The 64,569-nt window shown below is 46.0% G+C and overlaps 1 protein-coding gene across 1 annotated transcript; it reads right to left on the reverse strand.

Annotated features, from left to right (window-relative positions):
• Positions 1-2,537: 2,537 nt before the first annotated feature.
• Positions 2,538-53,800, reverse strand: CYTH1 (cytohesin 1). Its single transcript, XM_011989294.1, has 13 exons — positions 53,498-53,800; positions 35,971-36,053; positions 34,503-34,567; positions 29,155-29,221; positions 28,739-28,857; positions 28,300-28,380; positions 26,963-27,075; positions 25,429-25,577; positions 24,874-24,985; positions 19,046-19,122; positions 8,153-8,224; positions 7,376-7,530; positions 2,538-4,660 (listed from the first exon to the last, which is right to left on the reverse strand). The coding sequence occupies exons 1-13, from the start codon at positions 53,550-53,552 to the stop codon at positions 4,582-4,584; spliced, it is 1,227 nt and encodes a 408-aa protein (XP_011844684.1). The 5' UTR covers positions 53,553-53,800; the 3' UTR covers positions 2,538-4,581.
• Positions 53,801-64,569: the final 10,769 nt, after the last annotated feature.

The raw sequence follows: 64,569 nt of genomic DNA on the forward strand, positions 1-64,569 counted from the left end.
AGGACATAAAATGTACTACGTGCCTTGAGCACGTCTAACAGCTACATGGGATAGGGCTTAACAAAGAGTTACTAGCACAAAGCAAGGAGGCTTGAAGGAAGTTAGTCTTTAAAAGGAACTATTATTTCAAACACTTAGGATTTATTCTTTAATAATAAGGGAAACGTTGAAGAGCAACTTTTTACTTTCTACAGTCCTGCACCACACAAACGCCTGTGAAGAAGGCAGCGGCAGCAGGCCTCCTAACAGCCAAGAGGCAGGAACAGCCCAAATGCCCACTGATGTTTGAATAACAATGTGGTCTCCACACAATGGAACGTTATTTGGGCATAAAAGGGAATGAGGCTCTGACACAGGCTCCATGGATGAGTCGCGTAAACATAACGCTAAGTGAAAGAAACCAGACACAAAGGCCCACGTAGTGTATGATTCCATTTGTATGAAATGCCCAGAAGAGGCAAGTGCATAGACAGAAACATTAGGACTGCCTAGGGCCGGGGGAAGAGGAGGAGAGGCTGCCGATGAGTGGACAGGGTGTACTTTGGGGTGATGAACTGTTCACTGTTCTAAAATGGATTTGATTGGTGGTTTAATAACTTTGTGAATATATTACTATTACTGGACTTTTCCTTAGTTCAGCTAAACACCTCTTCAAGATCCTACATTTTAATATTGTTACAATGGCAGTTACACTTTTTTTTTTTTGAGACAGAGTTTAGCTTTTGTCGCTCAGGCTGGAGTACAATGGCGTGATCTGGGCTCACCGCAACCTCTGCCTCCCAGGTTCAAGCGATTCTCCCGCCTCGGCCTCCCGAGTAGCTGGGATTACAGGCATGTGCCACCACACCCGGCTTATTTTGTATTTTTAGTAGAGACAGGGTTTCTCCATGTGGGTCAGGCTGGTCTCGAACTCGTGACCTCAGGTGATCTGCCTGCCTCGGCCTCCCAAAGTGCTGGGATTACAGGTGTGAGCCACGGCACCCGGCGGCAGTTACATTTCCACATGAGTTTTGGAGGGAACAAATATTCACACTACAGCATTCTGCCGCAGGTTCCCCCAAACTCATCATTCTCAGCATAAAATGCATTCATTCCATCCCAACCACCCCGAAAGTCTTAACTTGCTCCAGCACCAATTCAAAAGTCCAAAGTCCAGAGTCTCCTCTAAGTCAGATATGAGTGAGACTCAAGGCTCGATTCATCCTGAGGCAAATCCCCCTCCAGCTGAGAGCCTCTGAAATTTAACCAGTTGTGTGCTTCCGAAATACAGCGGTGGGGCAGGCACAAGATAGGTATTCCCATTCCAAATGGGAGAAGAGGGCAAGAAGAAAAGAATAACCAATCCCAAGTAAGTCTGAAACCCAACAGGGCAGACAGTATGACATCGTAAGACTCCAGAATCATCTCTGACTCATCTTAATGGGGTCCCCCAAGGCCAGGAGAAGCCCCACCCCCTGTGCTGGCTCTGCCCACGCCGCAGCTCTCACAGGATGGCGTCTAGTGCCCACATACAGCTCTCCCGGCTGGGGCGGCAAGCTGGTGGCCCCAGTTCTGGAGCCTCGAGAGTGGCCCTGTTCTCGTGGCTCAGCTAGGCATTACAAAGTCATGTTACCAGCAAATACATGTAATCTTCCTTCTTCCTTTCCTAGCTGGATGCCTTTCATTTCTTGCCTAACTGCCCTGACTAGAACCTCCAGTACAATGCTGAATAGAAGTGGTAAGAGTGGACATCTCTGTCTTCTTCTTGAGCTTAGGGAGTTTTCAAATGAGATGGGCATTTCTGTGGTTTGAGGGAAAGAAATTAATGGGGAAAGAAACTGGGGATATGTACAAGACAGAGGATAATTGACAAGAGATGGATCCAGGGGAGAGAGGAAAAAGGGAGGCCACTTCTTCCAGCGATGGGAGGGAACAAAAACAATTCAGGAGCGACTGACATGGAAAGCTAGGAATGCTGCTCTTCACACCTAACGGTCGTCCCTTCTCAGTCAAGTGGGGCGGTCACCTGGGGGAATGGTCAGGGTAGACTGGGGGCTTGAAGCAAGGAAGAAACATCAGACATGACTACTGTGTGGAAGCAGCGGACCAGCCCACGGAGCAGACGGACCCACAGACGGAGCCAGCCTGGTGCTTTGCTGTCTGTTTGGTGCCAGTTCGCCAAGCGCTTTCCCTGTAGCCCACCGAGACTCTTCCCTGTTTATTCCCTGGCATTATGAGCTCATCTCTGGAAACCGAAATCACACTGAAAATGTATTGCATTGACTGAAGGCGTATTTCTTGATCTTAATTTAAAACTGACGTTTCACGTTTCTTCTTCTAAAAAAGCGGGAGTGGGGGGGCGGTGCAAAGGCTAAGTTTCTCATCTTTTCTGACTAGGCTCTTCTTAACAGAAGACAGAACCCTCCTCCCACTTTCAAGGTGTTTCGACTGAACTCAAGGTGCAGCTGGAGTGGCACCTGGTGCACAAGCGTCTGCTCAGCACTCCTTTCCTACCTCGAGGGCCCACCCCAGCCCAGAGACGCCACGAACAACAAAGATGGCTTGGGCAGATCTGGAGTTTATTTGCTGCAGTTCCTTGGCGCTAGTTTACAAGGCAAAAACAAACAAACAAAAACAATTAGAATAATTATAATTTCTTAAAAACCCTGTCAACAACTTTCAGTCATTTCTTTATATTTTTGTATTTTGACAAAACTTCTTTTAAACAAATACAAAATAATCTAAAAGGAGAAAAACTATACATAGATTATTTACATCTCTGATAAATAGACTAATACTGACCCATGTGCCTCTCCGTCTAGGAAACACTTGTGAGAACCAGGCCAGGGCCCGGGCCAGCTGGACAGGCTCCAGCGCCAGCCCAAACACGCCCAGACCTTGGCAGGCACCCGCCTGGTCCTCCCACCAGAAAGTTCAGGTTTCCAGCCTGGACCCTCTTCTGTCACCCTCACAAGCTCTAGCACAAAAGTGCCTAAAGCCATTCCCTCCAGGCAGGATCTACACAAAGTGGCGGGGACGGGGAGGTGACAGACTGTCCCCCTCCATTCCTCCCACCACTCCTCTGCAAAAGCTATTTCCAGAGATGCTCGCCAACCCTAAAGGATCAGAGGAGCCGTGGCCACACGGCCCTGTGGAAACCCGCAGTTCCTGCACCTGCCTCCTCGTGGCCGCGCCCTGCACCGCCCTGGTCCAGGGTCCTGTGGAGGGGCGGGCCGAGACGGCCAGACAGCCAGCCACCTGCTCTGCCTGGACTGGCATGCTGGCCCTGGCAGAGTGGCAGGAGCTGCCCTGAGAGTCCCTGAGAGAACGGCAGGAAAATGCTGCATGTCATGGCTCCCTTCATACTGTAATGAGGGGCAGGGCCAGCTCACACAGTGCCTGCAGGGGAAGACAGATGCGAGAGGCGGCCCGGTCACCCCCCTCACTCCAGTGCACCCCACGGAGCAGATAAAGGCCCATCTTCCCCTTAGGGGGCCCACCACAAAACGCATCCAGAGTAGTCCAGTTAGGGCCGGTTTTGAGGCAGAAAAAGCTGAAGCCCTACGGGGATCGGGGAAGTCCTACTCCTTCCTCTAGAACGAGGACTGGAGCCTGGGGAAGAGGAAGAAAACCCAAAATGAAACAGGTTATCCGGAACCTCTGTCCCGATAACCTTCCTCACAGTTTTGGTTATTAGGTATTTAGCTCAAGGAAAATGCTGACTTTCTACTTTAAAGCCCAACAAGAACTTGGATTCTGAAGGAGGAAAATAACGTAAGCGTCCAGTCAGTTCTCTCCTCTCCTCGGCGCTCCGCAGGCACTTGGGATGGAAAAGCATCCGCGGGAGCTGCCGGCTCGCACGCACCTGCCGGCTGCGCCCCTGGCCAGGGCAGGCCCCCGAGTCTGACTGTGTCGTCTGAAGGCCCACTGAGCCTTTGCCCTCTGCGCCCTTGACCTCACCTGTCTCTCTCGCCCAGACAAGCACCAGGCAGCGAGCTCCCACAGCACAGGAGAGGCGGGCCAGGCCCTGCCGCGGGCCCAGGCTGATGCCCCTCGGCCACAGCCCCGGTGCTCTTCTCCAGGGAGAAGCTCCCCAGCGCAGCCAGGGCAGAATGCACCTGGACAGCACTACGTTCTCTCTTAAAAAAAAAAAAAATAGATCTTTATAGTACGTGGCTTCTCTTCCTTTCCACCGTTTTTCTTAACATATAATAATATATGCATACATGTATTTATGGTGCAGGGTTTGAAGACTTCTTCACGGGGACAACCAAGAGGTAAACAGTTGGCCCCAAGCTCTGCTACCAGAACACTGAGCAGAGAAACTGGCCAGGAGGCTGCCCTGCCGACAAGAGCTCTGCCCTGTGAGAGAGGAAGGCTCAGGAGCCCATGCTGGACAGACAGCCGGTCCTCTCTTCCCCAGTGATAATTGCCCACCCTTCTCCCACTTAAAAAAAAATAGCAAAAGCTGAAGCTAGTCTCTAGGAATCCAGGGCGGGGCCTGGCAGAGGACGCTGTGCTCGGCAGCAGTGCACCCGTGGAGAGGCGGGAGAAGAGCGGGAGCTCCAAGGCCCACGCAGACCAACGCCCTCGGCTGCACGCTCAGTGTCGCTTCGTGGAGGAGACCTTCTTTTTCCGTGCTGCGAGCATTTCGTAGAAAGGGTCCCTGCTGATGGCCGCTCTGGAGCACAGAAAAGGGAGAAAACAGAGACGTGAGGGACAGAACCAGAAGAAACACACCTCCGGGCAGGGGCTTGCTCAGGGACCCCTTGTGCCCCAGAACCCCTGTCCCACCCCACCATCACTGCAAAGGCCAAGTTATTGTCATCCACCCTTGCTGTGTCCACACAGTGACCTAAGGTGACACAGTTTGAAAGAGACACAGGAACATGTGACAAGATAATTTTGGGGTTTTTACCTGTTTCAACATAATAATTTACATGTAGGAACAGAATCATGCCACATTCTTGCGGCTATATTCTAATTCAGAGAAAAAAACTGGTGCTTGAGTTTCCATGATGACATCTGGTTTTGCTTTGCAGCAGCGAGTGCCACATAATCAAGCTGTGCCACATGCGGTCCTCCGGCACGGGGTGTGTGATAGCTGGCGTGGTAAATGCAGTGGGGCCTTCCAAGCCCCCCATGTGCACCTGCTCAATAACTAAGGCTCCATGACTCTGCAGGCAGCACTGCCTGGCACGATGCTGCTGGTGGGGGGCCATGGACAGACCGGCTGGTCCTGGCTGGGTCTCCGGTGCACAGGGAGGGGGCCCGAGCTCATGCTTGTGCTACAGCCTCAAAGACAGCAGCACAGGCCGTGCCGCGGGCTGGAGCACCTGCAGCAGACTGGCAACACCACAACCCTATGTCTGCCATTCTCGACTTTCAAGAAAGTTATGGTCTAAAAGTCCTGATACTTCATTTCTTTCCAGGGAAGCAGTATCCTAAGTGATGATTCTAAATGTGACTTTGAAAAATGCTTAGTTTTTCTGACTATAGAAGTAAACACCGTATGAAAGACACGTGTACAAAACCAGCCAAAACTTTTTTGAAAGCCCAGTGAGGGGAGGACAGGGAAGCCGCCGGCCAGCACAGTCAAAGCACACCATGATGCTGCAGGGGGAGAGGCAGGCGGTGCTCACACTGGGAGGCGCAGCGGAGCGGCAGGTGCATGCCGCGTGGCGGGGGAGCTGGGTACACTCTCAGAAGAGCACATTAAATCAGTGGGAGCGACGCAGATGAATCCATAAATGGCGTCTGCACCACCAGCTATTCATTCGTGAGAACAAACTTACAACCCTTACTTCAAATCTTACACAAAAAATACATTTCATAATGATTCAAGAGTTTTTTTTTTTTTTTTTCCAGTATGTTAAAAAAAGGATACAGGTCCCTCACAACACTGCTGTTTTCTTCCCCAGAACACAGGACTGGTGCCATAACTGGCAGGGGACTCTGAAAGCACCGTGGTGCCGCGTCTGCTCAATGGAGGGTGGGCTGGCCCCTGCTCAGGGCCACACTTCCCGGGCTGGCTGTCATGTCAGGGAAGCTGCCAAACCCCATGCCCACTACACGATCTCATTTAATCCTCAAAAGAGCCCCGGGAGGCAGAAATGACCGGTATCACACGGAAGGTAAGTTACCCGCCTACCAGGCACAGCGCTCAGAAAGACAGAGCGAGGACTCGGCACAGCGTGACCTGGCGCCAAATCCTTCCTCTCTTCAGCTAGTTCCTGTTTTCACTGCATGAATTTTCAGATTACTTTTGAGGGGATAAACCATCTATTCCTTTCCCTCCATCACATCATCTCCATCTTCAGTCAGTTTTTAGGTATTTAGCCTGGGTCAAAACCTACACTGGTCTGAGTAGAAATACCAAGATAAAACAAAGGCTAGAGGATATTGCACTCCCTCGGGAACGGGGCTGTAGTCTGGGCGAGAGAAAGCCCGTCACAGAGTACACAGAGGACTTACAGGGGCCTTGGCATGAACCTGTGGGTACGTTCTCCCTGTTTTCCAGGTGAAGTTACAGGCAGCTGAGGAGTCTTTCTCAGGAAAACAGCTGGCTGTACGCTCATGGATGAAGCACCCAGGAGGGAGAGGACAAGGTTGTGCTCTTAGGAGAACAGATCACTGAGAGAAGGCACAGTCAGAATGCTCACTGCTGACCCTCGCACAGGGACTGGAGGGACAGCCAGACGGACCAAGTCCCAGGGAACAACATTAAGCAAGAGAAGCCAACTGGCTTTAGAAAGCCATGTTTCCAGATACTTGTCACATCAGGAAATTTCCAGCCCTGTGATACACCTTACATGGCGTGGCCCAGTGGAGCCGACGGAGCCGAGAGCCAGGAGTCACGGGCCTGGACTCGGGAGCTCCATTTCCTAGCTGTGGAACCCTGAGGAAGCTTCTCCCTCCTCCCGGACCTTGGATCATGGTATGTGACTTCCAGCAAATTTCTTAGCCTCTATGGGCCTCAGTTTCCTCATCTGTAGCTAGGAAAATGGTGTCTCAGGATTCACAAATTACAGAACATGACTACTATCTCCTCTGAGCTGTCACTGTGAGAATGAGAGCAGCTTTGTCAGACATGGAAAGACCAGTTGAGAAGATGGCATCTGTGCCGGTAGCTCACTCGCCTCTTCCTATTTGGGGTCTATGAGGACACCTGGGGAACCCAGATGGGACATGCTCTCTTACATATGCTGTAATAGCCAAGAATCCAAAGGCCTCCCGGGAAGTCGTCCGCTGGGAGCCAGGACGAAGCTTCCCTGAGAACGTAACACTTGCAGCACAGAGGAAATGCGGGCGGCGTGTTGAACCACGAAGACGATGAACACCTGGTGAGGTGAGGGCCGCGTCAGGCGTGCACTTCCCTTTCTCAGCAGTCACTTACTTAATGCACTTAATCCACTCCTCCTTCTCCTCCGGCGTCGGAGCTGAGATCCGATAAACAGTGTGGTTCCCCTCCACCACCCGCCCGTCAGCCTCGGTCTTGCAGGCCTTGATAACTTGGTCTTTATTGTCGGGGATATAAAGCTCAAAGCAGTTCTGAGAATGAAAACAGAGAGGGAGACAGTGGAGCAAAGGAAGCTGCTGCCTGAGAAACATGCTGATTTCTTTCCCCAAAGCCCCTTTATTCTGTCCTTCACAAAATACGAGCAATACATATTTTCCTGTGGAAAAGTGAAGCCTAGACGTGGAATTCTGGAGACTGTAAATTGTATATAAATAAGTCTTGTTAGCAAGCATATCAGTCTGATACGTTAGCTCCACTTCCAATGCGTGTAAAATATGCAGAGAACTGCAGGTTACTTAAGACTTTTTAAAGTCAAGCCAGTAGTATCATGACAGTCCAAAACAAAGGAAAAATACACAGCAGGTGTCCCAAAGTTACAAGCGAAATAGCCCACTCAAGCATGCTTGCCGCTGCCACTGAAGGAGGGGCAGCTTCCACACCTCATGTGATATTCACCGAGTGAAACTATAAAGCGGACGATGGCACGGGAAGAAGTGATTTCGAGTCTCATCTTTGGCTTGAACAATATAATCAAAAATCAGACTAAATAAAAGCCTGATACGTGTTTCAGGTTTTTGGTTTTGAGTTTTTAAAAAAATCTTTGGAATGCCCATCCCCTTTCTCCCCTCAAAATATCCCAGCAACAATACTCACTGGTTTTTTGGAGTCCTCCACTTCCCGGATACTCAGGTTCTCTAAAGGGATGATTCCACGGGGCTCCTTATCCTACAGAACAGTTGAAGAGAGGAAGTCTAAGATCACAGGTGAAGGACACACACTGCCAGATTCCTCCCCGCAACTCATCCGACTCTCCTGCCTTCTCCCAGGACATGAAGTTCACACATCAGCCTGAGGGAACTCCTTCTGTTCTAAACAAGAATAGCGCCAAGAATGTCTGCGGATTGTCTGTATAACTGCAAGTCCTCTGCGAGTAGAAAGCCCAGAAGATTCAACAGACACCTTGAGAGTGTGGCCGGCGGTGACCCCGACACGGTCCTCAAGCAGGGAGCGGGCCCCTTTCCCTCTTCCCTTTGCCTGGCTCTCCCACTCTTCTCCGAAGCCTCAGTTTTGGGGCAACAACTCCAGGAAGTCTCTCCTAGTCTCACTAGTTCACCCTAGTGCCCCTGGTGCCTGGGACTGCAGCTGTGGGTCAGAACATTAACCACTCACTGCCTCTGACCATCGCCCCACCGCCAGACAGTACAATCCTCAGAGACACCACCATCCTGACAACTCCACCTGCATTTCCAAAGGCACCTCAACGCCTGTCCAGAACAGAGCTGCACCCGCCAACTAGTCCCATCTCATCTGCAGAGGGCACGGCACCGCAGACACTTCTAGCACACGTCTGATGGCAGCCTCACAGTCCCCTGATATCCAGCCAACCCATGGCCAAGTCCTAGCACTGTTAAAAGTCTTTGTATTTGGCCAGAGTTACACATGCACCAACTGTTAAAAACAAAACAAAAACAAAAACAAAAACACAAACAAAAAACGACCAGTTCTATGAGTTCTCTAAAAGTGAAAGCGAGTCTTTCAGTCATTTCCCATCCTGAGCAGCAACCATTTCCAACTTCTTCAAGCCAACCTGCTTGGTCTTTACCTCTGTATCTCACCCGTCTCCAAAATACCATATTACAACTGCTGCCTTTTGAGTGCTCGATTTTAGATGTTATCTACAGAAGAGGACTGAGCTCCTCCTCTTACCTCGGCATATTCATATTCCCCATCCTCCTAAATAACGATCTGGTCATCTGAATTAGGGTTATACACAGTGTCTTCATTCAACACCACGTTTCTCTTCCAACATGTGCCATATATAGTGAACTTCCCAATTTTTTCCTTCCTGAAAAGCTTCCTTCCCCACTGGAACCAAAATTAAGGAGGGTGGAGAAGTGGGCTGTTCCTTTGATTTATATTTCTGTGTCCTTACCCCCAAAACCAATTGCAAATGGTTAACCTCTTAGCAAAATCTCCTTCCTAATGCTAATTTGTATCAGGCATCCTGTTAATTTTAATTTCTTGAAGTAATTCTTCCTGGAGCCTCTGAAACCTGTTCCAGTCTGGACTGGTTGCCTTGATACCTGGTAAATTGCTTCATCCTTAAGCTCAGCAGTCTCCATTCCAGAGTACTCTTCCCTCCTCTCTTGAAACAAGAGGTTTCAAGATCTCTGGTTTCCTACAGCCAAGGCTTTTGTCCTCCACCAGCATCCTGAGAAATGGTGTGTGGGTGGTAACATTTCTGAGATCTCACTTGACTAAGAATGTTTCTATTCGACCCTCACACCTGGCTGCTATCTGGCTGGGCCTAACAGTCTAGGCTGGACGTGACCCTCCTTCAGGACTGGGAAGCCCAGCATTCCTGCCTTCACCATTTAATATCACCCCGTACAAAGCTGTTCCGGTTGCTGGTGCTTTGCACACGACTGCAGTTCTCTGTGTCCTTGGTGTTCTGAGGCCCCTCAGGAGGCAGCCGTGGGGTGCATTCATTTTCAGTCATCATGCAGGGTATTCGGAAAGCCTTCCAACCTGGAAACACATCCGTCATTTGGGGAGGTTTTTAAAAATTATTCTGTCAAGGGTTACCTCCTCTTTGTTTTCTCAGCTTCTCTGGAACATGCTAGACTAGACCTCCTGGACTAGTTCTTCTTTGGGGAAAAAAAAAAGTGTTTCCTTTATTATTTTCCCTCTGCCTTTTTATTCTTTCTGGGAGATTTTCTTAATGCTTTTCTTCCAACTTTTCCATTGAGTTTTCACTTCTACCATGCTTTGAATTTCCAGGAGGGTTTAATTAGTATTTTTGTTCCTTGGCTTCATACAGGATCCTGTTCTTGTTTCGCAGCTGTAAAGTCACCTGAGATGACTGAGAGTCTCTTTATAGCCAGCGGTGAAGTCTTTCTTCTTCCTGGAGTCCCTCTCTCATCCAAGTTGCTCTTTGGCTGTTGGGCTGCGTTGGTCTCTACTTGCTCTCAGGCTGCAGGAATTCCTCAGGTATCTGGGATTCCTTGGTTGTGCCATTTGAAGAGTGGAAGACTAAGAGCTGACTGGGACTCCGAAGCCTGTGGACTGTGACCATCTCCAAGGGCCCTCCCACTAGGCTGTCTGCTGGGGAATCTGACTAAATATCCTTACACATCTGTTCTTGGGCAGAGAAGTTTCCCACTCTGTCTGCAAGCTACAGACCTGGCTACCTGTGGTTCTGAGAGCTGAGCGAGGAGAAGCCGGGGGTGGAAAAAGTCCTCAGCATTCAAGAAGCCTGAATTTACCCAACACTCTTGTCTGGGTAAAATGCCCCCACATTCAACCAGGCCTAGGATCCCTCATCCAGAAACGCTTGGTGTCAGTCTCTCCTGTGAGCGAGCACTCAGACTTCTGCCTGGGTGGTGGGGACAGGCCCTCAGGGACATGAGGTGAGGGAGACAACTGGTCTGTTTCCTAAACAGTTCTCAATTCTGCTTCTAGTTTTTACCCGCACCATTCTCACTTCTAGGGTTAAATTGGTGCCGGCACCTTTTGAGGATTCCGCTGGGTTAACTGGGTTGAGGCATCCCCAGGCGAGCAAGTGGGTGGTCTAAGAGTAATCACACTTCGGACCTCAGTAAGTATGTGACATAAAGTATGCTCTTTGACTGGTGAGGCCTGCGGCATCCACGTTACATATGCATGATGCACGTTCTCGATGTAAAATGATGTGAAACCAAGATGATGTACACCCATGGTCTTCAGTCTGGAGTGGGACCAGGTTATAAGAAGACCCTCCTGGTCACTGGGAGAACCCACTGGGGGTTCTGAGATCTTTCCTGGCCCTGCCTCTTCCCTGCTCCATCCTGCACAGCGTGGCCCTCCTCGCTCTTCTCGGCACACTTATCCTGCCACTTGAGAATTGGCTCGAGTGAGCCAGCATCGCTGACTGGTGCTCACCCTATCCCTCAGTGCTGGGGTGAAAGAGAATGAGAACCTCTGCTGGAAACAACTAAATGTTAAGCTCCTGGGCAGCAATGTAAAAATCCCAAATATTAAAAAGACCCCTGTCTAGAACGTCACGTGGACTCTGGCAGGCCTTCGAATAGGCAGGCTGCACCCTCACTGGCGACCCGTGTGCCCAATCATCACCCACTTCCGCCGTGAAGGGGGAAATACCCGAGGGCAACGTCTTTGGCTTTTTAAATTTGTCTTTAAGAACACTCATTGTTTTTGCAAAAATAAGAATTGCTTTTTATAAATAACTAAATATTGTAGAAAAGAATACAGGTGAAAGGTTTAGAAATACTCCAAATCCAATCACTCCTAAATTATCATTGCTGACATTAGGTGAAGGCGTGTTGTGTGTGTACAGAGAGAGGGAAAGAAATAGGTTTTATGAAAATGGGATATTTCAAGTAGTATTATTTTCATAAAACATATTCTATTTTAATTGTTTATAATTTAACAGGGGGGAAAAAGGAAGCAGAAACTGAAGAAGTGTTGAACCTCAAAGTAAATGTTTCTTTACCACAAGAGTTCCTAAGATGACCTTATTCAAGTTAAGACAAAGATGTTTACGAAAATAATCCCAGCACTTTGGGAGGCCGAGGCGGGTGGATCACAAGGTCAGGAGTTCGAGACCAGCCTGACCAACATGGTGAAACCCCGTCTCTACTAAAAATACAAAAATTAGCTGGGTATGGTGGCACATGCCTGTAATCCCAGCCACTCAGGAGGCTGAGGCAGGAGACTCGCTTGAACCCGGCAGGTGCAGGTTGCAGTGAGACGAAATCACACCACTGCACTCTAGCCTGGGTGACACAGCAAGACTGTCTCAAAGAAAAAAAGACTGTCTCAAAAAAAAAAGAGGTTTTACTCATTCTCTTAAAAAAATACAACATGCTTCCATTTTAACAACATTTCTTGACTCTGCATTTTAAAAAGTACAAAATCTTCTAATTCTTCACATCGTTCCCCCTCCTACCTCCTGATTTTTATTATTTCACTTTTACATTGCCCAGGTTTATAACATTCATGGTCTGTCCTGCAGCCACAATTTCTAGTTAATTAGTATTAGTTTTATATTTCAGCATATTTTAGTATTAGCTCTATATTTAAGTTTATTTAGCTATTACTTCTATATGAGGTATATTTAGCTATGAGTTCTATACTTAAGTATATTTTGGTATTAGTTTCATACTTATCTTGGTATTCTGTACTTAAGCATATTTTAGTATTAGTTGTATATTCAAGTATTAGTTCTGTATTTAAGTGAATAGTTTAATGCTCACTACCAGTCTTTTACTTTCCGGGGCCTTTCTTGTGATTCATTTTCTTACTGACTGGATTTTTTTTTTCAAGAAGTGTTCCAAAGTGCTGCATTTCACATGTTTTCTTCATGAGAGTGCTGCTAGTTGTGCTTTACTTAAATGATAATGTGGCTGGACAAAGGGTCTTGGGTCATTCTTCTCTTCAAAACTGTGCAGACCTTGATACTTTAAATTTCTGGGACAAAAAGCTGCTGGAGATGATCTGCTTTTTCCAACAGAATGACCAGAGACTTGGCTCCAAGTGTAATGGTCTAAAGGGGCCAGGCTTTGGAGCCAGCCTTTCTGTAACAAAGTTTCCTGAAATACAGTGTACTCTGATTTGTAGATTCAGGGCATTTTCCTCTTTCTCAGGGAAATAATCTCATGCCACATCGTATCTTTGATTTTGCAGGCACCAATCACTCTGGTGTTGAGATCGTCTTCTGTTCTCTGCATCTGCTAGCTTTTCTCTGTTTTAATACTTGCCTTTTTCAGACATAATCTTTGTGATTGGCTCAAGCATTTAGGACCAGGGCAGGGGAGGGAAGATGGTTTGGGATGATTTGAGCACATTACATTTATTATACACTTTATTTCTATTATTACACTGTAATATATAATGAAATAATTATACAACTCATCATAATGTAGAATCAGTGGGAGCCCTGAGCTTGTTTTCCTGCAACTAGATAGTCCCATCTGGGGGTGATGGGAGACAGTGACACCCACAACGTGTTGCTTATGTCCAGGCTACTCTGTAATCACTCTGTGGTCGCTGTCACTGCAGAAAACCCTGCTTCACAAAGACAGGATGCTGGGCATGGAAGCAGGCTTTCAGTGCATTTGTGGCAACCTCAGGATATTCCGCCTTGACTTTCATCCAGAATGTATGGAGATTTGAAGTTGTCTCCAACATACTTTTAAGGGCACTGTCATTTGCGATCTCAAGCAGTCGATCCTCTTCTAGCACGGACAAAGTTGATTCACCTGGTTTACTCTCAAATGGGTCACAGATCCATTCCTTCCCAATTTGGGGGTCTTTTGTGGTTGAGAAGTATTGCTCAAGCTCCTCTGAAAGCTGAGGCAGGTGATCATGCGTCCACTGCGGGAAAGAAGGCCCCGGCTCCGTCTCTTTCACAATCTCGCTAATGTCTGAAACGTCAGGAATCCCAGGGTTCACTCGTCACCCCTGTAATTCCAGTTTGGCTTTGAACGTAGCCACTTGATCTGCCGACTGGAACACAGTTGCCGCTCTCCCCTGCAGTGACGGATTGAGTTTGTGAGTAGTTTAATCTGTCACACAAGTACACAAGTTTCCTGACCTATATTCTGTGTCACTGAAATGTGCTGCTAGTGGTGATGTTTTCTAAAAGAAATCTCTGAAGTGGCTGTTGTAACTCAGAAAGTCTGGCCAGTGATCTGCCTTTAGAAAGCATCTCACTCTGCGTATCAGAGAAGCCGTGTGTGCTCTGCATCCAGCTCCTCACAGGGCTGCATGAACAGGCGTGAGTTAGGGCACGTACTTTAATGTGGTTGGTAATTTTAATCACATCCTGCATAAATGTTAAATTCAGGTGACACTTTTTGGCTAGCCAGCACTTCTCTATGGATGACATACTGCATAGACTCACATTTAGAAGCGACCTCTTTGACCTGAGTAGTGAAACCAGAAAGCTGTCCAGTCACAGCAGCTGCTCTATCCATGCCCAGACCAACACAAAACAGAACAGTTCAGTTTCCCTGATATGTAATCATTCAAAGACTTGAATAGCAGCCATGGCGTTGGTTGGCAACTAAAGCATACATAACATATCCTCATGCACATCCCCCTGAAAAATATGTCACAGAAAAACAAACGTTGTTGTCTTGTTGTCAACAGCAGGAGACTCGTCAACCTGAATTGAGTACCACAGTGACTCATTAATCCTCTCGAACAACTGTGCCTCAGTATCTGCTGCTACATCATCAATTCGTCTAGTTATGGTGCTGGCTGAAAGAGCAACACGTGCCACCTTTTGAACTACAGCCTCTCCTAAAAGCTCATGACAAATGTCCTTAGCAGCAGGCAGGATCAACTGTTCACCAACAGCCAGTCCTGGCTTTGGCAATGCGGTTAGACACTAAGAGTGATGCTTTCAGCGCAGATACATTTGATGAAGGGGTGGCCTTCAATAATTGCTTCTGTTCTTGATGTTTACGTTCTTTTCTTTTCTTTTTTTTTTTTTTTTGAGATGGAGTCTCGCTGTGTCACCCAGGCTGGAGTGCAGTGGCGCGATCTCGGCTCACTGCAAGCTCCGCCTCCCGGGTTTACGCCATTCTCCTGCCTCAGCCTCCGAGTAGCTGGGACTACAGGCGCCCGCCACCACGCCCGGCTAGTTTTTTGTATTTTTAGTAGAGACGGGGTTTCACCATGTTAGCCAGGATGGTCTCGATCTCCTGACCTCGTGATCCACCCGCCTCGGCCTCCCAAAGTGCTGGGATTACAGGGGTGAGCCACCGCGCGTTCTTTTCTTTTGAAAACTCCAAAGGCTTGTCTTTTAATGCAGGGTGCTGGGTCTCCATGCGGTGAAGCAGTTTTGAAGCTTTCATGGCTTTGCTGAGTAGTTGGTCACCACATATTCTACAAAGTGGACTTGGTGAATGTGACCAGCTGTGGAAATGAACCTAGAATTGGAGTAGAACTCTAGGCATTTTCTTCACAGTGCAGCTTTCCTTTCGTTGGCAGTCTTGGCGTCTTCTGCTGTCTCATCAATGGGTCTCTCTCCCTTTTCACAGAAGCTCTCCGGTGACGTTTGATTTTTACTCATTTTGGTGAGGGTTGGCGGGTGGGCTTACCAAAACCGTGGCTGAGACAAGTACACAGTGTGGAAAGAGACACGGATGGCAGTGGGAAATAAAATAACAGGCGGGCCATGCGCAGGCTGAAGTAAGTGTTGGATTCTGACTTAAAGCCTGCCACCAGATACAGCTGTACAACTGAAGTACATCTGCTCACTTGCCACTATAAAGCCTGCCACCAGAGGCAGCCTAATTGTCACTTGCCACTCACTGATAGAGTTTTGATAAGTCTGCAAGCAACTGATGTATCATTATGGTCTCTGTGCAGTCAAACCTCTCTGCTAACATTCATCCGTATTTGCAGCCACTCCCCAGCACTAGCATCACCCCCTCAGCTCCATCTCAGATCATCAGGCATTAGATTCTCAGAAGGAGCACACAACCTAGATCTCCGGCCCACGCAGTTCACAGTAGGGTTCGTGCTCCTATGATAATCCAATGCCGCCACTGATCTGACGGGAGGTGGAGCTCAGGAGGTGACGTGAGTGATGGGCAGCAGCTGGCTGTCAATACAGATGAAGCTTCTGCCGCTCACCTGCCACTCACCTCATGCTGTGTGGCCTGGCTAGTAACAGGCCACAGCCTGGTACTGTCCTATGGCCTGGGGTTGGGGACCCCTGTATTTGGGGATGGATATCATGCTCATGGGAGACCCCCCCATGGACGGTCTTTCCCATTGAATATACAGCCCTGAGCCTTTAATTATGTCTATAACGGCTGTTTTTTTCACTTTTCCCATTTCCCCAATGTCCACCCAGCAGGAGATTTTACTACTCCTTGATCAGGGAGGGAAAAATAACAAGTCCCATTCAGTTTGCTTCCTCCCAGACCTGAGAAACCAGCAAGACTGCCAGGTCTCGTCACATCCCAGGCCGTGAGGTAGAAACCTTGCACACTGCTTCTGACTGCTGCCACCGCCGCTGCTGCGCCCGCTGCTGCCCAGGGCTGAAGTTTACTGAATTCGTTACGCCCCTTCCCCTGCTTGGTTGCTATTTTTCCCTATTTATTTTTTACTAGTCTATTGCTCTGTTAGGTAATTCTGTGTGGAAGTTTCAATCTACTGTCTTAACTCTGACAGCTCCCTCTCTGTGTCTTAAGAAATTTATTTACTTTCTCAGCAAACTATCGCAAGGACAAAAAACCAAATACTGCATGTTCTCATTCATAGGTGGGAAGTGAACAATGAGAACACTTGGACACAAGAAGGGGAACATCACACACCAGGGCCTGTCATGGGGTGAGGGGCGGGGGAGGGATAGCATTAGGAGATATACCTGATGTAAATGATGAGTTAATGGGTGCAGCACACCAACATGGCACATGTGTACACATGTAACAAACCTGCAGGTTGTGCACATGTACCCTAGAACTTAAAATATAATTAAAAAAAAAAAAAAAAGAAATGTATTTACTGCTGGGTGCTCACGCCTGTAATCCCAGCACTTTGGGAGGCTGAGGCAGGCGGATCACCTGAGGTTAGGAGTTCAAGACCAGCCTGGTCAACGTGGTGAAACCCCATCTCTACTTTAAAAAAAAAAAAAAAAAGCTGGATGCAGTGGCATATGCCTCTAGTCTCCCAGTTACTTGGGAGGCTGAGACAGGAGAATTGCTTGAACCCAGGAGGCAGAGGTTGCAGTGAGCGAGATCACACCACCACTTCACTCCAGTCTGGGAGACAGAGCGAGGCTCTGTCTCAAAAAAAAAAAAAGAAATGTATTTATCTCTGTATTTCCACTGCTTGATAAAATGCTACACTTTGCTGAATAAGTGTGGCTGAATTGAAATAAGGATTAAGGTGACACCACTCTGGTGGGCATCATGAAAAACCACAAGATTCTAGACTCTCGTAGCATTGCTCTAGGATTGTCCAGGACTTAGGAGTACACCACTTAGATGCTTACGTATGTTTCATTTTGACCCAGAGAATAAAGAGACAAATTCAGAGAGGATGCTAAAGACATCATTAGTGTAGATGTCTTCAGAAAAAAGGCAAAACATGGGGCAGAAGGGTGAACAAAACAGAAAAAAATGTACCAAGATGTTCATGGTGGTACTTTGGGGGTGAAGCAGAAAGCAGCTTTCTTTTTATAATTCTGCAGATATTTGAAGTGTATTACTCTCCTATGAAAAGACTGCAACAACAGAAAAGCAGAGCCAGTGCAGAACTTGCAGGGCATGGGTTGAGCCCCTACAACACACAAAATCCCAGCCAGAATCCCCTTCAAAGTGATGCCCTATCCTCAGTCACCAAACCACCAGAAGGAGCGGCTCTGGCCTGCAGCCTGAGGGCTACGAAGTGCATTCCCCGGGTGGGAAGCTGCATGTGCGTGATGTCCATGGGGATGGCGAACAATGCCAAGTGTCAGACACGACGGAAACCCATCTTCACGCCTCACAGCAGAAAGTGCCAAGGCGTGTACCTGTTTCTTGGTCCTAAATCAGGACTGGTGAATACAGTCAGGATTTCAATGTTTTAAGCCCCATTTTGCTCTAAACTTATTTTTAAAAAAATACTTCTGAGTCTTAATTTTCTCAGTGGGATCAATGACTTTTGCTCCATGAAGATATACTTGGAGAACAAAAGCAAAGCATTTTCAACTCAACGGCCTTGATTTCAGACAAAAGTTCAATGCCATGGCAGTATGCCCGCTTTGCTCTTACAAATGACCAAGAGAGGTGGCAGAAATGAAAAAGCACCCCATCGCCAGTCCGGTGGGCCACGGTCTCCACACCAAGTGCTATCTTGCCAGGGTTCTGGGTACCTTGCTTAGAGGGAGCTCTGAAAAGAGCTAATTTATGGTTTTTATTCTCTTTGGTTATTATTACAAAAGGGATATACATATCTAAAACACAAATTTGCAACTGTAAGTCTCTCCCACTGAATAAAACCAACAAAACTTCTTAAAACTCCAGATAATCTCAAATTAACTTTTCCCATCTTACTTCACTTCTTTTTCCCCCACCATATATTTTACCCCTTGGGCTGTTTCTTCTGAAATCATATTTCTGCTAACCCAGAATAGGTGAATTTTCTAAAATCATCATTATTTCCTTTTTCTTTTCATCTCCCTTTCAGTTAGGGCCACATACTCTTTCTTGGCAACCAATGCAAATTCATTCTTTCTAGCCCGGTTCCAAAACCCATTTCTAGTGCTGCTATTCCATGCTCCCCCTCCTCCAGGCCGGGCGTCTCCTGTCTCACCGGAACCGGATGCCGGCTCTGAGCCCCAGTGCCCTTGGAGGCACGCACATCCTCTCAGGAGGTTCCCCATTCCGAGATTTACCTCAGTTCTTCCACTTTGCTTAAACTCTCCCCCATCCCCCACAGATATAGAAGCGCAAATCCAATGGTCTCCTCAACCGTGTCTGATTAGAGCCACTTGGAACCGAAGGCCTTGTCTATCCCTAGTCTGGAGGCCGAGCAGCAGGCACTCACCGTGGTATACTCAAAGTAGTAAAGGCAGTTGTCGGTCAGAATGAACCAGCGCCTCTTCCAAGTCTTTACCCTGCCACCTGCAGAGCAAAAAGAGATGCACGTTCCACAAGAGACAACCGGACAAGCGCAGGCTCCACGACACACACGACACCCTCTCTTCTCAGAGAGAGTTGGGGGAGAGGCATCAGGAGAACGTGGAGCCCACAACACTGACATCAGTAACAAGACACAGAGCCGAAACAGAAGCGTCTTTCACAAAGTGAAAGCCTGTGGGTACAAGCAGAGCAAGCGCGTCTAGGTGACACCTGGAGATGGAATCAGGACGGCAGGATGAGCATGGGTTTGTGGAGGGAAAACCCAGGGGCAATAATGACATACAATGCAAATTTGCCAGAGTCAGCAAAAAGCCTATGTGGTAGAAATCGCCAAAGAACAGAAAAAGAAGGAAGGGTCAGCACCTAGTGCAGGCTACTCTGCTACGGACAAGTAGCCCGGCACATAAGGAGTGTTTCACTGGAAGTGAAGGAAGGAGGAAGCAGGAGGGGAGATGCTGGGAGCCTTCACAATCAAATCCACACTTTCCCTGGAACACGAAGTAAATCCCCGTGGTTCTACTCTCTTCCTCACCTTCACGATTATAGGGAGCTTCTACACTGGCTCTTAACCTTATGTGCTAGTGTCCTGAAAACAAAATCTCCCGAGTCCTGGGTGACAATCACAGCAGAATTCCTTTATCAAGGAAGAATCCACTTGTACTGAGAGGTTGCCTCAGGAGCCTTTTCCATTCTGGGCTTCTCACCTAGAGCTTATAACAGAAACAGCTGGCAAATAGAGCCACGGCAAAACAAGCTCTGGTGGCGGTGGCTGGGAGGCTGGCAAGGGCCTCCCTTGGTTCTTTTTAGTATTTCTCAGCACAAAACACTGGGGTCATGGCCAGGCACAGGGGCTCACATCTATAATCCCAGCACTCTGGGAGGTCAAGGTGGGTGGGTCGCTTGAGGTTAGGAGTTCAAGACTAGCCGGCCAACATGGTGAATCCCCGTCTCTACTAAAAATACAAAAATTAGCCAGGGGTGGTAGCACATGCCTATAGTTCCAGCTACTTGGGAGGCTGAAGCATGACAATCGCTTGAACTGGGAGGTGGACGTTGCAGTGAGCCAAGATTGCGCCACTGCACTCCAGCCTGGGTAACAGAGGGAGACTCCACCTCAAAAAAAAAAAAAAAAAAAAAGCTGGGGTTGGGGTCGTGAAGTTATGCTGAGACAGACATGAAGGAAGAAAAAATTTCCCCAGGCCTATCTGAATGAAGCTACACCTGCTGTCAAATTGGAACCACAGGCTTCCTTTTCCTCCACCTTCCTCTTATCAAGGGAACATTTTCTGAACATGAACCACTCAAAACTTATCCCTAAGGCCTTCACCTGTGAAGCTATGCATGGCATTCTAGAGACACTTCTTGCACCCTGCTCTTTTGCTAAGACTTAACCTACAGACAATATTGCTTCTCCAATCTTCCTAAATGGCAAGAACCATGGGGCATAAATCTCATACCCCCGATCGTGCTTTCTCTCTTGCCCTCATCACAAATAGCTGAGCAAAGAGGAGAAAGGTTTTACAGGGACTCTTTCTAACCGCCAGAACCGGCCTGCGTGCTCACACCAGAGAAACCTAAGGGGAGTATGCAAACAATGTTATGGAAAGAAAATGTCCAGTGTAGGTCCTGGCAGACAAATAAAAGGACCACTGGGCTTTCAGGCCAGTTTTTAGCACCCCACTTGGACGCTGTACTCTAGGCGGGCTTACGTGACTGATCATTAACTGCAAAGATTCCAAATGACACAGATCTAGGTTATGCGGGGGAATTTGCTGTAAGCAAGCACGTGCCATCCGCCTGCCCATCCTGTGCTATGTCAAGCAAATTGAGACTCCCTCCCTCCAGTGACTTGTAAGTTTCATGTGAGCCCTTGCCGCTGGTCCCTAAAGGTTAGATGGCATGAATTAGAAGAAAACCATAAATGGATACTATGACATGCATGTGGAAAACAGGAAAGCCTGGGCAGAATTCAATAAGGAGGATAAAGAAGACAAGGACTATATTCAGGACTAAAGCCAATTTATTCTTAAAAAGGAACCCCCTCCACCAATTCAGAGCCTGAGAACTTTGGTCTTCCAGCCTGGCGGGCCATTGGTTGTCCCCAGAGGCTCAGCACAAAGGGAACATCAGCCCATGCTGGCCTCCCATGCGCTCCATCACAGGATAGTACCCGGGGAGCCCTTGGGACTTAGGAGATCATGGAAGAAGCGAGTCAGATGCTAAAAGAAACACGATGGAAGGAAATCAAGGAGAAAAAGCAAAGCCGGAAGAAATTCTCTGCCTGATCACAAAAGCTTGGTTATTATCCCTGGACAATTTATTGCATTACAGAGACCTCTACCATAAAGCATCACTGTGGGCCCACGCGGAACATTTCCACGTGGAAAGAAAAGCAGACATGAAACAAGCAGACAGATCAATGCGTGCCTAGGACAGTCCCTGTGGAACTCACAGGACCACCTCCCACTGCACGGCTCCTCAGCCCTCCTGTGCCCTCCCCGAGATATCAAGGCCAGATGCCATCTTTCCCTACAGCTGAGATGCCATCTTCCCCTACCTGACAAGTTCCTGAAGCATCTGAGGAAGTGTGCATGTTTGGAGTTGTTCTTTTTAAGTGTAGCTACAGCTCAGGGGATGCTTTGGCACAAATCTGAGGTGTCTCGGGCTAGGAAAACATGTTTCCCCAAACCAGCAAATGGAGAGGAGACACCAAAAACATAACCAGGAGAGCAATTCAGGGCTTTAATGAGGACTCGCTGAAAAAGCGAGGGAGCAAAACAAAACATCAAAACAGAGCCCAGGCTGTAATGCCCTTCTCTCATCCCCACGAAATTAAACACGAGGACTTCAGGGAGGGTTTTTGGGTTTGGAGTTGTTTTTTCACCTTCACTGGGTGTCATTTTGAGTTTAGGACACGCCATTTCCCCTTTTTGTCCAAAGGTAAATGTCTTAAATATCGTCTAATTTAATTCTTTCCCTAGTTTGCTTTTCCATCATGGTAAATCAGAAGCTTCCCCTAGCTTTGGGAAGCCAAGCCTTTGTTCTTTCTGGAAAAGTCTCAGCTTGAAAAAAGAAATACTTCCTTCTCTTCTTTCTCCTCTTCCCCACGTCAGAGATTAACTTTCAATCAGGCTGATTAATGGATGTCAAATTGAATATCGAACATAGTGCGTGTCTTAGCCAATAATTCCAAGTGAAAATGTCGTGGAAACTTCCTCTGCTTTTACAAACCCACTCTTAGAATGTTTTCTTGCATTACTGCATTCAGTAATGAATATAACATATACTCCTCCAAAAAGGAAAAACGAAAATTGCTCCAAACCCCTGATCCTGACCAGTTCCCTAGGGACTGTACAATAAGTTAGAAGCAGCATTAACACTACCACCGGCAATTAAAAAACAAAATAACCAAAAATAACGAAATAAGAAAATGCTGCAGCAATGACAGTGGCCTATGCAGAGCGAGCGAGCAGGCTGAGGGGTTACATACCTCCTGGAGTTTGGGGCAAGGAAAAGGAGAGCCAAAATCATGGAAACATACAAATGAGGGAGAAAAGAAAATTAAAACAAATAAATTAAACCCGATTCCTTAATCTTAAAGTGCAATGTATCAGTCACATTCATGCCTGCCTGGGGAGAGAGCTGACCTAAAAACACTAAACGGGCAAATGATCCCACCACTGTCTGGCACGTGAACGAGGGGCTCTTACATGCCATGTCCCACCTCATCAAGGCACGTTTTGGGGCACTACTGAAAACCTGGCCCCAAAGATGCCACAAATCAGCTTTTACAAAGCCAACGTTTATTAGTATATCCAGAATCAGAGCAAAGAAGGCTAAGATTATTTCAGGGAAAATTAAATGTCTTTCTTTAGATGGCTGTCACTTTTTAAAGTGTGTAAGAATGCACACACATATACCCATGAATACACATGTACATATGTGTATACACAAGAATACACATTCTTATGGCTATATGCATACACAGACATATACACACAGCTCCAGACGGCTGGAAGCCCTGCCTTCTGTAGCACATAAACACGAAGAGTGATGCTAAGTGTGCTACAATGAAAACACAATATTTGTAGTTTCGAAGGGTTTGATGGAGGTTTAGAAAAAGTAATGCAATGAGCTAAAACTGAGTCCCACACTTGGTAAAATTTCCTCTTTTTTAAAATCTGAAATGCCTCATGAATTTGCATGTCATCCTGGTGTAAGAACCAAGATAATCTTTGTACTGTTCTAATTTTAGTGTCTGGGCTGTCAAAGCTAACACTTAGTATTAGCATTTAAACAAATCTCGCTGGAGGGGAAAGTAAATCCAAACTTGGACACACTTTAAACATTTCCAGTAGGTTTTCTTTTAACTCCATCCACTTGGCAATAGGAATGTGAAAGGGAAGGCTGCCTATGGGGTTAGTAATTTTAGAGCCTTAACTTCAAAGATTCTGCTGGCTTAAATATACATAAAATGATGGCCAATTCAAGAGATATTTACAACTGATCGGTGAAGTGATGCCATAAGGGGAATTTATGAATTAAGTCATTATGTATAAGCACAAGGACTTGGGATATGCCTTTAAAAGAAAATATAAAGGCTATTGCTATCTGACCTAGTCAGAAATAAAGGACTCCATTTTAGCCTTCCCGGATGTGTTGGTAATGACCAAGAGAGTACTGACTTCTAATCACTGGGGCGAGTAGTTGGGCTGGTAGAGGACAAAACAGCCCCTGCTAATGTGAGAACCCAACTCATCAAAGGTTAAGGCAGAAGGCAACAGAGGAAATACGCTGTTAGTGGCCCCCCAACCAAAAAAAAAAAAAAAAAGACATCATTATGTCCGGAGAGTCTAGAGCTCTCTCTATATTCTGAAACTATTAATAAAGTAAACACATGTGGACATGAATGTGTATGAAAACCCTACTAATGTTTTTCCTATTGATTATCCTGTCCCCTTCACGGCAAGGCATGACCACAAATCTCAGCAGTACAAGCTCATCACTTCTGGCAGAGGGAAGAGAAATGCATTTTTAGCTTTTCTAAATGAACAAAATAATTAATGTGGCTGATTCAGATTGAAAAGGAGGGGGGGAAAAAAAAGAAAAAAAAAAAAAAACCGCTGCCCAAGAATGAGTAAGAGTGCTGTGGATTGAGCTGCAGCCAAGGGCTCTAGGCTTGCCATGCACACTGCCTGTGGGGGAGCCAGATGCAGAAGGAAGTGACGATGCACTGGGGCGGGGGCAGGAGCGCCAGGTACAAATCTGTGTGATGGGAAGTAGAAAGATGGACAAGGTTGGCCACCCTCCCAATGGTTATGGGGACAGGGAAGGCAAACGGACCAGGTGCTCAGGGAGCTGCCTTGAAACAAAACCTGGTCAACCAATTCAAGAGTAAAAATGTGGAGCATGAACACATGTGCGCAGTATTTATGGTGGAGTAAAATCTGTCCCCAGCGGTCTGTGTCCCAGGGGGGCAATGACTATGAAGTCACTTCCTTTGTGGAAGCGGACCTTTGTTAGAACAGAACTCATACCAAAGTCTCTTTGAAGTCCCCTATAAGCCACCCCCTTTCCCACATGGTGTGTGTGTGTCCATGAATGTGCGTGAGCATGCATGCGCGTGCATGCACACATGCACACATGCATGCACACACACGCACACACACGCACGCACACAGCCTTTCTTCCTAAGTCTCAGCTTTGGGAGCCCTAACTCGGAGACGCACTTACCGAGTTTCAGTAGCCAGCCTTCTCGGTCTGGGTTGAAGAAAGTGTGAGTGAGGTCATTCCCGTCATCTTCTGGGATTTTAAAAGGTTCATTTTTTATGCTCTCATAGAGATTCTGGGATAAAAGATGACAATTTATGTCTCTGATTCTAGAAATATTTTTTCTTCCTCCCCTTTCTCTTCATTCATTCCACAAGCATTCATTATATGCCTATAGTAAGCCAAGCCTGCTGGGTGCTGAGACTAAAAGAATATGACCATTTCTGCTTTCAGGCAGCTCACAGCGACAAAATAAATAAGACTTCCCCATTAGGAAAATAAAGACAGCAGCTTGACTTCTATTCAAGCTTTTAGTTTCATATTTACAAACCACTGTCCCCTTCCTGATTCCGTAGCTGGGCCTCACTACCAACTTCTTAATGAAATTCACATGGTTAAATAAATTAAAAGAGGAGGCCCTTGATAAACTGTATGTCTTTTCTTCCTTCCTACAAAAGACGATCCTGTTCCCAGTGAACTCTTTCTTGACTTGAATGAAGGCCACTCTTGCTTGCTTACCCGGAGTAGCTCCTCTGGCAGGTCTCCCCCATCATTGATGCCTCGGTTCATGGCAATGAACCTCTCCACAGTGGGCTTATCTTTGACATTGGGGTTGTGCAGACTGGTGTTCAACATGATGATGGCAAAGGAGAGGACATAACAAGTGTCTAAAGATGAGAGAAAAGCAAAGGGGAGCCGTTGTATGCTTAGATGACCAGAAACATCCTACTCACAAGAGCAAGAGATATCAGATGAAACCAGGAATAAAAAACCATGTTCTCAGCCGGGTGCGGCGGCTCACGCCTGTAATCCCAGCACTTTGGGAGGCTGAGGCGGGTGGATAATAAGGTCAGGAGTTCAAGCCTAGCCTGACCAACATGGTGAAACCCTGTCTCTACTAAAACAGAAAAATTAGCCAGGCATGGAGGCGTGCGCCTGCAATCCCAGTGACACGGGAGGCTGAGGCAGCAGAATTGCTTGAATCTGGGAGGCAGAGGTTGCAGTGAGCTGAGCTAGCACCACTGCACTCCAGCCTTGGCAACAGAGCGAGACTCCATCTCAAAAAAAAAAAAAAAAAAAAAGAAAACAAAAAAAACCATGATCTCCAAAGAACGGGATGAATCCAGATGAACGGGTACACTCTAGGGCACACTGCTGTGTGAAAGGAGCAAGGCACGAAAAAGTATATAAAGTATTCAAGACTTAAAGCTGTTTATTTTTTCAGATTGAAAGGAAAATACACACACTGTAGAAACTCTGAAAAACACAAGGTATTTTTTAAAAATATGACCTATAATGACCCATAATCCCACTATCTAGCAATAATTTATTTTGCTTTATTTCCTCTACGTAAATGTGTCTAGGTATAACTCATCACATATTTATCTCACAAACATATACTGCAACAAAATTGGAAACAAACTAATACATATATATGCTTTTCTGCTAATCTTACTATCATTCTCCCATGTCAATAAAAATTCTTTGTAACAACATGGGTTTTTTTAGTTTTTGTTTTCTGTTCTGAGACAGAGTCTGACTCTGTCACCCCGGCTGGAGTGCTGTGGTGCGATCATAGCTCGCTGCATGCCGTCTTAAACTCCTGGGCTCCAGAGGTCTTCCTGCCTCAGCCTCACAAACAGCTGGGACTACAGGCACAAGCCACCACACCTGGTTAATTTTAAAAAAATTTTTTGGAGACAGAGTCTTATAATGTTGCCCAGGCTGGTCTCAAACTCCTAGCCTCAAGCAATCCTCTCACCTCGGCCTTCCACCCAAAGTGCTGACATTACAAGTGTGAGCCACTGCACACAGCTCAAATGTGGTTTTTAACAGTTGTGTATTTCATGGTTCAGAGGCACCACAATTTAAATTCACAGTGCCATACTGTCGGACTTTTGGGTTATTTCCAACATTTTACTATTATAAGTATCATTAAATAAGTGTTCCTAGGCATGAATCTCAGCCCTTTTGTTTTAGAAATTATCTGGTGCCAAGAAAATAATCCAGTGTAAAATGCCCATCATAAACTAGGATGGATTATTGTATTTACCCGTGGACTGGAACACGCCATTATTGCACTGACAGTATCGCTGGGCAAACGCCTCCATCATCCGGTCAATCTTCTGGGCCTCTCCGGGTAGCCGGAAGCTCCACAGGAACTGCCTGAGTGGGTAAAGACAGAGTGCTCCAGAACTCGGGGAGGCGATTTACTTCTCTATCAATTGTTAAACTGCCAACGATTTTTTTTTTCTTTCTTTTTGAGACAGAGTCTCACTCTGTTACCCAGGCTGGAGTGCAGTGGCATGATCTCGACTCACTGCAACCTCCGCCTGCCGGATTCAAGCAATCTCCTGCCTCAGCCTCCCGAGTAGCTGGGACTACAGGCGCCCGCCGCCATGCCCAGCTAATTTTTTATATTTTTAGTAGAAACAGGGTTTCACCATGCCGGCCAGGCTGGTCTCGAACTCCTGGCCTCAAGTGATCCACCTGCCTCAGCCTCCCAAAATGCTGGCAGTACAGGCGTGAGCCACCACACCTGGCCACGGACAATGACTTTTTAACATCAAAGTGCAAAGGGAGCCCTGCTGGGCTTCAGCCTTCTGTTTCTATAACTCTGAACAGATGCAAAGTTGCCATCCACACCACTGTTATTTTAATCAAAAGTAAAGTTTTTCTTAGGAAAAAGTGAAAAATTAGGAAGGAAGCCATTCCTACTGAGGAGTGGTTTCCCTCCTCAGAATAGTATACAAGACTGAAACATAGATAATGCTCATTTGAAATAAACTCTATTTCCGGAAAACGAGATGGGTGACAGAAAAAGAGAAGACTGTCTTATCAAAGAATTAACAATTGATCCCTTTAAGTCAAAGAAAGACCCACAGCTAACAGGTTTAATTGTGGATTATTTCCATCCAGCTAAATGATAGCACAAAAGATGAAGTCATTACTTATACCTACAGCAGTGAAAATACAGAATGACAGTTTCTTAAAAGGCACAAGGTAACAAATTTAATAAAAAATTAAGGTTTACTTTTTTTCTTTCCAAAATGAAATGCATAACTACTTATTCCAGGGCAGGAAACTAAAGGATTTTCTAAACTTAAAAATTTAAAAATTTAAGTATTCATCAATTTCTAAAACCTCAAATGTAAGACTCAAGAAAGAGCGTTACAGAATGTGCCTCCGGAACGTAACAGAACTGAATTCCCCTTGACCATCCAGTCATTTCCAGTCAGAGACCAACAGATTTCTTCCCTCCAAAATACTCCAAAATATTCAAAATCATACTCAAAGATATAATTCCAATAAAATGGCACCCAGAACAGACTCATGATCAAAGGCTGGCCTCCCACTCCTTCCAAAGCGGCTCACCTCAAGAATACTCACCGTAGTGCCTGAACGAGATTAAGATCAGTGAACTCGTGCAGCTCCACAAATGCATGAAGAACCTGGATATTAAACTCATCTCTATCGAGAAAAGACAAAAAATGGGAGAGAAAGCAGGAGTCAGACACTGACACTGAGAATCTCCAGCCAGGCCATGTCTCCCACACTCCGTCCTGTGGCTGTCCAGACAGCTGCTCGCGCACACTGTCAGCAAGAAGACTGGCTAGCTCTGCTGACTGGCTAAACAAGCTCGATGTCCCCATGACTCCCGGACAGACCCATCACTATTCCCCAGAAAAGCCTCCCCTCAACACCAGTGTGGCTACAGATGCTTTAAGGCAAAAACCCCTCCAAGAACCTAAAGCGTATTTGGGAGTTTGTTTCTTTGTGTCATTCCTGAACAGCCTTCCCTAGCACGCGCGCATCCCCAAGGCCTTGCCTCTCCCCTAGGTAGTCTCCGATGGCTGTCTTGTTGAGCCCTTCGCCTTTGTATAAGAACTGGGCAATGTCTTCACAAGTGTTCTTCAGCAGGTCGTTCTCTATTAAGAACTGGATCCCCTAGAAAAAGACAATGAAAACGCCAATGATGCTTTGCTGGGAAACAGCTAAAAAGAAGAGGAAAGGGCACAGGAAGAAATGGGTGTGGGCGCAATGGAGTATTTAATAAATAGTTGTTAGCTGACCTAAAAAGCCGGAGAGTCACAGTTTAGGAACAAGGGCTTAGCGCAAAACATTTGCTCCCAAACGGCAACATGAACTGTAACACTTGGAAAGAAACGTTTTTAGGGTCTATCTGAGCACTACAAAAAAAAACCCCATCTAATATGGACCACTTCCCGCTTCTTTCTCACTTACCTTTTTAGGGTCCATATTAAATTTTTTCCTGCCCATGGCTACCTGTTTGTTCCTCTGCATGTTTTTCCTGTAAAACAACCATCACAGCCATTTTAGTACTTCAGGCCACTGGAAAGGCTTGAAAGACTAGTATCATTTCCACAGGAGTCCACTGATGTACACAGATTTTTGAAAGATTTATGCAGGAAAGCAACAGGCATAATCCGATGGAACTATGAAAGGCCAACTGGAACCTGAAGCCTGAACCTGGCTCCAAGCTCATTTGCTCCTTCTACCCTGGATCAGAGGTTTTCTTCTTTTTTTTTTTTGAGACAGGGTCTCTCTCTGTCCAAAGGCTGAAGTGCAGTGGCGCTATCTCGGCTCATTGCGACCTCTGTCCCCTGGGCTCAAGTGATCCTTCCACCTCAGCCTCCCAAGTAGCTGGGACCACAGGCGCGTGCCACCATGCCCTGTTAATTTTTTTTTTTTTTTGGTGGAGACAGGGTCTCACTGTGCTGCCCAGGCTGGTCTCAAACTCTTGCGCTTAAGCGATGTGCCCGCCTCGGCCTCCCAAAGTGCTGGAATTACAGGCATGAGCCGCTGTACCTGGCCAGTTTTCTTTTTTAACATGGTTTTTAAAAAAACTTTATCAGGGTATAATTTACTTATAATATTCCTACTGTAGGTACATATCTGAATTTTTAGTATACTAAGTTGTGCAACATCACCATAATCCAGTTTTAGAACATTTTCATCCTCCCTACGGAATTCCTCACATCTTTTTACAGTTAATCCTCACTTCTGCCTCCATCCCCAGGCAACTATTAATCTATTTTCTGTCTCCATAGATTTGCCTATTCTGGACATATCGTACAAACAGAGTCATAAAATATGTGGATTTTCAGATCTAGCTTCTTTCATTAGCATAATGCCATCAAGGTCATCGTGCTGCAGTGTGGGCCAGTACCACATGCCTTCTTGTGGCTGCGTCATCTTCCACGGTACGGATAAACCACATCTGTTTATCCATTCACCAGATGATGGACACTTAGGCTGTTTGCAGTTTGGAACGATTATGCAGAAGGCTGCTATGAGCATTTGTGTACAGGCCTTTGTGTGGAAACATGTTTTCATTTTCCCTGGGTAGATATCCAGGGCTGGACACTGCTGGGTCATATGGTACATCTATATTTAACTTTTTAAGAAGCTGCTAAATAATAGGTGGTTTTCTCGACTGTATCAGAATGAAAAATGCAGATTCACAGACCATGCTTCTCACAGTCTGATCCACCAACCAGCAGCCTTGGGAGCATGTCCGACATGAAGACGCTCTGCTCGTTTATACATACGCACCACCTGGGGCCTCATCAAAACAGATTCTATGTCTGAGAAGGGGCCTGTGCTTCTGTACGTTTAACATGATCCCATCTGTGGAGTCTGAGTAGCAAGGCTCTGGACTGGCTGAGTTACTCAAAGTACAAGGGGCAGAACCTAGGAATTTGAATTTTTAAAACCTTCTGCAGTAATTCTGGTGTGCACCCAAATTTAAGAACCACTGCCATCAATGTCAATAGTAATTTTATAATCTCTGAGAGCAAAAGAGTTGCCCAGAAACAAAATCATAACATGTTATTGCCTTGAAGAACACAGGTATTCGCTAGCTAAATCCTTGGAGGGAAGAACATCTTCCTAAGTGTTTTGAGAGTTGGTGTTTTTACTGTTTTTATGCCAGGCAGGGTCTTGCTGTGTCGCCCAGGCTGGAGTACAGTGGTGAGACTGTGGCTCACTGCAACCTTTAACTCCTGAGCTCAAGTGATCCTCAGGCCCCAGCCTCCTGAGTAACTAGACTACAGGCAGGTGCCACCACAACTGGCTACTTCTTAAAACATTTTGTAGAGACAGGGTCTTCCTATGTAGCCCAGGCTGGTCTTAAACTCCTGGCCTCAAGCAATCTTCCCACCTTAGCCTCCCAAAATGCTGGTATTATAGGCGTGAGCCATCACATCCAGCCTGTTCTGACCTTTTGAAAGGAACACCTGAAAACTGTGAGTAGTATCAGAACTTCCAGGTGTAAGATAATCTGGGATCCCCTGTGAACAGCTGCCTTAAGAAACAAAGTCACAGGGGAAACACCATTTAATTTCAGCCGGAATGAAGGGTTATGACCAGATATCTAGAAATTCCTATTTAACTAAAATGATCATCTAATTATTTTTTTCTAAATCCAGTAAGATTACTTTGATCAGTATTTCCAAACAAATACCACAAGGAAAGGCGTGTTTCATGGTTTCCAGTGTAAGTGACGAGGCAGTGTCACAGGTGCCCACAGAAGCAAGGAGTGAAACTACTGGGAATACTCAACTTCCTGGACCTCAGTCCGGTCCTTCACCAAAGGCTTTCCTGCAGCCACCAGAATGCACACTCCCAGATCTCTGCCAGCCACAATCTGTGCCACATGACTGCCCGGGACACACACCAAAGATGGCGCCCTCATTTCACTAGCTAGCCAGCTCACTTCTCCATCTGCTCCACTTGGAGCCCCTATAGCTCCAGGCCCTAGGCAGCTACCTCTCTAAGGGGCCTTCCCCAGTCTACACAGGTCTGACACCCTAGTAAGGTGTCCAAAGCAAAACAGCTGTTTCTGCTACTGGATCGCCTTAGTTAACTGACGTGTATACATTTCAGAAAGTGAAATCTTGTACTCCAGGAGTATATTATTTTTGCTTGATTAAATAGTATTTAGGATAATTTCTACATAATGCTGGCATCAGGTCGTTGATGAGAAACATGAATTCTCTCCTGTGGGAAAGTCTGAGCAAATGTAATGCGTGCTTGAGAAACAAATGCAGGGTGAGCCTGAGTACCCGTATGGATGGATCCTTGGGGATCTGCAGAATCACTTCCCGCTTGGTGCTTTCAATACTGGAAAACCATTTTAAGTTCCAGATTAAAAAACAGTAATAACCTAAAAAACCACTCCCTGACTCACAACTTCAGATGCAGTTCATGAATTACAAGTCTTCCCAAATTCACTGGCTGAGTACTTTGAATGCACTCACATTCCCGGTGTCTGCATTTCCTTGCTGTTCTATGGTAACTGACAGAGAATTAATCAAGAGAAAAAAACAAAGGGCACACTGAATTCTGAGTATGTGTGTGCGGACACCAGAATATACAGAAAGGAAACATACCAAAATATGAATCCTGATTATCTCTGGGATAAGTGTTTATGAGAAATTTGTTTTTTATACTTTTTTGTGTTTTACCAATTTTCTGCAATAAAGGTATATTACCTTTATAACCGGAAAAAAAGCCATTTTTTTACATTTTTAAGATCTAGGTAAAATTTACATTTAACAAAATGCGCACATCTTAAGTGTACAGTTCAATTTGTTTTGATGAGTGTATATACCCTTGAAGCACCACTCAGATTAATACACAATATTCCTGTCATCCTGCAAGTTCCCTATGGCCCTTCCTAGTCAACCCCACCCCAGCCTACCCCAGCAACCACCTCGGAGGCAGCCACTGCTATGATTTCTGCCAGCACAGCTTAGTTTGTGTGTTCTAGACGCTCATGCATGGAAGCACACGGTGCCCACAGTTTCTTTCACTCATCACAAGTTTGTGAGATTTATCTTGTGCTGCTGCACGTTAGCAGTTCATTCCTTCACACTGCTGAGTAATAGTCTCTTACCTCGACCTGTTTATCCAGTCACCTGCTGGCAGGCATTCAGGGTACTTCCAGCTTTGGTTATTTTATATAAGAATGCTATAGATATTCTAGTACAAGTCTTTGTATGGACATGTGTTCACTTCTCTTAAGTGACTAGGAGTTGAATTGCTGATGAAACTGCCAAACTTCTCTCCCAAATGGTTATATTTTATTCTCGCTAGCACTCGCCAACATGAGGTGCCATCCATCTTTTTAATTCTAGCCATCCTAGTGGATGTGAAATACCGTTTCATTGGGGTTTTAATTGCACCCCCTTACAACTAATGATGTTAAGCATTTTTCATGTGTCAACTATATATAAGGCTTCTTTTGTAAAGTGTCCAAGAGTCTTGCCCGTTTTTTTATTTGGGCTGTCTTTCTATCACATATTCTAGATATGAGTCCCTTTTCAGATACATTTGTTGCAAATATTTACTTCTAATCTGTTGCCTGTTTGTTTCTTTTAATAGTTTTATCTTTTATAAAAGTAGAAGCTTTAAATTTTTATGAACTCCAACGTATCCATTTCATTTAAGCTACAAGTATTTAACATGGAAAGAGGGGAAACTAATCCAAAATACCAAATGGACAATACAGAGACTGGCCGTGATGAGCTGGCCGCCTTCTGTGGAGTACTCGGCCTCACTACACCTTGGTGGCACTGCCCACAGAAGTCTAAAACAATAAATCAAACAGTCCTATGAAGCCAGACGGGAAGACTTAGGCTTAGAAAAATACAGACATGTAGTGAATTGGAAACAGCCATTTATTGCCTTAAGCAGTCAGAAAACGGTCTGGGAACCCCATTCAAAACTAGACTCTCAAAGTCACTAACATTTCATGTAAATAAAAGAAAAAAAAAGCAAAGAGTCCTTGTCCTTTTATACTATAATTGCATTTCTACATTTTCTTCCCTTAAGCATTAGGAAGGTACAAATAAGCTTGCGATTATACTCAGACATGACTGGGCACTCCAGCCCATAGAAATTGTATCAGCAGCATTCATTAAGCTTTTCCTTTACACAAAGGAAAAACAGAAACTTTAAAATGTACACACAGAGTGGACAACAGAGGGGAGTACTTCACATAAAAATTCAGGAGCAGTTTAAGGCTTTCTGGGGCCTTTGACGTTCTCCAGTTCAATTTTTTTTTTTTTTTTGAGACGGAGTCTCGCTCTGTCGCCAGGCTGGAGTGCAGTGGTGTGATCTCAGCTCACTGCAACCTCCGCCTCCCAGGTTCAAGTGATTCTCCTGCCTCAGCCTCCCAAGTAGCTGGGACTACAGGTGCACACCACCACACCCAGCTAATTTTTGTATTTGTAGTAGAGACAAGGTTTCACCATGTTGGCCAGGATGGTCTCAATCTCTTGACCTCATGATCTGCCTGCCTCGGCCTCCCAAAGTGCTGGGATTACAGCTGTGAGCTACCGCGCCCGGCCTCCAGTTCAATTTTTCAACAATGGAAGAACCTCCTATGTTCAGGAGGCCTTGCGGTGAAGGATGAAAGGCAGAAATGATGGGTGTATATGTGCTTGCTAGAACTAGAAGGACACAAAGCTGACTTTTTCCTTCAATCTGCCACGTAAGCGTAATTAAGGCCTGGGTGCTTCAGAAACTACAACCACGAAAGTCACCCAGCAGCAAGGCAGACTCACCTTTCCTCTGTGGATCCCAGGTTTTCAATTTCATTAGCTACTTCTGCTATCTCATCCTTCAGCCTCTGTAAAACAGACAGTCCAGAGTTAGCAGGAAAGGGAAATGCAGATCAAATTAAAACTTCTAAAATCTCACATAACTCCCTCCAACCAAAGACAAAATAAAATAAACCAAAATGAAACAAAATACCACAAAAATACAAAAAAGTAAATTAGGAAAATTCATCTGTTTCAGAAATATTTATTGAGTGCCTACCAAATAGTAAGCATTCCAGAAAATACCAAGGTAGAAAAGGATACAGCCTCTGACCTCACAGAGGTTACGGTCTAGGAAAGTTTATAAGAATATATGCTAGGTAAAAAAAACTGGTTGCCTCATCACAATCTTTCAGAACAAATCTGCAGCTAACTAAATACAAGTGTGCCAGAGAATTCAGAGGACAAAGTCTCCTACCCAAATCCCAGGCTGCAGAGCCAGCAGTAGCTGTGCCAGGGCAACACTGCCACCAAGTGGCTGGCAGAGGGAATGTCTGATCAAATCGATTGCATCCACACCCACCCTCCTCGTTCCAGCACACCCTTGGTCAGAATGGATGGGCTCTCCCGTGGAGGCCGGGCTTCAGTGGACAGCTGCTCATCTTTCTCAGGATCTACCAGTGAAGCAGGAGTCAAAGGATCAGGGAGAACTATCAAAATATACTTAACTCCAGAGCAAGTCAAGTCTTTCCTCATTTTGCTTCTTTGGGCAAACAGGATTCCCTCCTTAACTCCACTCCTAATGTTTTACAAAGAATTCTAAAAGAATAACATTTACTGCCTTAGGGTGAAAATAATCCAATTACTGGCTTCTAGACTTATTTCCTACAAAGCTTGATAGTTACGGAAAGGAACTTGGAAAAATAGTAAAATTGCTATCACTAAGTACATCTAGAGGGACCAGAAATTATGCTGTCTTTTATGCTAAGTCCTTACAAGTGTGTAGTAGGTGTTTTCATGATCTGACAGATGAAGAAACTGAAGTTCAAGGAACCAGAACTCTCTTGTCTCAAATCATTCAGCTAGTAAGCGGCAGAGCCAGGGCCGGGGTGTGGGCCGAGCTTCGCCTGCCGGGGTGTGGGCCGAGCTTCGCCTGAAGCCCACGTTCTCATTGCCTCTCCCCATCCACTCTGCTCCACAAGGGCAAACACAGCAGAGAGGACTACTCAGGAGACAGGAGTCCTGCAGGGTGTCTCCAGCTCTGACAACCGACCAGCTGGGTGAACCCGGACAAGCCACTCAAGCTCTCTGACACTCCATCTCCTGAGCTGTAGAGGAAAGGTGATTATCAACACCTACACTTTGTGCAGAGCTGTAGTGAGGGCAGGTCAAAAGTGTCCTGAGGAGACACGCTGTAAAGGACACCCTTTTATACAAATGGGACTGTCACTGCGGTTCTTAGGCTGGTGAAACCACCATGCCACTCTCCTACCTGAATGTCAGCCAGCAGCTCCTGTTTTCTTCGTCGGATGTTCTCCAGTTCTTGACGCTCCTCTGCGGTCAGGTCACTGGGAACTACGAAAATGGAGGGCAGTGTTACTAAGAAAGCTTTTATCTCGCCAAAAATCAAGGAAGATCCAGAGGCCACGAAAGGAGAAGGATACCAAGAAAGAAACTAGAAGCCAGTTTCAGAAGCCAGACTGAGTGACAGAAATAGTTATGGCTCCAATTCTTATCAGATTTTCTAAAGAAAGGAAGGCCCTTAAGTCACACAGAAAAGCTCTAAGAAAGGAACTCTTGGAAGGAAAAACAAGAGAGAAGAGATTACTGAAGGTTAAATTAGGTTGGCTATGAATGAAAAAGGATGAATATTAGCTGAGTGCCTGGCCATTTTCATCCCTTCCAGCTGGGAGACTTCAGGCTGACGTTTAATTAATCTCTCTGGGCCTCAGCTCCCTCATGGTCAAAAACAGAGCAGGACCGCCTCGCTGAGTTGAGCTCCAACATGGAAAGATGTCCGCGACCCCGAGGTGGGGAGGGGAGGCAAGAGGCAAAGTAACATGTACGAACAATTTTGTGCCATCTCTGGGAGGGGTCTGGAGAAAGAGACTATGTATACACTGAGAACTAATAGAAGTCTAGAATATATACCTAAAATCGTGCTTAACTCTGGGAACAGGGATTATGGGACTTCCTCTTTCTGCTTCATACCTTTCTTCATTGTTTGGATGTTTTACAATGTGCTCTTATCATCAGAACAAGGTTACTTAATTCCCGGATCACAGCTCTTACCACAATATACTTCTGCAATCCTCCAATGGCTCAATCTCCCCACCTATACAAACAGGAGATTTGGACAGACACCCTCTAAAATGACCCTTCAAGCATACTGTGGGAAGCTCTGTGGGCCAATGAGAAGAACAAGCATTAGAATCAAGCAAACCAGGTTCAAATCCTAACTCCAATCTACCAAATATCAAATTAGGTCACTTCAGACAAGTTATATAACCTATTTGGGTCATACTTCATCATCAATAAAGTGGCCCCACCATCACCCACTTGATAAGGATGATGTAGAGTAAATTAAGGTGCCTTAAACCCTGCCTGGTGCTGAGCAGAAGCTCAGCTCTTGTTCCCTCCGTGGCACAGCAAAGGGCACCCACACTCCCAAGGGTAGGGGTGGCGTGAGTGTCCTTCTATCCTCAGTGGGTGCCTATGTAAGCCTGGCTGTACAATATGGTGGCCAGGAGCCCCAAGTGACATTAACCACTTGAAATGTGACTACTCAGTTTGAGATGTGCAGTATGTATAAAATATACACTGAGGCCGGGTGTGGTGGCTCACGCCTCGAATCCCAGCACTTTGGGAGGCCAAGGTGGGCAGATCACGAGTTCAGGAGATCAAGACCATCCTGGCTAACATGGTGAAACCCTGTCTCTACCAAAAATACAAAAAATTACTTGGGTGTGGTGGCGGGTGCCTGTAGTCCCAGCTACTCAGGAGGCTGAGGCAAGAGAATGGCATGAACCCGGGAGGCGGAGCTTGCAGTAAGCTGAGATCGCGCCACTGCACTCCAGCCTGGGCAACAGTGCAAGACTCCATCTCAAAAAAAAAAAAATATATATATATATACACACACACACACACACCAAACTTTCTATAAAAACAAAGAAAAATTACTTTTTAATATTTTATATTGATTGCACATTGATATAACTTAATAAAATGTATTATTTTAATTGATCTCAAAGGAACTAAATGTGGAAATAGCAGGAAATAAATGTGCATCTATGGCTCATGTTATATTTCTAGACAGCACAGAGTTGGAATAACATCTCTACTTGAGAGCATAGTTAGGTTACACATAACTTCCTTCTGCCCATGGCATTAAAACTTAATCTACTACATTCAGAGAACAGTTACTTTCCCCAAATATTTCATAAAAATCACAATAAGAAGGTAGAAGCAATAGACTACAGTGAAGCCTACAGAGTGGGTTAAGTAGCTATATTAGAAAAGCCAAATTTTTCCTTTTTTTTTTTAACCTAGTTTTTCCCCGTCCTTCTCTAAAAAACTGTGTTTTTTAAACATCTCAAAATCCAAAAGAAGAAATGCATTTTAGTCCAGGCCTGGTGGCTCACGCCTGTAATCCCAGTACTTTGGGAGGCCAAAGCGGGCAGACTGCTTGAGCCCAGAAGTTTGAGACCAGCTTGCGCAACATGGTGAAACCCTGTCTTTACTTAAAAAACACAAAAATTAGCTGGGCATGGTGGCACGCGCCTGTAGTTCCAGCTACTCGGGGGGGCTGAGGTAGGATTGCTTGAGCCTGGGGCGCAGAAGTTGCGGTGAGCCAAGATCGCACCACTGCACTCCAGCCTGGGCAACAGAGCCAGACCCGGTTTGAAGAAAAAAAAAAAAAAAAAAAGAGAGAGAAAAGAAAGAAAAAGAAAAGAAATGCATTTTGTCTCATGACCCAATCTCAACCATACATAAAAGTATCAAAAATAACACCTCACCATGTGAAATGCATTGATATTAACAGTGGCTTAGTCCAGTAAACTGATTTTATGGCTGCGTGTGGTAGTTCACACCTGTAATCCCAACACTTTGGGAGGCTGAGGTGGGTGGATCACCTGAGGTAAGGAGTTTGAGACCAGCCTGGCCAACATGGTGAAACCGCATCTCTACTAAAAATACAAAAAATTAGCCAGGCGTGGTGGTGAACACCTGTAATCCCAGCTACTCGGTAGGCTGAAGCAGAAGAATCGCTTGAAGCCGGGAGGTGAAGGTTGCAGTGAGCCAAGATCGTGCCATTGCACTCCAGCCTAGGCAACAAGAGCAAAACTCTGTCTCCAAAAAAATAATAATTAAAAATTTAAAAAAATTATTTCATAATCAATTAGGTAATTGTATAATTACCTAATATACTGAGTCCTGTGGTTTGAAAAACACTCTTCCTTTAGAGGCTAGAAGAGACAGCCACTCTCAAGATCCCAACAGACCAACTAAATCCAACTCAGGTCACCTTCACAAGAGTGGGCTTTATACTGCGTCCCTGAGAACTCAAGGGTGATCACTCAGGTGTGTGTATTGGAGGATGGAGCCTTAAATAAGATCACCTACACACCTGCTCTCCAGTCCCATTCCTGTGTCAAGACCCAGGTTTTCAGCTCAGCAATCCATCAGCGTTATACGGATTCTAACTCTGCACTGTTCCCCCCAAACCCACCACCCCACATGTTTCTTCCCAGGCTGAACAGTTCTCCTAACATTTAAAAAAAATTATTAAAATAGCTGCTTCAGGAAAAAGCTAGACAAGTAAGTGAGCTCTGGTTAAAACAAAAGCCGTTTTGAAAAACAACATCAACTCTACTGATACGTACACCATTCTAGAGAAAAGCATGCCTAAAGCAGTCCATTCCAATTGTTCTGTGCTTCACCGACCAGAAAGATTTCTAGTCCAAGTAGAAGATCCCTTTAAGAAATTAATCTCCTCAGGTTCTAGAAGATACATATTCATTCCAATATAACATGGTTTTGAAATTAAGGCAACATTCATTTTTTAAAAACAGCTGCTCCACAAGAGGCTCAATAATTGGGATTTGATTTTGAAGCTACAGAGCTGGCTTAACCAGATCATCAATATATCTCTACCCAACAGAAGGAAGACTAAACCCAAGGTCCATATAATGAGGCTGATGAAAAACAGAGCAATCGTATAAAAAAATTCCTCTCTCAGGACTGCTATATACCCTGAGAAGACAACTTTTATCATTCTAAATTGGCAACTCTTAATCGTTGCTTTCTTTTCAGAATCTGAGCACTCGACCTTTCTGGGTTTAATATTCACACATGACAAGTTTTCCGGAAGAACACAATCTAGCTTCTGTATTATAAATTCAAAAAGCCCTTCCAGTCCTCTGCCTTCCAAGATATTATTTTAAAATAGAAAAGGAATAGGCCAGGCGCGGTGGCCCACGCTTGTAATCCGAGCACTTTGGGAGGTTGAGAAGGGCGGATCACCTGAGGTCAGGAGTTCGAGACCAGCCTGACCAACAAGGTGAAACCCCGTCTCTACTAAAATACAAAAATTAGCTGGACATGGTGGTACGTACCTGTAATCCCAGCTACTTGGGAGGCTGAGGCAGAAGAATTGTTTGAACTCGGGAGGCGGAGATTGCAGTGAGCCAAGATGGCAACACTGCACTCCAGCCTGGGCGACACAGCAGGACTCCATCTCAAAAAAATAAAAAAATTTTTTTAAAAAAGGGAAAGGAATTTAAAAAAATCCATAAACCTACAATATCAAAGAGTACACAGAGAAGGGCCAACAGAAGAGATTTCAACAAATTTTCAGAACAGAGAAAGGAAAGAAACAGTGCTAAGTGCTAATATCTTCTAGAATAAAAACTCCACAAAGGCAGGGACACTGCATGCCTTGTACACTGTTGTTTGTGGCACCCAGCACAGGGCCTAGCACGCTAGGGATTTCACACGCGCGCGCGCGCGCGCACGTGCGAACACAGCCGACTTTCTCGTGAGCAGACAAGCGTGGAGTTGGTGTCTAGGGTAAAGCCTCCATACGTGGACGGCGGAGACCTAAGAGGACCCTACCCCCAAGCAGGCTCTTGCCCACTCGCCCTGAAGCCAAGCCTCTCTGCCCACAAGGCCCAGCCATGCACAGAGCTTCCGCTTAACACATCTACTGCTTCACTCTTACACTTACAGAGATAACCACACCCACGCCAGGAGTGAGAGAGGACAAGACAGGGAACAGAAAACTCACCCTAGAGCAAACAGAGATAATTAGGGGGAAAAAAGAAAGAAAGAAAAAAAAACCTTTAAAAGAACAGAGAACTCTGAAAAAGGGACAATTACAGGAAAAGAACACAGCCTTGCAAATTAAACATACTTTTGTCCCCCACATCAAAAAAGTCAACAAAGGATTAAAAGAGAAAGTTGGGGCATTCTTGTAGAACAAAGAGGCTTGAAAATATAAGCAAACCTGGAAATAAAAGCAACAAAATCAACTCGGTCGAATAAAAACATTTTTAAATCCCACGGAGAAATACCCATAGGAAAAATTCCGAAGTTCCAGGAATAAAGACGACCCTAAAACCTCCACGGGGGTTAAGGAGAGTGATTAATCCAACCACCCCCGCGCGAAGATCTCGCTGGTGGCAGAGTAAGAGCCTGCACACTAAAGACAGTGTAGGGGAGCCTTCAAAATTCTAAATGAAAATTATCTGAACCCCAAGTTCTCAGTCAAGTAGGAGGGTAAAACAGACTCATTTCAGATACATAAGGATCAGGAAGTTTGCCTCCTGTGCACCCCTTCTGAAGAAGCTACTTCAGGAGCAAGACGTGGGTCAAGGAACGGGGCTGACTCAGGAGCCTGAGGACAGCAAGGGCCGTCACACCGGGCCAGAGCAGGAAGCCAAGGGGCTGCCAGAGGAATGCCCTTACAGAGAATGAAATCAGACTCGAAACCAGAGAATGAAGGAGAAAGCAGCTGAGAACTGTGTGTGGTATCAACAGGCATCATTCGGTTTCCCCTCAAGAAAATAAAAAGGACTGGGAAACAGGAAACACTAAACTACAGGAAATCACAGAAGAAATGAAACAAGCCCCTGAGTGGTGTCCTCTGGGCCATCAGGGGTGCTAGGAACAGCTGCCTTTGAGTGTGCACCTGGCTCTAGGGTGGGTGGTATCTACATTCCTGTCATGGTGCTGATTGCTGGTGGTGAACTTTCAGAATCACCACCCTGTAGACAAAGCAGGAAAGACCAACCCGGGCTGGAGAAGCAAAGCTATCTGTTTCGGAGGTGAAGGAAGAGCTGACCAGTGTTTGAGGGAAGCAACGTGGAGACAGCAGCAGGGTCCCAAACGGTCCCCACAGCTTCCTCCTACAACACTGGTGACCAGAGGCACGGACAAGGATCATGAACAAGAAACCCACACTGTAAACATGCCAGGAGTATAACTGTGATAAACTACCGAAAATGGACAGTGAGAGAAGGAAGGAAGAGAATGGTGTGAACTGCATCCTCATCTATCATAGGTGGAAGGCAGGAGATAATCTTTGATTTTGACAAAATAATCGCCAATTTAAGAACTTGCAGCACCCACTAGAAGACCTAAAAGCAGAAAAAAGTGAATGAATAGTGGCTGCTTTGGGGAGTGGGTCTGGGAATACACAGACGGGACATAGAAGCCCCTGAATACTTGCTTTAAAATACATACATATATGTACTATGACAATTTGAAAACAAAAGACTAAAAATGTTCGACTACGGTCACTAGAAAAGATAGCCCTTCTGTGTGCCTGGAGTCAGACAGAAAACGCTTCTGGCCAATTTGTAGCTAGAATAAATAAGACATTTATCTACATTTATTTTGATTCAATCTCCTGACATTTGCCACATGACTGCTAAATTCCTTCTCCATTCCATACTTACTAACTTTAAATCACAATGCTGCTTCCCTTCTGGCTCAACAAATCATTTAAGAACTTTACTTTAAAAAAAGCTGATCTAGACCTCATTTTTCTAGTGGAACTTTATTCTGAGATGAGGCAAAATCTAACATTTTAATAAAAGTGTTTTTCCTCTGCACAAACTTAATGCAACATCAAATCTTTAATTCAAGCCTTCATTCTCATGCTGCCCCAGAGAGAAAAAACATCCAAAGACAAAAAGCTTAATTTCATTTAGCAGCATGAAGAATCAGCACTACTGCTGGAGAGCTGGAGGTGCGATTGATTCCTACAGTCTTGGCTAGTGTCTTCAGGATGCTGTGGAGGCCACAGCTGCAACAAGAAAGGTGGTGGTCAGAAATACCCATGTCTACCTCACACCCGGGAGTTTCTGCAAAAGCACCGTCCGCACCCTGGGAAACCCGTGTATTCATGCCGCTTCTCTCCTGTGTAGCTATTAGGGTTAAACTGCAAAAGAACGGCTCAGATGGGCCAGATGGCAGCACAACAAACAGCTCCTCCCTCCCCCAACTGCCACGTGCTGCAGCCATGCTTATGTGCCAGGGAGGCGGCTGAACCCCTTGCTCTTTAAAAGAATGGCCACTGGGGAGGGCAGCAGGTTGTCCCTGCCAGCAGCCTGAGCACAATGGAGACAAACTAGAGGGGGAGCTGCCCTGACACACCACCCGCTCGTTTGCCCTCCTCGCCCATCGCCAGAGGGGCACCCAGAATCCATGCCCACAAAGGTTAATCCGCAAGGTGTCCGCTGGCAGTCAGGGGGACGGTCCAGCATCAGCCCCATCACCATTCCTTTCCAGGGTTCCAATTTAATGAAGGGGATTAAAGTGACAAAAACAACAAGGCGCTATTGTGCTTGGCTGTGAATAGGAAAGCCACACAAGGGAAGCTTTCATTTATTTATTTATTTAAATGTTGCTTTGCAGATTTTAACAGTCGGCAGAAACCCAGAGCTGAAATGGGTTCCAGCCAGTGCATACAAAGGAGAACTGTCTTAAAGGGACAGAGCCCTCTTTCCAAGCCAGAGGACGATACATGAGCACATGGCGGGCTTTAGTCTAAAACCCTGCAACTCGTGCTCCACCGGCCACAGGCAGATGCCTGGGGATACGCCACAAAGTTCCATGGAAAACGCAGCTCTCTGACAGCAGGTTCTGCTTGGCAGACACATAGCAGCTGCCAGGACCACACTGTTCTAAATCCCCGGGGGTACCGTCAAATGAACATGTCCAAGGCATGCTTTAGGACCGAGATGTCTCTCTTTGAGGTCATCCAGCTACCACCAGATCCCTCTGCCTAGCTTTAAAATACTTCACTTGCCTTATTTTTTTTCCACCATAATTATTAACTGCCATCCTTCTTATAGCCTCTGCCTTTCAATGGATAAAAAGGTCCATATTTAAACCAACAATGCAGGGAAACATTTTATAAAGTAATTAAGCAGTGAGCCCTCATTTGCGGAGAAGGTAAATATACAAAAGATAACTACCTCAGTCAGAGCTGCTCCCAGGCCAAGGAGGTCACTGCCATTTCCCTTTCATCCCCTCCCGCTGGCCTGCTGCCAACAGGTGCCCTCCTGCTAATCACAGCCACATCACTTTACAGACCTGGAAGTTTCATAAACACTGAAAACACACACACACACACACACACACACACACACACACACACTCTTTCTCTCTCTCTCTCTCTCTCTCTCCACCCCCCTACTTAACCTTAAGCTCTGCCTAAAACAGCAGTGGCAGTAGTGAAATAAAGCACCCAGCTTTTCTACAGCCTGTACAGAAACTGCCACCTGCTCAGAGGAGAACAACTGGCTATTTACAAACCAGGCTTTGGGATCAGAAGCGCACATCTGGGAAACCACCTTGTTCCTCCAACCTCCAAAGATACCGTGATCACAGTGTGAGGGGTAAGAAACTCCAAACGTCCTGAGCACTGGTTCCAGCATTCAGCACTTACTCACCACATACCTGTGTCAATCCTACCAGTTAGACCCTAAACAAAACAGCGTGTTCACCTCCCTCTGCACTACCCTATGGGTGTAAGTCACTTTGTCTCCCAGAAAATTCCAGTGACTTATAATTTGAAAAACTTCAAAATACTGGGAAGAACTCAGGCTTTGGAGACATACCAATGTTCAACAAACTGCTAATCTCTTTGGGCCTCGGTTTTGTCCATCTGTAAAATGGCACTGCAGTTAACACAGTTGTGCTACTGTTAGCATTGCTGTTAGGAATGCGTGATGGAAAAGATAAAACAGCGACCACAAGTAGATGCCCAACAAATGCCAAATGTCTTTCCTTTATCTGTATACCCAATTAATCTTCCTCTTTCGCTTCTTTCTAACAATGTCATCATTGACTCATTCAGCCTACATTTACTGCTTGCCTACTAGGTGGAAGGCAGCGGGGGCACAACACTGAAGAGACAGATCTGGTGCCTTCCGGCAGGAGCAGCAGTCCCTGGAAGCATCCACTGAGAAGGTGATGACTTTAGGTGTGCGTGTTAACGAGGGCTCATGCACAAGGCTGTATGAATCCACAGCATGGGTGCCTCACCCAACTTCTGGGATGGATCTGCGGACTGCCACTCTACAGGTAGTGGCCTTGGGTCCTAAACCTAGCTTGGGGCCACACTCACCAGGTGGATGACCCTGGGCAAGTTACTTTGGCTATCTGTGCCTCAAAGCAAACAGCAAGCTAAGATACTTCCAGAGCAGGATACTGTTTAAAATAACTACAGCTTTTGTATCACATGGGGACACACAAATAACCCACAATAATACAAAATCTGGTAAGTTAAAAACTATAGGGTAAGAAGGCAGTGCTGTGAGGCATGGCTAACAACTGCAGGTAAGGCGGCAAACAAGAAAAACAACTGTTGAGGAGTCAAAGATAAAGTTCTTACAGATCATTACTGCAAGTGGAGAAAGGGTTGGTTTAGGGGAATTTTTTTCCCCTCACTGAGAAAAGCAATTTTCAACTTTCACAAAACTCCATGCTGACATTACAAATTTGTGGGGTCAGATCTTTAAAGTAGGGACAAGAATGCAACCAAAATTCAGTGTATCTTTCAGGTAAAATGTAACAGAAGAGGGATGTAACAGTTGTAATGATACTAGGGTTTTATTGGAAGCCGGAAATTTCGGGAAAGTCCTCAGGATAACTGTTAGAATCAGGGGATGAAAAAAGATGGATGTAGCAAAGGGGAGTGACTAGAGCAGGAGGCCCAGGTGACACTTTCTGCCAATAATACACTGAAGAGTTCACACCTTCACACAGTCTATCTACTTTGGGAAACCAATTAAGTTTCCCACCCACTGAGTCAGAAACACAGTAACACTTTTCAAACTCAGTACCTTAAAAAGGAAGGAAATTCTAATGTATGCTACAACATGGATGAACCTGGAGGACATTAAGCCAGTCACAAAAGGGCAAATACTGAAGGATTGCACTGATAAGAGGCCCCTGGAGTAGTCAAACTACCATAGAGACAGACAGTGGGATGGATACTGCCAGGGGCTGGGGAGAGGGGGAATGGGAGAGTGAGGGTTTAATGCTGGGTTTCAGTTTTGCATGATGATAAAGTTCTAGAGATTGGGTTGCGCAATAATGTGAAGGTATGAAAGTATTACTGAACTTAACATGTTGAAGATGGTACATTTTTTGTTATACGTATTTTACTACCATTAAAAATAAAGGCCTGGCATGGTGGCTCATGCCTATAATACCCCCAGCAGTTTGATTTTATTTTTTTTTGTTTTGTTTTGTTTTTTTTTTGAGATGGAGTCTTGCTCTGTCGTCCAGGCTGGAGTGCACTGGCGCAATCTCAGCTCACTGCAACCTCTGCCTCCCAGGTTTATACAATTTTCTTGCCTCAGCCTCCCCAGTAGCTGGGACTATAGGCCCCCGTCACCACGCCCAGCTAATTTTTGTATTTTCAGTAGAGACGGGGTTTCATCATGTTGGTCAGGCTGGTCTCAAACTCCTGACCTCAGGGGATCAATCTGCCTCAGCCTCCCAGAGTGCTGGAATTACAGACGTGAGCCATTGCGCCTGCCCATCCCCAGCACTTTGAGAGGCTGAGGGAGGGAGATGGCTTGAGCTCAGGAATTTGAGACCAGCCTGGGTGACATGGCAAAACCCTGTCTCTACAAAAAATACAAAAGTTAGCCAGGTACAGTGGCACTCACTTGTAGTCCCAGCTACTTAGGAGGCTGAGGTGCAAAGATCGTGTAAGCCCTGAAATGTGGAGGTTGCAGTGAGCCCAGATTGTACCACTGCATCCAGCCTGGGTGACAGAGTAAGACCCTCTCTCAAAAAAATAAAAATATAAACAAAAATTTCACAGCAATATTCTAACTTCCCTGTCTGCTTACCTTAGTCCCTTTCCCAAGAAACTATGATTTGACTTTTGTGTAGTGCATTTTACAATAAATATCTCACCATCAATTTGCAGCCTAAGAGATTTTTAAAAGAATTTACAGCTGGGCGCGGTGGCTCACACCTGGAATCCTAGCACTGTGGGAGGCCGAGGCAGCTGGATCACCTGAGGTCAGGAGTTCGAGACCAGCCTGGCCAACATGGTGAAACCCTGTCTCTACTAAAAATACAAAAATTAGCCGGCATGGTGGCATGCATCTGTAGTTCCAGCTACTCGGGAGGTTAGGGCAGGAAAATCGCTTGACTTTGGGAGGCGGAGGTTGCAGTGAGCCGAGATGGCGCCATTGAACTCCAGCTCAGGCGACAGAGCAAAACTCCGTCTCAAAAAATATAAATAAAAATAAAATTTATACACACTACCCAGGACCAAAAAGAGTTAAATTAGCAAGCAGCTAGCGGAAATGGTATTCAACATAAAGGCAGAGGTGCCTTCTAGCAAATTGCCGATATGAGTATTTAGACTATTCTAATTTAAATTCCCTCCATGCAAAAACTACCCAGTTTCCCCACTAACAGTAAGTCTATTAAAGATTTTTAAAGGCCAGGCATGGTGGCTCACACCTGTAATCCCAGCACTTTGGGAGGCTGAGGCGGGTGGATCACGAGGTCAGGAGATGGAGACCATCCTGGCTAACACAGTGAAACCCTGTCTCTACTAAAAATATAAAAAGTTAGTCAGGTGTGGTGGCGGTGCCTGTAGTCCCAGCTACTCAGGAGGCTGAGGCAGAAGAATGATGTGAACCCGGGAGGTGGAGGCTGCAGTGAGCCGAGATCATGCCACTGCACTCCAGCCTGGGCGACAGAAAGACTCCATCTCAAAAAAAAAAAAAAAAAAAAAAGATTTTTATTACCACATTCTGCATTTTTAGGGAAGACTCCATTCAGTCCTATTCTCAGTCTTGGAGACATCTCGCCTAACAGCTCCCCACGTTCAGAGGAGATGCCGCCTGGGCTTTCACTCATTGCTTTGTGACCTGGAGCAAACAATGACCTCTTCCAGCCTCAGCTTCCTCACTTATGTAATGAGAATGTCCTTCTCAACTACCTTATAAAAGGAAGGTATTGCCTGGGTGCAGTGCCTCACACCTGTAATCCCAGCACTTTGGGAGGCCGAGGCTGGTGGATCACTTGAGGTAAGGAGTTCGAGACCAGCCTGCAACATGTTTAAACTCGGTCTCTACTTAAAAAAGACAAAATTAGCCAGGCGTGGTGGCACACACCTGTTATCCCAGCTACCTGGGAGGCTGAGGCAGGAGAATCGCTTGAACCTGGGAGGCGGAGGTTACAGTGAGCCGAGATCGCACCATTGCACTCCAGCCTGGGCAACAAAAGCAAAACTCCATCTCAAAAAACAAAAAAGGTATCAAAAATTTTAATTTAATAAATCCTAGAACTCAAAGACTTAGTTTGCATTTCAAGGTAGTAACAGAACCTAAGTGACAAAATTTTATCCTAAGAATTTGGTTTAGAAAAATAAAGTTAACATCAGCTTTCAATAAAAGATACAAACTAGAAAACAACCATTTTAAGAAACTTAACCTTTTCTAAAAGCTCACAGTGACAACATCTGATATAGCTGGGGTTTCCCAGCAGCTTCTTTCTGGCACTCCACTGCTGTTTCAAAAGGATCCCAGGGACCGGACGCAGAGCTCCACAAGAAAGAACGATTTTCCACCCCCAGCCTCCTTGAGCCAAGCGGCGTGCTCCTTCACTCCCCTGGGAAAGCCTGGAGTTCCTTCTTCCTCCAAATAAGCCAAATCAGCTTGCTCACCCCTCCTCCCAAGGGGGCAGGCTCCTGTCCCCTGGGCGAAGCTGCCACTCCCCGTGCCTGCCAGCTGCAACCACTGCCAGCTTGCACAGCTGGGCCACCACACCCCTTCCGTGTCCAAAATAGAGGCTTAGTGGCTTGAAAGTCAATTCTCTCTCACTTCACCCTCAGTGCCTAAAACCTATTTGTTTGCTAGCCCTTTGTAATGCTCTGGATTTTTCTGTACATTGAAATATTCTCCCTCAGTCTGACAGCTGGCAAGGACCCCTAACATTAAATGCGATGTACAATTCCAACTCCTTTTCTATGTGTATCGATGGGAAGAGGGCGACTCGTGCCCAGGAAGGTTCCCAAGTCCTTAATGAGTAAAACAGAAACTCCGTGGATGGCGGGCATAGAGGGGAGATCACCCTGAATCTGCCCCTCTGCTTTCTGCCCCCCTATTTCAAACCTCATGGAAGCTGGACCAAGGAAATTGACTACTGGCGTGTTTCTAAGTCTCAGGCCTAGAAGAAACTACCCTGAATGCCTGGATACCTATCCAAAGGTGTCGTGGAAAAATCCTCAGAGAAGAGCACAGAATGCAGACCCAAAGGACAGACATGCAGAGAGACGGCCACGCACACATCAGCTCCTACTGCTGGCTGCTGGGTGGGAGAGGCAGGCAGGCAGCAACGCATAATGGGGAATCTGCTGACGGGGCTCCACACGCCATCCACCAGCCTCTTACCCACGGTGAGTCCCCTCTCCTGCGGCCCCAGTGTCCTGGCCAGCCCTGGGCAGCAACATCAAAGCCTCAGCAGGTCACAGCTCTCCGCGTCAGAGGCCATGGTGGCTCCGTGCAGCGACCCCACAGTCCCAGGCTGCCGGGAGCTCCCACAGCTGTAGGTGCAGGGAGAGCCGGAGCAAGGACAGCATGTGTGCGCCAGCACAGCAGGGGCAGAGAAGAAGGTTTCCAGAGAAAACAAAAGCTGAGAGCACCGGCCCTGCAGGTGGAAAGGCGCCGGGCCCGGTGGGGAAGGCTGGTGCGGAGCGCAGAGATGGACGCGCAGAGCTGCAGCCCTAGCTGACGATCCAAGTGTGTGCTGCTCCACTCCTCCAGGCTCATTTCCATGAATGCAGTCACAGCCAGCCCCTCCTACTATCCCCCATTCCCGGCCTCCTGGGGGGAGGGGAGGCACCGCCAGCATTTGCACACAGGCTGCACTTGCTTTCCTGTCTCCCTCAGAAGCAAAAGCCCGATGCTGCTTTCACTGCAAGAATGCCAGCCTTACTCCAGATGCCCTCTCCTTACTGCATGGATAAACAAGAGACTGGATTAGGGGGTGGATGTTCTGTCACCCTAAAGGCACAAGCCTAGTCCTTCCCACTGCCCCGCATCAGGTCAGCAGGCACAGTGGCACTGACCAGACTGCTCCAGCACCGTCCTGGAGGGGCTTCAGGAGGAGTATCTTTTGCTCCCTTCCTCCAGGGATCCCATGCCCTCCACTTCCACGAGGGACACTCCAGCCTTTTTACCAAGAAGGACTCGCCTCCTACCCAGTGCACTTGCAGCCACCAATGGTTCTTTCTTCACCAGAGGCTGCTGCATCGCCTTTGAGGACACTTGCCTAATATCGGGTTGGAATATTAGGCAAGTGAAACTTGGGGATGATAATGCAAGATGGCTGGTGACAAGAAATATGGCTACAGCCTGAGGATAGCAGCTCTCAAACCTCAGAGGGCACGAGAATCACCAAGGGTGCTTGTTAAACATGTGGATTTGGGACCCCAGTCCCAAAACCATGAACTCCAGAGACCCAGGCCCCTAAGTGACACAGAATATAAGGTTACTGCAGACCACACACAGCTTTTGACTAAGAAGGGAGGAGGTATTTTTTAAACAACTAGAAAGTAAAAGGGAAACACTGTGCTAGAGCGGGCTTCCTCAGTCTGGACATCACTGGCATAGGGAGCAGGTCACTCTTTGTGGCAGGGCTTCCCTGTGCATTGCAGGGTTCTTAGCTGTGTCCCTGGCCTCTACCCACTAGGTGCCAGCAGCACCCCCATCCCGCTTCCCCACAACCAGGTGTGACAACCAAAAAGGTCTCCAGGCATTGCTGAATGTCCCCCGTGGGGCAAAACTGCCCTGGTTAAGAATCATTGCTCTAGATAAACAATGGGAGAGGGAGTGGGAATCCTAAAAACACTCCCATACCCTCCCTCCTTTCCAGTCTCCTGCCATTAGGAAATCGTCGTGGAAGGCACCCACCCCTCTGCAAGCCCTGCCTCCACTGCCATGCATGGGGGTTGGGCTGGCTGGGGAATGCAGACAGACGTCCTCATCACCAGGCAGTGCCACCAGGCCTGACCCAAATACCCTGGCTCTGCGTTGCAGCCTGTCTTTTAAGAAACAGCCATAGTGTGGACAATTTTCTTTTAGTGTCAAGAGAGTAGTACTCATTTAAAAGAAACATACTAAGTCCATGAAAAACAAATTCTAAAATTCTACAAAATGTAGATTGAGAGTCCCAGTGCAACATGTCCCTGGGCCCCCGTCTTCCTCCTGCTCGCTGTCTAGTAAGCTATCCCACCTCTCCTCCTGGTCCAAGGAAGACTCCACTTTCCCTGGATCCACTAGAGTGCTCAGTTATGTCTCTTTGCTTCCTTCTTGTTCAGAAGCTCATCCTCGCCATCCATCGAGTCTTACCTCCTACAGGGAGAACTCCGATTCCTCTAGCCATGCTCCCTGCTCAGTTCAAACGTATTAACCATCACCTGATGACCTTCTTTATCACTTGGTAAATAACCAGGTGATAAATTACATGATACAAACACACTCGGAGAAGACAGCCTGGACTATCCACACTGGTTATCTACTACCATGTTTCTCAGGGATTTCACATGTATGTGGAATTAAGCTCTTGCTTTTCAGTAATATCTTGTACTTTAAATATTCTCATAGCACTTTTCATAGTCCTAAGGGCTGTCTTATTCTGAGGTGACATCACTGGTTTTTACACAGATACACATACACACATACACACTCTCTTCGGGGACTGAAAGAGCCCAGCAGGTGAGTTCTGACCCGTCACTCTCTACAGAAGGCTCAGTCATCATGTGCCAGGCTCACTATGGCTCTCCCTTTAACACGGCCAGCTTCCACTACGCCGACAGAGTGGATCACAGCCGGGGTTTACCTGCAGTGTGTGAACCTAGGCAAAGGCTTTAGCCTGACCCAGGCCAGAGACTGCAGGTGGCAAAAACCTGCACTTTCAGTTAATTCCAGGCACAGACAACATGAGAAAAGGATGCCAGCCCACAAAGAAGTTACCAAAAAAGCTGCAACCAAGAAGTGTGCAGTGTGGCCCTCCTCATATCTGAAGAAAACAGATGCCACAATATATACTCTGCACAATCCAGCTTATAAAACAAACCACAGCCATCAGAGAGAATCACAGGAAACGACTGGCCACAGAACAGGCATCTCAGGAATCCCAACAGAGAAAATGAACGTTTTAAAAAATAATTTCTCAGACTCATAATTCAACAATTTTTTTAAAAGTTCACTGCATGGAAACGAGGCCCCCTGTCAGTTACTGTGGAAGACACAATGCTGGAAAGACATGGTTTCGGCCCTCAAAGAGCTCATGTGTTACTATTCTTTTTAAAGAAAAAAGAAACGGGCAGCCCGTAAATGCCAAATAAATGCTGTCTGCAAGGCGCTATGCAGAGTGGGGGTCAGAGAAGAGCAGGGCCCAGGTTAGTCCAAGACGGCTCCACGCGAGAGCCTGGGAGAGGGCAGTCCAGACAGGTGGAAAGGGCAGCACAAGGGACAGAGGCTGGAAAAGCAAGCTCCAGGCAGACTGTGGTGCCTTTGAATTTGACACTGAGACAGCTGGATTCTATTCTGTTGTTGAGTTGGGACAAGAGATAAAGAAAGAAATTCTCCTGGAAGAGCAAGAAGCGGCAGCTAGGCGCCATGAGAAAGAAATGGAACTGGAAGCTTTGCAGTAGTCTTCACTGCACCGCGGTCTGCACTTCCATTCAGAAGTGGTAGCAAAGAAGTATTTCCTCGCCCTACTCCAGCTCACAGCTTCAACTACCATCTACCAGCACTAATTCCCCAAACCGCTACTGACTTCCCATCCTCTTTCCAGTTCTGTGTCTCAGGTGCAAGGACAGCTGGAACCAGAAAGCGACCCTCTGACAAGTGTGCAAGGGAAATGTGCACCAATCGCTTTATTTCTAAAGCGGAAAATGAGGCACGAGGAATACATTCAAATCTCAACAGTTTCATCAGCATCCCAAACCCACGAATTCACAATGCTGCTCAAAGGTCCTCTCTGCCCATGAGGCGTCCCCAAACCCCAAATCACCTGGGCCACAGGCTCCAAGCACCACAGACATGATAAGCATAAAGCTCTTAGGCGAGTCAGGATTCTCAATCTCCCCTCCTTCTGTGTCCCATGAAAACAGAGGCCTGGAGTTATTTGATTTTTTTCTTTAAACTCTGTTCCACTCCCTATACTTAAAAATGTCTCATTATTCTTTAGTAAACGCTAAGAGCGTAAAATTCTTGTTCAAAGAAGCAAAAACTGGCATCTGTTCCTGCTCTGAGAAGGACCTGAAGATCTCTTGAGAGGGAGGTCATTTCTACCTTCACCTCAGAATAGGAACAAACCAGCTCCCTGTTCCAGACATCACCCTTACCAGAGTTTCCCAGAGTCCGGGTGTGCAAAAGTTTGGGAGAAGTGTGAGAAGGAGCTGATGAGGGCACCAGCCTTCCAAGTCATGGGCAGGCCCGCGGTACTGGCCCCCTGCCTCCACCTACCAGCAGGGCGAGGCTGGTACAGGCACGGCCGGCCCAAGCCTCCTGGCCAGTGCATTCTTCCGGAGCCAACTCAGTGTGCTAGGAGGGCAGGCTTCTTCTCCGTCTCGGCTGCTGTCATGAGGCTGCTCTTGGACCGTCCCCTATCTCCTGCCCATGCAGCGGGCAGAACTTTAGGAGGAAGAAAGAGGTCGAGACCTGTGGCAGGGGCAGCCAAGGAGAGCAAAGAGGAGGAGCAGAAGGCAGGCCAAGCTCTGCACCTTTGAGATCCAGGTCAGCACACCTGCTCCAGAACTAGCTCAAGAGGTGCTGACCCGTGAAGAGAGCAGTGAGTCCCTGATATCATGAAGGTGTCCTATGGCCTCCCTCCATGACAAACGGATGCCCACCTCTAGATGGCAAGATATAGTTGGTTTCTCTGGACAAACTCTATTTTACCCCAAACACTGGTAAATCCTCCCCAGGCCAGGCTAGCTCCTGCAGCAGGGCCAGCCTCCCTAGACAGGAAAAAGAAACATGGAAAACAAAGGGGACCTGAGCAAAGGTAGAAAGACCCCAATAATGAAAGTTCTCGTATGTATACCACGATGTTTAAAAATATTATTTACGCCAGGCGTGGTGGCTCATGCCTGTAATTCCAACACTTTGGGAGGTCGAGGTGGGCAGATCACCTGAGGTCAGGAGTTCAAGACCAGCCTGACCAACATGGTGAAACCCCATCTCTACTAAAAATACAAAATTAGCCGGGCATGGTGGCACATGCCTGTAATCCCAGCTACTTGGGAGGCTGAGGCAGAAGAATCACTTGAACCCAGGACGCAGAGGTTGCAGTGAGCCAAGACCGTGCCATTGCACTCCAGCCTGGGCAATGACAGTGAAACTCTGTCTCAAAAAAAATTATTTACATTACCAACATGATGTTTACGGAAGTATAATAAAAAGGATATTAAACTTCACATGGGAAAACATATATATGAGGACAGTCAGAAAAACATGAAGGGGAGAAAGGGTAATGTGAGGGTGCAGCTACCAGAGATTAAAGCATGTAAGGCTTCGGTAATTGAAACTGCAGGAGAAGAAAAAGACCAGAAAACAAACTCAAGAAATACTGAAACACACAGGTAGCACTTTGAATCGGTAAAGAAAAATAGGATTATTCAGTCAAGGGTGCTGGGCAAGTAAATAGCCAGCCAGCCATTTGGGATAAAACTAAGCGGAAATGAATTCTAGCTTAATCAAAGATGTTAATGTAAAATAAAACCTGAATAATTCTAGAATAGAGCATAATATTGGTGAGTCTGTTCATTTGCGACATGAAAATGAAAAGCTTCTGAGTGAAAAATAATATCCCATAAGCCAAAAGGTAAACAACTAAGACAATAAATTCACAAAACATATGACAAAGGGTTAATATCTTTTAAAAAAATTAATTAACTTATTATTTTTAGAGAGAAGGTCTCACTCTGTACCCAGGCTGGAGTGCAGTGGTGTGATCATAGCTCACTGCAGCCTCAGACTCCTGGCCTCAAGCGATACTCCCATCTCAGCCTCCAGAATAGCTGGGACTATAGGCGTGTGCCATCACACCTGGCTAGGGTTAACTTCTTTTTTTTTTTTTTTTTTTTTTTTGAGAAGGAGTCTCACTCTGTCGCCCAGGCTGGAGTGCAGTGGCCGGATCTCAGCTCACTGCAAGCTCCGCCTCCCGGGTTCACGCCATTCTCCTGCCTCAGCCTCCCGAGTAGCTGGGACTACAGGCGCCCGCCATCTCGCCCAGCTAGTTTTTTGTATTTTTTAGTAGAGACGGGGTTTCACCGTGTTAGCCAGGATGGTCTCGATCTCCTGACCTCGTGATCCGCCCGTCTCGGCCTCCCAAAGTGCTGGGATTACAGGCTTGAGCCACCGCGCCCGGCCGGGTTAACTTCTTTAAGTCACAAAGAAAGCAGCATAAAAATTAGTAAAACAAAGATGAATACAATGAGCAAAGGATATAAAAGGCAGATTACAAAAAGAGAAATACAAATGGTCACACAGAAAAAGATGCTCACAGTCACTATGTGTTTAATGCAAATTAAAACACGAATAACATACCATTTTCCATTAGTCTGGCAGGAATCAGAATGCCAGATGACACAAAAAACTGTCAGAGGAGTGGGCTACACAGGTAGTCTCCCGTGCTGCTGGGAGAGTGTAAACTGGTACGACCTTTGGCACGAGCAAAACATAAACAGCACATACCTTTTGATTTGATTTGAATCAAACTTAGGAATTTGATTCTTAAATTCCATTTAAGAATGGCTATGCGCCCCAAATTCCAAAAATTTTAAACTACCTAAGCACTATTTGGTAATTTAAAAGAATGAGGTGATTTGTAAATGCCAATATGAAAAGATCTCTAAGACACATCTGGTGAAACAGGATGGCACAGAACACCTTCTCACAAGTAACACCTATGCTTGCTACATACACAGGGAGCTTCTGAGAAGGACGTACCTGAAACTGCTAGCAGGAATCACCTTTCAAAGCAAGGACTGTGGAAGGAGAGTGGGGGAGGCTTGGACTCTTCCCTTTCTGCCTATCTGTGTATCTGGATCCACAACTAACCCAAAATTTGATGTTGAAGTTTTCATTCAAAGAAAATACAGAAATGCCCCCAGCCACTTACCATTTGCTCAGACTGGCCCAATATTTCTATTATAGAAGAAATATCCTTGGATGCTGTTCTAATGCCCATGAGGTGCCTGTCGTAACTACACCCATTCTGCTGTGATTTCATATGTGGTCTCTCGTTTGAATTCTGCGACTCAGAATCCTGACTCTTCACAGAAAATACAAAGGGAAAGAGGCTTTAGACACCAGAAGGAAAGGCGTCAATAGTCACTGAGTAGGCCGGGTGTGGTGGCTCACGCCTGTAATCCCAGCACTTTGGGAGGCTGAGGCGGGCAGATCACGAGGTCAGGAGATCGAGACCTTCCTGGCTAACACAGTGAAACCTCATCTCTACTAAAAATACAAAAAAAAAATTAGCTGGGTGTGGTGGCGGGCGCCTGTAGTCCCAGTTATTCTGGAGGCTGAGGCAGAAGAATTGCGTGAACCCGGGAGGCAGAGCTTTCAGTGAGCCGAGATCGCGCCACTGCACTCCAGCCTGAGCGACAGAGCGAGACTCCATCTCAAAAAAAAAAAAAACAGTCACTGACTCAAAAAAAGAAATTCACTGCATCTTTTTTTAGGTCAGAAGTTGAGCTTCCACGATTCCTCTGTAGAGGATGGAAGAACATGATACAAGTTACGAAATTATTTTCTTTTTTTGTTGTTTTTTTGTTTTTTTTGAGACGGAGTCTCGCTGTCGCCCAGGCTGGAGTGCAGTGGCATGACCTCGGCTCACTGCAAGCTCCGCCTCCCGGGTTTAAGTGATTCTCTGTCTCAGCCTCCCGAGTAGCTGGGACTACAGGCGCCCGCCACCTCGCCCAGCTTATTTTTTGTATTTTTGGTAGAGATGGGTTTCACCATGTTAGCCAGGAAGGTCTCGATCTCCTGACCTTGTGATCCGCCCGCCTCGGCCTCCCAAAGTGCTGGGATTACAGGTGTGAGCCACTGTGCTCGGCACGAAATTATTTTCTTAAGGAAGAAATGAATGTGTCTGGGCGAGTCCTCACATACCAGCTGATCTACAGGACAGCAGAATTTGACTTTTCTGTCTCCATTTTTCCCCTAGTGTATTACCTAGGTCTACTGAATCAAACACATCATGTAGTCAGGAGAAAAACAAAAAGGTAACTAGGTATATATGAAGGCATGAGATCATCAAAACTCAACAGTGGCTGTTAAAACTTAAAATCCTGGCTGATTTGGGCTCAGTTTTCAGAGTTCTTCCCAGGAGCCACAGCAATGGCTTTCATTTACTGAACTGACCAGGGCTAGACTAGGTAACTTCTAAGGCACCTCATGGCTTTAAGAGTCTGTGATTACACAACTGTTAGTGACTCTGTCCCAGTTAATTACTTAACGGCTCCAGATGTAACACAAAACCCACAGGAATTCCCCATAAGTTGAAGTTCTTCAGAAGGTAAACAGGAGAAGATGGTGGCAGTTTTAAAGAGTCCTTTTCTAAAAAGGAAATCTCAGCTGGGCTGAAAACAGAAAGAAAGGCAGAGACAAGAACACTATAAATTCAGTAAAGTTGCCTTTGCAGGATTGTCAAAATCCAAGGGAAAAATGAGAGATGGATACTATTAAAAATTTCCAGAAGGTCTAGCCCTCCATCTCTGATGTAACCAGCAGTAACCTGCTTGCAGGTTCTGTCAGCCTGCAGCCACACACACGTTCCCGCGAACCCTCCTGAAGCACAGGGAGGGGTGGAGGAAAACGGGAATCTCTCCTGTTTCCTAGGGCCACTCCTGCACCAACTCTGCCTCCTATCTGCATCTACGGTCCCTGACTCTGTCCTCCCTTCGGCTGACCACACTGCAGGCTAATAAAGGCTCTTAATGCCCAGACCTGTGCCTACCAAGACCTATGATAACCTGCCTTTTCTCTCCACCGATACTGACTTCTTAGAAAATTCCACCTGCTGCCTTCCACATTCCCTCCTGTCTAATCAGACTTTGGGTCTTGACCCCCCACAGCCAGCCCTGTGCTTTCATATTCCATAATGAAGAGAGAACTTGAGAGGCTACAGAAAGACTCAGACAATGGGTAAGGGTCAGCTTTCTTCAAAGGGGCAGAATCCAAGCCCTTGTTTATATTCACCTTCATTAAGAAGAAAGTGCAGTTCTAATCCTCTGTATAATACCATGAGCATTCATCTCTGGTGTACTCAACAGGAAAGCCTATAAAATTCAAACCAGAGTGAATCCTCTTCAAAACTTGTCACAGCAGATGGTGATACAGGTTTCTTGCTATGATGTATGCTTTGTACAATGCCAAACATGCTCCTGCTTAAAAATAAAGATGTAACCATTTTTGATTCTGCAAAATACAAAATCCATAAGGAAGGGAGTGAGAAATATCTAGAAGGATATGAATTGATAGTTACAGCACCTCAGGTCTTCCTGCAAACACCTCAACCTAAGCAACTTGTCCAATTAGAGACTACCACAATCCCATGGCACACATAAAAACATGGGATAACTGCTGGGTGTGGTGGCTCACGCCTGTAATCCCAGCACTTTGGGAGGCCGAGGTGGGTGGATCATGAGGTCAAGAGATAGAGGCCATCCTGGCCAACATGGTGAAACCCTGTCTCTACTAAAAATACAAAAATTAGCGGGACGTGGTGGCACGTTCCTGTAGTCCCAGCTACTCGGGAGGCTGAGGCAGGAGAATCGCTTGAACCTGGGAGGCAGAGGTTGCAGTGGACCAAGATCACACCACTGCACTCCAGCCTGGCAACAGAGTAAGACTCCATCTTAAAAAAAAAAAAAAAGGGATAATGTGGAAAGTTCATCAAGGACAACATTTTAGATGCAATCTGAAAATCCAGTGTCCCACTGAGGAAGCCTATACTTTATTCTATTTGGCATATTTTCCTACAAATAATACTAGTTTATACGCACATGCTATCTTACAGCTTAAAACATTTTCTCATTTCCACTTTTTTTAACTTTTCAACAAAGTTCAACTGTAACTCTGCTTATTTCCTGACAATGAACTATACACTGTTCTCATCACTTTACAGGTAAGATAAAGACTCACTGAGTACAAATAATCTACCTCAGGTACACTACTCATAGAGCCCAATTCACACTTGGGTCACCGGCTGCATCCTCAGTTCTCGTTTTTCTCCTGCTGAAATACACAGATTCACTTCAGCTCAGTGTTCACTGAGCGTCTGCCATAGACGCAGCCTGTGCTTGGAGCTAGGATTTAAACAGCTCCAGTCCCTGGCCTGCACAGAAAGTGAAGGCCAGCAGGGAGAGCTATGTAAGCCCGTAGCAGCAACACACCCCGCCACAGTGGCCAAGTGCGGCAAGTACTCACAGAATTCCAGGTGATGTCAAGAGGCTTCAGAGGGGCCAGCCTATGAGCCAGAACTTGAAGGACCAATGGATTCCCCAGAAGGAAGAGAGAACGGTGTATACCAAGCAAGATAAAGTGTATGGGAGTGACGGAGGCCAGCAACAATGGGCACACCACAGGGCAGGGCCCAGGACACAGCAGGCCTGAACTGCCAACCGGAAAGGGGCTTAGCATCTGCCTATGAAGGGTCTCAGGTCCCACACCAAAGATTTTGGATTCTATCCCAAAGAGATGCCAGAGAGGGTTCAAAGGCAAATCAAGGCTGGGCACAGTGGCTCACACCTATAATCCCAGCACTTTGGGAGGCCGAGGTGGGTGGATCACATGAGGTCAGGAGTTCAGGACAAGCCTGGCCAACATGGCAAAACCTCGTCTCTATAAAAAATACAAAAATTAGCCGGGTGTGGTGGCGTGCACCTGCAGTCCCAGCTACTCAGGAGGCTGAGGCAGGAGAGTTGCTTGAACCTGGGAGGCAGAGGTTGCAGTGAGCCAAGAGTGCACCACTGCACTCCAGCCTGGGCCACAGAGCGAGACTCTTGTCTCAAAAAAAAAAAAAAAAAAGGCAAATCAAGGGGGACTAGCCATTAACAAGATTAAATACTTAAAAATAATAGTAATTTATGGTAGTTAAGAAAATAGTGCCCAATTAATTACACTGGTTAATTCTCACTAACACACATATACAGAATGAAAACTGATGTATGTACCAGTGTACCAGGTAAGAAAGGCAGAAAGCATTTTTTTTTTTTTTGGAGACAAAGTCTCACTCTGTCACCCAGACTGGAGTGCAGTGGTATGATTTTAGCTCACTGTAACCTCGGCCTCCCGGGTTCAAGCTATTCTCCTGCCTCAGCCTCCAAGTAGCTGGTATTATAGGCTCCTGTCACCACACTTGGCTAATTTTTGTATTTTTAGTAGAGACAGAGTTTCACCATGTTGGCTAGGTTGGTCTCGAACTCCTGACCTCAGGTGATCCGCCTGCCTTGGCCTCCCAAAGTGCTGGGATTACTGGCATGAGCCATTGCACGCAGCCAGAAAGCAATATTTTTAACCTAAAAATTGTGGGTTTGAGATTAATATAGCAGAAGAGTCTGACTTCTTTAACGAATATTTTCAAAAACCCCCACATACCCTTTCTTAGGCGTGTTCTTTAGGGCATTAAGTCTAGTTAAAAGCAGCTCTGTGGAAAGCATAACCAACTCTTAACTTCTGCCCTCCCCTGGGATTTCAGGGACCTGCCAGAGGAAACTCCATTTGTTCCCCACCTTTTACACCTACCTAAATGCCACTCTGTCTCTCATGGCAATGTCTAAGGGCATCTATTTTAGCGGTGGTGTAAAGGGCAACGCTGCCTTCAGTCCCAGGTGACAACACAAGGAAACGCCATGGGAGGGGGTGAGGGAAGCAGAGAAGCACCAGTTCTTTAAGGTTACTTGGTCAAAGCAAAGCTGTTCAGTAATTTGACCTCTAAGCTCCCAGTCCCTAACCCCATGCCCCGCCCCCCTCACTCCCACTGTTGAATAGGGTAGTTTATGTTGATTTTTAAAGCCTCCAGGATAAAAAGTGACTATTACACTGCACCTCCGGTGGGTCTGAAGCTAGGCTCACCCAGAGTAACCAGCAGCCAGTAAGCATGAGGGACCACGGCCAGGACCTGCTCACTCCCGCTGTCCCAGCATAGTCACTAGTGTCCTCTTCCACTCTCAAAAGTGTTCCCTTTGGAACTAGACCTTGGCTAGTGTGGACTCACCTTTCAGTTACAAAAGCACCAATCAGGCAGTTCAGTCCTGGCCTGGCACTGCCCCTCACTATTGTCCCCTCTTCAGATACAGAAGTATCGTTATGGACACCTGTGCGTGCTTCCCTCCCAGCGTCCCCGACGTGTGCTGCAGTTTTCAGTGTTGCCCGTGGACACTGTCCAGGATCATTTGCACTTAGAGGTGGGGCTTTAAAATATGTGCTTTATAGTGAACCAGAGTGGGAAAAGCCTAAAGAGGACCCCCAAATTTTATTACAACTTTCACAAAATCCACTTTGAAACACAGCCAAATATTTATTCCAAATTTAAATATATCATACATTACCAGCTACAAAGCAGTACACATTTTACTATTTTGTCTTACAGCATTACAACGTCACCATCTGATAAACGTGGCACAATAAAATACAATAAAACACACACATGTCCACAAACACAACTCCTGTGCTGACCCAGGGCTTTAAGACGCAGCTCTTCAGCAGAATCTCTTGGGATTTAGAAGCCACAACTCGTCATCCCATTACTCATAGCTCCACTGTTTACAGTACGGGTGTGGAGCAGATGAAGGAAGTTCTACAGACCCTGTCCTCCCAGGCTTCAAACAGTCCTCACCTAACAACCAAAGGGAGAAGACCACATTAATTGTCTTTTCCCTTAGATACATTTTATTTAATAAAACAAGTATTATTTATCCCGAATCTCACTGGTTCTTTCAATCTGATCTCTAATGTCTTTACTTTTCAGCATCAGATTCTTTCTGGATATCTGTGGAATTCCCAGAAGTTCTGACCAACTGTTATTTCGATACAGGAAGTAGATACAGTCAACAAGTATGAAGTGGAACCTACCAAGAAACACCCAACGCAGAACTCTAACGGAAGCAAAGATTGGAGGGGAATCTCTTTGGTTTAAAAACACTGAGTTACCTTTCTCTCTCTCTCTCTCTCTCTCTCTCTCTCTCTCACACACACACACACACACCCCTCCACACCCCCTCCCCCCAAGAGAGCCTCAGCTTCCTAACTACTAAGAGTCTATGCAGTCTTTCTCCTGAAAACAGTAAGATAAAAACCAGACTCTAGGTTGGTCCTTAACTCCTCCCCAAAAGGCTCAGTAAACTATCCTCAGAGGATTTCACATACTAATCAAAAGAGATACGGAAAACTCCACTCCATATACCCCAAGCTGCGTAGTCCCGGCTGGGGGCGGCAGCTGTGACTCACCATCCTCTTCTTCGGTTTTAAGGACCATCTTGTTTCCTTACAGCTGGACACGAAAAGTCCGCTCTGTCCTTTAAGGAGAGCGGTAACTTACTGAGAGCCAAGTTTTCCTGTGGGGTCTGACTGGGAGGGGCCGGGGATACCTGTGAAGCTGCCCAGCCACTAGGACAGCTCAGAGCTGCTTCCTGAACACAGGCAATGGCTGGCTGCACGCCTGGGCCAATCAGCCTCCAGCCTCCAAAGAAGCGGCACTCCCAGTCAGTGCCACCACCCAGTTCCTGAAGTCAAGCTCAAGCACCTTCCGAGTGTGTTAACCATCTGCTTCCCTGAAAGCAATCTTACACTGGAGTCAAACCAGTTTAGTAGCCACACTTCTAGTCTTTTCTCAAACCCAACCAAAGTCATAGCCAGGGCTCGCCGCTGTTTTTCTCTTCACTTTCCAGTATCGCTGTCCCTTGGTATCCAAGGGGGACTGGTGCCAGGAACCCCCATGGACACCAAAACCCACGGATGCTTGAGTCCTTAATTATTTGCACATAAGCTACATACATCTACTCATATGCTTTAAATCATCTCTAGATTACTTCTAATACCAAATACAATGTAACTGCTATGTAAACAGTTGTTATGCTATATTGTTTAGAGAAAATGAAAAGAAAAAAGTCGGCATGTGTTCAGTACAGGTGTGACCTTTTTTTATTTTCCAAATATTTTCCATCCACAATAGGTTAAATCCATGGATGGGGAGCCCATGGAAAGCCGACTACACTTTCTTAAAATGGAATCATTAAAATCCCTGGTCCCCTTACAATGAGATAATAGCCCATTTCCCAAGACAGTGACTAAGAGATCGTAGTCATTACAGCAAGTTATGAGGTCATAGGCTAAAAGCAGAAAGCAGATATTAGAGGCAAAAAATAATAATAATAAAAAAATCCAAGGGCCAAACTCCCAATCTAAGTTCAGTTTTATCCCCATTATGATTTGTAATATGCCGCACCCAAGATTCTTTCCTGCATAGTTCTATTATGTTCATGACACATATTCATTGTTGAAAATTAGAAAATAGTAACAAGGGAAAAAAAAACACCTTAATCCTATCACCAAGAGATAATCATTGATGACATTTTGGTAGACATTTTCCAGACTTTTGTTATAAGTATTATATATATTCTCTCTCTCTCTTTTATAGACACACACACACACACACACACACGATATTTTATGTTGTTTTATAGCCACCTACTTTTACTTATAACAGACATTTTTTCACGCCTGTAAATGGACATCTATCACATTTATTCTTCTTCTCAGTCTAGACATAATGTTTAACCAGCCCCATATTGTTAGACTTCTAAGTGATTTCCAATTTTTCTATGCATCTCAATACCCGTGTGCACACGTTTTGGCACATCTTTTTAATTATCTTCATAGAAAAAACTTCTCACAAGAAGAACTGCTGGCTCCAGATATAGCTTCCCACTGCATCGTCACAGTAGGTAACTAACATTTATCGCGTGCTTACTCTGTGCCTAGCTTGATGTGACTTAACTCATCTAATCCTGAAAACATCCCATGGGGTGAGTGTCCTCGCCATCCCCAGATCACAGATGAGGATGCTGGCACCCAGAGAGGTTACACAGCTTGCCAAAGCACGAGACCTGGTGGCAGAGCCCACCCTCCACACCCTGCTCTCTGCTGGACTCCCAAACCCCTCCCTATTAGTCTTGGTTGTAAACGCAAACTCGTGCAGCAGCTTTGCAGGAAGTGCTAGACTTTGGTCAGTTCTCATAGGAGAGTTGGAAACACACACATCTATAGCAAGACAACAGGGCGCTGTCTCCAGTCAGACTCTGAAGGTGACCACAGGTGCTGACGTGACTCCAGGGCAGAGACTTCATCACAGTCTCTTCTTTCTTGCCTAATAACAGTTGAATAAATACATATGCATGTATTTAAAAAAAAAAAAAAACACTTTGTTTTGTAGTGGCAACTAATATAAACCCAACATGTCACCTTTTGGTTTAGTATGTCAAAATCACAGTTTTAAGTCCCACCCTGCACCATTTCAAAACCTATGT

Source organism: Mandrillus leucophaeus, unplaced genomic scaffold (assembly GCF_000951045.1).
Source record: "Mandrillus leucophaeus isolate KB7577 unplaced genomic scaffold, Mleu.le_1.0 Scaffold1, whole genome shotgun sequence".
Lineage (NCBI taxonomy): Eukaryota > Metazoa > Chordata > Mammalia > Primates > Cercopithecidae > Mandrillus > Mandrillus leucophaeus.

Excerpts from the sequence above, each read along its gene's own strand:
- CYTH1 (XM_011989294.1), bottom strand. The coding sequence starts at position 53,552 with ATGCACTGGCCAGGAGGCTTGGGCCGGCCGTGCCTGTACCAGCCTCGC. Across the intron at positions 28,381-28,738 it reads GGAGACTACCTAGGGGAGAG|AGATGAGTTTAATATCCAGG; the intron begins GCAAGGCCTTGG and ends TTTTCTCGATAG. Across the intron at positions 19,123-24,873 it reads AGGCTGGCTACTGAAACTCG|GTGGCAGGGTAAAGACTTGG; the intron begins GTAAGTGCGTCT and ends TTTGCTCTGCAG.